The following is a 72,089-nucleotide window of genomic DNA, read 5'->3' as shown; positions in this document are numbered from 1 at the left end:
ACGTGACAAACGCCGCACGCTTATAAAATAAGCACCCTACAAGTGTGCAAGGCTTTCTTAGCAACTAAAATTTATTCTCAAAAATTAAAATCAAATAAATCCAAAGTACCTCAACAATTTCTTTATAAATAGATCTCCAATAATTTAATAGAAACAAAATCCAAACCTCACGTACATAATGCCAATTGGCCAATAAATATACAACTATTAGAAGACCATCCAATCCCAAAATCACTAAGTTTCTTTTCATGATCATAACACAACGTAAAAACTCTCAAAACTTGGTATTCTTCACAATCTGAAACTGAAGGGGGAAAAGGGGGTGAGTTAACAACTTAATAAGTAATCAAAGTCCTAAAAAGGTTCTATCGAGCAATAGATATATAAAGTATAAGATGTAATATATGTTTTCAAAAGTTATAATATACTATGTGTTTTCAAAATAACTGAAGAAGTTTCATAGTCTTAAATAATAAGTTGCACATAGGTCACATATTTTAATCTTACAAATATATCATAGATGGTTTAGAAAATAGTCAGTTTTCCATATATCAAAAGTTATAACTTACAATAGGTTCCAAAAACACATAAGCAGTTTTAGTGACTCAAAATAGACCAAATACTCAAACATTTCCAAAATCACATATGTAGTTTTAAGGACTCAAAATAGTCAAATATTCAAACGTAATTCATATTCTTTACAATCTTATGACTATGGTCACGCTATATCCCCGTGACTGGGCATCAGAGTACCAATGAATAATCCCTCATTGGCTGGGTATCAGAGTACCAATGAATAACACCCATTAGCTGGGTATCAGTGTACCAATGAATAACCCACATTGGTTTGGGTGTCAGATTACCAATAAATAACCCCCATTGGCTAGGTATCAGAATCAATTCATAGTCAGATTGTCCATAATTATATATATGAAATCATAGTTTTTAACAAAAATATATCTTATTCAAGTACATATATATATATATATATATAATCATATATTCAATATTCAAATATATTTGTGATATTTCCATATTCTTTACTTTAAATCAATATAGCTTAAAAAAAACAATTAAATAAAATAATTCTTATATTCAATGCTCATATGTATTTGTGAAAATTCCTTATTCTTTACTTTGAAACAGTATGGCTAAAAACAATTAAATAAGATACATCATTTATTCAGTAATCAGATATATTTGTGATAATTCTTTACTTGAAATCAATAATACAATAGAAATAAAATTGTAACATCTGTAAACAATTTTCAGTAGTTAAAATACGTACAATAAAACCAATTAGGATAATATTATTTACTTTCAGAAGCTATTCCAAAATAACTTTTTCATAACAATTCTTCTCAAATCTTTGAATATCACCTAAAACAAATTTCAAATATTTTTACTCAACAATCAAATAATTTAAGAAAGATTTATAACGGTACCTAGCCAAAAGAGAGATTACTAAAAATATCCAAAATATATCCACTTATCTGATATCAAATTCCACCTAATCATAATATATTTCTTTATACACATATTAATTTTTTTTTCTGCCACAACTAATGTCCTAGAGATAAGACCATAACTCCTATTACTATGTAGGCATGTGGGCCATCCTCAAGTAGTGTGCTCCTGTGTTTCGTTTCTTTTTCTTTCTTTCACTATAATTTATGACTGGTCAACCTTCATTGACTTCCCATTCACCCCTACCAAAACCAATAAACAAAATATTATAATAATAATAAAAAGTTGAACGCTGCTTTGTTTCTTGTTTTAGCCTTCATCTCTACTGACACACTCACATGTTGCTGCATCGACTTCCCTATTCACCAAAAGTACAACTTTTTAAGGCTAAAGCTATGTAGAACCAGACCACCATGACCATGCCTAATTTTCTGCAGATCCATCTATACTTAGCGCAAAAGTGGCCGCAGGAAAAGAAAATCTATTATCGAAACAATATAGATATCAAGAATATAATTTAATCCCTTCTTCGATTCAGAACGAAAAATTAATTAGATATTTAAATAGTTTCACTTCTTGGCCAAAATACTCACATAAAAAAATTAAAAAAAAAAAAACTCTAATTCTAAATAAAACTTAAATTTGATAAGAAAGAAATTTTTAAGCTCTTACATCAATAATGTAGTCAATCCTTCTCTACTTCAATTCTTTGAGCAGTCTTCTCTCTCAAATTATTTCTGCCATTATACGTTGACTTAAAAAAATTAAACTATATATAACTAGGTGTGGAACCAGAGAATTTATGACCCCGGTCCACTTTACATTAAGGCCCAAGGCCTGAGCCGAGGAGAGATATTGCCGAGGACATACAATGAAAGTCCAAATGGCCTAAGGATATAGCCGAGGACGATTTTGTCCTCGGCATCCCAGAGTGCTCCTAAAAGAAATGGCGAGCACAGTGTAGGAGCGGCCTAAGTAAAAGGCTGTCAATACTGAAATTAAGTACTCTGCGCCTGACAGGTCCATGCTCTTCACCATGCTCTTCAGTTTTTACAACCACCCTTAACCACTTTGGGTATGGGCTGAAAAGACAAGTACCAGCCCTAAAATGCGAAACCTACACGTGGACGCATAAGAGAGGGGAAAGGCTAGTATGAAAGAAAGGGGAAGCAACCAAAATGAAGGGGGGGGGGGGGACATATCGTCTCCCAAACCATTAATCCCCAAAAAAAGGAGAATAATAAGAATATGAAACTCCTCGGACGAGATCTAAGGACCGGAGCCACTCAAGTCGTGTTGGACCAAAGTCTTGTTAGATACGCCAGGTTCACCCTCGTGCAAATTACTATGAAGACCATGACTAACCACCGTCCAGTGACCAAGACCTAGCCTTTCAACCCACTCTCTACAAATTTTATTATTTGGGCCTTTAGCGTACGAACCCAACATCAGTTTGGGGACATTACAAATTGAGTTCTTACAATTTGCACCGTCTGTGGGAAGGCTTGTGCGTTGGCGCAGGCGAAGGTAGGATCAAGCCCCTGTCACACAAGGGTCTGTGAAAGCCCCCCCATCATTTTCAGCAGCCCACTGTTGTTGCCCTAATATAAAATCCCACTAGGGGCTACGCTTTGAAGCGCCAGTGGCACGGGCAGTTCTAGGGGCTTCCAACATCATGTCAACGCCCCACACCTTGGTCGAGAGGCTAATCCTCGAAACTTTAAAGATTATTGTATAGTCCTCGGATTCAAACCTATGGGGAAATCAACTACTTAAAGAAAATCTAAGTTTTGGGTAGAACCAAGGTATTGCATGGTCATCGGACTCTAACCTATAGGGAAACCAACTACTTAAAGAAAATCTAAGTTTTGGACTGAACTAAGGTATTACATGGTCCTCGAACTCAGACCTATGAGGAGATTAGTCATTAGAAAATGGATTAAGTCCTAGACAGAATGGAAATCCCGCCCTGTCCTCGGATCCTCAGCTCTAAGGAAATTAATGCAAACGAGTGTTTAAGCCCGGTATAGTCATACCTCGGTCCTCGGACCGGATGACAAAAATGGTTAAGGCTATGAATGTTATCAGGAACGTGGCAAAGCACCCTAGTACTCGGCGATCCTCTCGGATAGTTCATTTTGGGTTACCCATCCTCGGATGATCACCTCATACGCAATACAGAGCATTCAACTGTTATCTCAGTTAGTCTTATATGTATAACCTTCTTCAAGTCGGCATTATTGTGCTTGTTAGTCTCAATAAGTTCAAAATAATAGCTTTTTGTTAACAAGAGTTTCGGCCCTAAGTATCGTTCAAAAAAAAAACCAGCACATACATTCACAAAATAACTATTGCAGAAAAGAAAGAATACGTAGAATAAAATAAAGTCATCTTTTATTAAGACAAAGAAATGGTACAACGTACAATGAGGGGCTTAAGCAAGCCTATACCAGAAGCTAACTACAGAAGCAAAAAGAAAAGCAAAAAGGAAAAAGATACAAGGGAACGATAAATCCTTCAAAATTCTGCTCTAGTTGCAACTAAGCATATCAAGATGGCCCCATTGATGGAAAGGAAGAAGAAGTAGAAGAAGAAGCAGAAGCACCAGGATGTCCCCAGTGATGGAAGAAAAGAAGAAGCGGAGGCAAAATGGGGCACTAACGAAGGAAGAGAGGAGGAAGCGGGGATGCCTAATCCCCGTACCAGCTCTGACTCCCATCAGGTAAGAGCCATATTAGCAGCGCTCGAGAGAGAGCGGATGGTACCGACGATGAGAAATCTCAGTGCTATCGCACCAAAAATCTGATGCGACCAACACCTGCTTCGGATTTTAGCTGAAGGAAGAAGAGGTTTCTTTCCCGCCTTATCAAGGGGGAGAAATGTCTTAAGTCTCTGTCTCCCTTGCCCTGACTAGGCCATCTTGAGTCTCGGAGAGACCTAGTGCTTCTGGAGAAGGTGTGGTCCCTTCACCCCCATCTTCGCCTCAACCATATCACTCCCTAAGGCTTAATCACACTGGTAGTGAGGACTTTGAGCACAACTAGAGGTTTAGGGATTTGAAAAGATTGAGGGGTCTGTACGTGAAGGAAATGACCTTCTACCTTGCTTCTTATATGAAAGGCAAGTCTGGTGGCATTTAATCTGTACAGATTTCCAAGAAAAGTTACAAACGAGATAATTTCCACTCGACTCCCAAGGCCGTCTACAACCGTTGGATTTACGTTGCCTCGTAAAGGGAACTTATTAAAGACGCGCCTCGTGCACTGAAATGGCAGGAGCGCGACGTGAGTAAAACTAAAGGAATGTCTCATAACTAGGAGCATTTCCCAGGCAAAAAAAGAGACACCGACATTGATGAAGGACAAAGCTGGGCAAGCCGTGATATAGGTCCGACATCACCAAAATCCTCCTCTCCGACCAAGGGGTCGGACAACAGGATTTTGAGGGGCTATTGTGGGGCCAGAGAATTTATGACCCCGGCCCACTTTACATTAGGGCCCAAGACCCGAGTCGAGAAGAGATATTGCCGAGGACATACAATGAAAGTTCAAATGGCCTAAGGATATAGCCGAGGACGATTTTGTCCTCGACATCCCAAAGCGCTCCTAAAAGAAAGGGCGAGCACAGTGTAGGAGCGGCCCAAGTAAAAGGCTGCCAATACTGCAATTAAGTACTCTGTGCCTGACAGGTCCATGCTCTTCACCATGCTCTTCAGTTTTTACAACCACCCCCAACCACTTTGGGTATGGGCTGAAAAGACAAGTACCAGCCCTCAAAAGCGAAACCTACACATGGATGCATAAGAGAGGGGAAAGGCTAGTATAAAAGAAGGGGGAAGCAACCAAAAAGAAAGGGGGGACATATCGTCTCCCAGACCATTGAGCCCCAAAAAAAGGATAATAATAAGAATATGAAGCTCCTCGGACGAGGTCTAAGGACCGGAGCCATTCAGGTCGTATTGGACCAAAGTCTTGTTAGATATGCCAGGTTCACCCTCGTGCAAATTACTATGAAGACCATGACTAACCACCGTTTGGTAACCAAAACCTAGCCTTTCAACCCATTCTCTACAAATTTTATTGTTTGGGCCTTTAACGTACGAATTCAACACCAGTTTGGGGACGTTACAAATTGAGTCCTTACACTAGGGTTTCAATCTTATTTTCTAAAAAAACTCCTTAGCAATGTTAATTATAACAATTGACCCCGTAAAAAAATTTACTTAAATACCCCTCCTTTTAAATCCTTTTTTTTTTTTTTGGGGTATTACAATACTAGATGTACAAATTTTATACATGATATGATATGAAAAAGTATGGACATAGTGTGAAAATATTGGAGGTAAAATGTCAATAATATATATATATATATATATTTAAACCATTAAAGCCCTTAGTTTTGGAGCTAGAATCCCCTTACTTTTCAATAAAAAAAGAAGAAAAAGAATGCACCAAACAACATTTTTGGATTTGGTCCTTGTATATTTATTACATTTCAATTTCTTCCTTCTACATTTGATTGAAATCAAGGTCATTCAACTATTAATTGTTTTAATTTAGTCTTTTTAACTTTCAAAATCAAATCAATTTTATTTATGAACGTTGACTTGATAAATGATCAAATTAACCTAATTTTAAATGATAAGATACAAAATTAACACAATCAAATGTATAACAACAAAATTCAAATCACTCATATATATTGATAGGTGTAATATTGTAGTTTTTTACTAATTTGGTAGATAAGAAAGAGGAATTTGAACCTTAAACATTATATGTTGAAAACACCAAAATTGTAGTTTGGGGGGAAAAAAACTTGTATTGCATTCTACATGTATTTTTAGCTACATTACTTATTTAACAAGTCATGTGATTTGTTTAAAGAGATATGTTATGTTAACAATATTTTTCACAACATTTTCAGAACAAATTTTCAGGTTGTTATTAGCTGTTATTGGTGGGCAAAAGAGTCATTTAAATTGTGAATTCAAATTAGAATTAATAACAACTTACCACCTATAATTTGTTATGAAAGTACTGTAAAAATATTGTAAACATAGCACTTCTCTTATTTAAATAATACATTATGATTATATAATGAGTCACCATATAATTCTCCAAATCGGTTTGGAGAAAATCTTTGTCCAACCAAAATAGCTGTAAAACCATTTTTTGTTTCCAATTTTTACAACCACCTCATTCTATTTCACTAAGTTATTTTAGAATTACAACATTTACCAACCGTTTTTCAAAATTATTTTAAGTGGTAAACTTTGATTGAATGCCTGTTACTTTTATATGAACTTACTACTTTTTTTTTACCACTCATTATCTACCGCGTCCAAGCCTTGACCAAAACAATGAAGAGGTTGTGCTATCTAACGACAACCACGTATACTTGCTATCATCAGAACATTTTTCCTCACCAAACTGCATATCAAGATCAATCTCTTCTTCTATTGATGATTGGAGAAAAGCAGCAGCAGCCTCCTTTCTGGACTTACATATAGGACTTATATTTTTAAGTTTTGATCTAATTGATTCATGTCGAGAACCAGTTGATCTTAGTCTAGCAAGCTAATCCTCCCTGGTATTCTTCTTTGAGGACAAAGGGTTCACATTCTTCATAATACCACTAGAGCTTCCTCTTCCAGTGAATCTCTTTCTGTTGGAGTAATGGTCACTGTTTCATTGTGTTAACTGATCACAAGTCAGGACAAGCAACAAGAGAGAGAGGGAGAGAAAAAAAAATAAGAGAAAACTCTGGGAAATCCAATAAGACCAACTACAATAGAAGAATTCCAAACAGAATAAAAATAGAGTGTAAGGTCTTGGATTCAAGATCAATCAGTTAGCTTACCAATAAAAAATAAGCAATCACTTGTGGAAGAACAAAAGAGATGATCTGGTCTAAAAATGTTAATAAGGGAATTAAAAGTCCTCAAGTCTGGGAAATTATATATTAGTAATTAACATAGATTAGAAGAGTTCACACAGTTGCTGGCTATACCAAGTCAAAAGTTCAAGGATTGTAAAATCAGCACTCCATCATTGAATTTCAAGTCCAACAACTCAACTACCCAGATATTAAGGAAAATTTTAATTTAAGTACACAAGAAGGTTTTCATGACTAAAGAAAAGAAGAGTATGCTTAATTTGCGCATTTGAAGTTGAGAAAATGTCAATCATTGAAATGTAACTACACTAAAAATGCAGATCTGAGGGAAAACTATTTTTTGAGGTCAATGTTACAAAATGCTTGATGGGTCCCATTAACTTTATCATAAAATTTCTTATTGAAACCAAGTGAATCAAATTCACCATCCAAAAGAACTCTGACAAGTACGGCAAAGCAAAAAATCAACAATGCTGCTACAACAAAATATATTTCACAATTTTTTTAATATTTGAGGCATCAGATTATGATTAGTGTTAAGATCACTTTAATACGGGATCACCACTAACATCATTATTATTATACACCAATTATCAGCATTGACACTATTATTGTTATTATACACCAATTATAATTTCCTACCTCATTAGTTGTGAAAAACATTATGAAATTTGTTAGACCGCTAGACTTATTTGGTTAAAAATAATTAAGAAAAAGCTTTGGCAGTTAAGATAGTGAAGTCTTGAAGACATGCACATACAATCAATTTTCTAAAAATTCCAAACCATTGCGCACCTTTGATGTGGTGGTCACTCCACAAAATGCTTGTGGGGGGATAAGGGTCAGTGTTCAAGTCTACAGGAGAGAGTTTCACATATATATACACTTAGATTAAGTTAGAGTAGAAATTCTATCTTGTATCAAAAAAAAATTCCAAAGAGTTTGACACAAGGATCACAAAATAAAGATAGAAGCATAGGATCTATGCAGAAAATGTAACAAAATCAAGCATCAAAATCCTTTTCTTGTGCTTTAAATTAACATTATTTATGGAATGACCGACTTTCTCTAAAAATAAACATTCTTAAAACTATTTTACGACTGTACCTGTTTTTGTCTCAATGTGCACTAAGTCCATAAGGTCTTATGCTACATATATAATTGGACCCCTAAAAAAGTGGTTTTGCACAGCATTAAACAATAAAGACATGGAAAGCAAACATAAAGGTATCTTTAGCAAATGTTTTCCCTTATCTCAAAAAAAATTAAATGTTTTCCCCTTTTTCTTTTCTAAATAATTTGGCACCAAAATCTTAGGCTTACATGAAAAACAAGTGATTTCACTGCTAGTAAATAGACAAATAGATTTGTGTCTGTTTGAAATCCTATTTTGAAATCACATTTTTTTTCAAACCTTATTTTCTTAATAATAAATTTTTATTTCTTTTTTATATATATATATATATATATATAAAACAGCTTGTTTTTAGAAAGTGTGTTTTCAGTTTTGAAAAAATGTCATAAAAATATCATACCAAACACATTATTTTGCATTTAAGTTCTCAAAACAAATATTTTTGCTACACATGTTTTTGCTACCTTTTTTGGATCACAATTTTCACATTGAAATCCAAAACCAAAATACTACTACCAAATGAGGCCCTAATCTAAACTTAGACGAACATAAAACCTATTTGATATAAAACCTATATGTTGCATAAAAGTCAGGAATTTCAGTTCAAAATAACACTATAATTAGACAAATTCATAACCAAAAAACAAAAACTAATAGCTGGCTGATGGCATCAAAAAACCGAAAAATAAAACTGCAATTTAGATCCACAAACTGATGCAATCACAGAAATCTTAACAGACAGTATTAACCTTTAATCAAAACCACACAAACAAGCCCAGAAGGAAAAAAAAAAAAAAATCAGAAATTCAGAATCACACTACAAATCCTTGCAAAAAAGGAAACAGTACCAACTTTTAATCAATTTGGAAGAAGAAGAAGAATGCGTTACCTTTTGGTGGTAGACGACCAAGTACCCATGAGAGCCGAGATGAACCAGATATGAGAGACTGAGAGTTTTAGGGTATGTTGGACTGACAAACCTAGTAGGGTGCAGAGAATGTTCTGTTGTCTTGTCTGTACTTTATATTAAATACAAAAAGGAGATTCCTCTAAACCAATTCGGAAGAATCTCTTACAACTTATTAAACATACTGAAATCAGGAAAATTATTGTGTACTTATAGAGTATCATAAATACCTACTCTTTCCTTTCATATGAATAGTGGGTCTCACTAATTAAATTCATGATAGAATCTACTATTCATATGAGAGAAGGGATTACGCATTTATAGTACTTCTAGACTATCTAATAATTTTCCCTGACCTCATATATGATACAAACTTATTAAATAAACCCGATTATGAATGAATCTTTTATAACCTATTAGGTGCCGATATCATATGATATTTAGATCTCTTTGAGTATCTGACTATTTCATAAACATGTGCAATCCCTCCGACTAACACACACCTAATTTTCGGGGTATAGTTTTGAGAACAAAACCGCTTTAATAGGGATAATGACTTGGAGTCTTGGAGTGCGTACTTTTGGCGCTAAGGCAATTTCGCGGGCAATGCCAATGCCAATGCCTTAACTTTTGCTTCTCCAAATTTGGGTCCCTCATAACTTTCCTTCCAAATTTAGGAATTGTCTTTGTCATGCCTAATTGTATTACGTTCTGCCAATATAAAACTAGATCTCTAGTAATAAATCATTATGCCATTCAGTGATAAGAACAAGTATTACTATTATTGCAACGAAAATATAAGGATATAGCATGAAACAAGTGATTTTTTTTTTTTTTTTTTTTTGAGAAGAAAGGAAAAAAAAAATCACTTTCAAACAAATTTTTTGTGTTATGGACATAATATATGGTACTAATTACATTTATTATTACCTTAGTTTATATACTTCGTAGTAAAAATGGTAGTAACTTTTATACTTTTCTAATATTAAATAATTTTCTCACTTGTTATGTACTTTGCTTAAAATTTGTCATGTTAGTAGTAGGTGAGATTTAAATACATGATCTCAAATGATTCTCTATAAAAGTTTTATAATATTTATTTGCGAGAATCATTATGCATCTTTGGCGTGATGGTCATTCCACAAGTATAAATATTTGTAAGGTGTAGGGGGGCAAGAGGCGGGGTTCCTCTCAGTCAACTTCTGTTAAAAAATTTTCTAAGAAATATTTGAAAATTATCTTTCAATCATTAATTTTTTTTTTTTAATTTAAAAATTTTGAAGAAATTTTTTTTGACAATTAACCGTAACATTTAACAAAAGTTGATGGAGAGACCTTAATTAAATATGAACATAAAACCTAGAGAATTGAAATGATCAAAAATAAAGTTAGATGATTGAAATGAATTTTGGTAAAATATAAAAGGAGAAATTTGTATTTTAGGCTATAGTTTAATTTTTTTTAGAATCAATATAGTTTGAGTTTTAAGGTAATGCTTCTAAGTAAATCAATTTAATTTTAATTTTTGTCATGATGGATTTAAAATTTAGACAATCCGATTTTCCTATATTAATCCATGTGTCAACCCACGCCAAATTGGACTAGAAAAAACCATATGACATGCTAACACCCAAGCTTTGGCTTTATTTTCTTGAAGCAAATCCCATCTTGGAAGGAGGTATATAGTATATCGAATATATGTAACTACTTACTCACAATTTATGTTCCCACAAGTGAACAAGACTCACAAATACTTTCCCCTCTTGAGCAGATTCAGGACCAAAAAAAAATAAATAAACAAAAAAAAAATAATAATAATAATAATGAAAGAAAGATAGGCGGGACGTGTATAAGCACAACACAGCTTGACCTATATAATGCATTTTATTTTCTCTCTTCATTTTTTTTCTCTTTTATTTCCCATTTTTACGTTGTTCACAACAAAAAAGGCTTTGAGTATAATCGGCCCAGAGTCGATGCTGACTTTATTGAAAAATGTTAAAAGTTATATTACAAATTTTATTACAAAATATTTATAAATAAATATATATATATTTGAAGAAATATATAAGAAATAAATTAGTAAATATAAATAAATAGCGGGAGGCAGGCGGGGTCACAAATAGGCAAGCAAAGCTAATTGGACCACAAGTTGAAAACAGGTCATTTAAGATTGAAAGATTTTAACATGATTTTTAAATTGTTCGAGTTCCAACTGACCCATAACCAAATTTAGTATCTTGACAAGATACAACCGTCAATAGCCACCATGGTTTTTTTTTTTTTTTTTTTTTTTTTTATATATAGTTAAAATGATAGAAATTAGAATAAAACATATTAAATAATACAAAGTCTAGGTTACATAACATTCCAAGTGTCTATTAATAGATAATACAAATACAAGAATGAGAATGTCCATACAAAATAAAACTATTACTAATAGAAGCTCCTTTCTTAAACAAAAAAATCCATGCACTGATTCCCTTGGCGGATGCGGTGAATATGAGCCACCTTGGTCTCTTGGTTATAGTGAAACATCCACTTTTGGTTTCCAATATGACATGTCTTGCTTTCTTGGTGCAAGTGCAACAAAAAGAACCAACTTTTTTTTTATGAGCCATGGACAGTATCACATGATCTCAATCCAGCGAAGTATCAGCCCAAAATAATTCCCCCATTTGAAAAAAACGACTTATAATAATTATGTGGTCAGATACAAGTTATTCACTTTTCTCTTTTTTTTGAGTAATTAGGTATTCACTGCTCAAGAACCCAATTTGGTGTGCATATACATGATACATGCATGAACTGAACATGTGAAGTAATAAATTCACAAGGCAAAGCAAAGCTATAGGTCAAGTAGTCCCCACATGTTCGTAAATATAAAAAAAGTAGTCCCCCCACATGAGAGATTCAATGCATTGTCCACAGGTAATTCCTCTCATGACCCTGATTTCTGACCACTACTCATATCTACTTCAGTCAGATCCACCACCCCCTCTTACCTCTTCTCTCTGTCTCACACCACCCAAAACCAATGCCATCACCCCTAGCTAACATGTTCACTGAACTAAAATTTCTCTCTCTTCTTATATATAAAGACCTCCATTTCCTTCTTTTCTTCCATCCAACAATCTAACCTCTCTCTCTCTCTGTCTCTCTCTCAAAATGGTTCTACCTAGTTTCAATGAACAGGTCTATCTATCTTTTGCAATCTCAATTCTTGTGATTCTCTATCTGTTTCTGGTAGCCCTGGAGTCTCCATGGAGCAATAGTGGAGCTTGGTGGTTGCCCCTAGACTCTTGCTTTCCAACACTCACAGAAAGAATGGCATCAGTGACTGACTCAAAGGAAAGCTGTGAACTAGGAGCTGAGCAGCATGAGAATCTCTATTAGAGAACCATGTAAATGCAGTGAGGATTTGATAATGTCAATGTCAGTTTAGTGAAGCAGTAAATCATCACCACGCATTCTCATCTTCTTCTTCTTCTTCCTAATCTCTTTTGTGTTTTAGCTTAATTAATGAATTCAACTTTTGTACATCCTTATTGACTTTGTTTTCGTGGAGAATTTGTCTTGTGATTTTATGACTCTTCGTCAGAAATTCAATTCTCTTGAGTTGTAGAGATTTAAGCAATTTTGAATGCATGCATTCCACTAAGAGTCAGTCGAAAGGCATGGGCCTAGAATGGTAGATAGGGATTGTTCAGTCAAATGCGCTGCAAAGCTCATTGCGATGATCACTTTGGAATTTGCAATTTTCTTAATAATGTATATATTATATACAGTATAATAAAAGTTTGATCTTAAAAGTTGTAATTGTACCGAGTAGCTTAACATATATATTGCATAATAAATAAATAAAAAAGATTTTAGGCTCCTTTAAAGTAACTATTAATAAATTATTTAAGAAAAAATTTGACACAATTTTCATGAAAAATATAAAACTTGTCAAAAAATTAATTTTTATTTCTTTTACCATAAAAAATTTTAAAAATATTTCTTAAACCAATACCTTTAGGGTGTCCATTAAATTTTTGCTTATAAAATTTTGCCAAATAACTAATTAATTATTAAAATAGTTTATTTAAAATGAAACTCTGTCCTTACAAAGGAAAGTACTAAAATTATTACCAATTTTACCAGAAAATGTTTTAAATCAGAAGTGATAATAAATGTAAATTTCTTTATTACTTTTGTCTTGTGTTTAAGATTGGATAGTGGTACATTTGTTTATGATGCTTACACAGTAAAATTTGTAGTATTCCTAACATCGGCCTTACTAAAACAAGTGGCTTTTTATTTTTATTTTATTTTTTGTTAAGATAATATACTTTAGGTAGTTAAGAGCCTTATAACTCAATTAACACATCCTAATGTTTTTAATGAAGATGTCTAAGGTACGTTTAAATCCCTGATCTCTCCATTGTAACTATAAAAAAATAATAATTTATTTTAGGTAAAACTCTATTATCTAAGTTTCAAAAAATTTAAAAACTCTACCATAATTTTTTTATTTTGATATAATAAAAGTTACATCTCACCTACCACACTGTACGGCCCCTAACATCCAAGTCCATTTGGGCCTTGGGCTATGGATCAATAGTACGGCCTAGGGGTCCAACCTCCGTACCGCTAGGGATCCCGGCCCGAACCCACAATAACTACGAGCCTAAGTTGGGTGTTGTTCAAATACTTGAAAAGCAGACTGCGGATTCCAGCTCACATATTGCTCGGAAAGTCATCCCCAGACGATATGCAAATGCTCGGTCACATCGCCATTTGAGTGCTCGGCAGTGCCTTAGGAAACTTCGCTGCCAAACACACTTGTTGCAATGGGAACCATTTCCAAAACCACTCATACCTAAACATCCACTTAAAATTAACAACATTGGACCTCTCATTGCACTAGTTAAAAGGTAATGATAATCCCCACACTAACAATTGGCTATAAGTAGGAGAAACTAAAGAATGGGATGGGGATGCAATTTTGTGGAGAGAAAAGAGAAAGAAAAAGAGAGTCTGAGAGGAAGAAACACAGAGAAAGAGAGAAAAGTGATCTCATTGAGTCTCTAAATCTAGAACGGCCCAAAGTAAAATACCCAAACCCACCATACAAATAAGTTGTGAGCCCAAGTAGTGGTTTAGCCCGGTAACCCTGTCTTTGGTGCGCACAATTGACGCCCACCGTGGGGCTCTCCTACAACGTTGTGGTTCTAGAGGGACTCGAGCTCGGGAAAAATGTCTGAAAGGTATTCGGGGAGTCACGCGGAAAGCGGATCCATAGGATCTTCTTGGGGGTCTAGCTGGCGAGAGCGCAGACAAAAGGAATGAGAAGATAGGGAGCACGACCAACGAGAAGAAATGTCCGGCACAGGAGAAGGATCGTACCAAACCCAACGGACAATCTCTGGTGCTACGGGACGTAGGCAAAGGGAGGAGAGAGACAGAGATAACCAAGAGGTCGGCAACGAGGGAAATAGATATGAGGAGGGATCTAATCAGTCCGGATCTCGGCAACGGCGAAGTCGTTCACATTCCCGGGAATCCCGTCAATACCGAGACCGTTCACATTCGCGGGGATCTCGACGATATAGGAACCGGTCACTTTCCCAGGAGTCAGGGCAACATCGAGATCGCTCATGTTCTCGGGAGAATCAAGTTAGGAATTCAGTCTCCCCAGAGGAAAGGCGGCCTCGAAATGCCGCCATGGATGCTATGAGTCCCACTTTGCGAAAAGCACCTTGGTCCTCGTTTTCGGACGAAATCGAGCCGGCTGAAATGTCGGACAGGTTTACCTATCCACCGTTCAATTGCTACGACGGGAAAACTGACCCAGTGGAGCACGTCAATCATTATATTCAAATGATGTCTCTGCATACTCATAACGATACATTGATATGCAAGGTGTTTCCTTCGAGTTTGGGACCAACCGCTTTGAGGTGGTTTAACGGGTTACGGAAAGGATCCATATGTAGTTTTTCCGAGCTAATTCAGGAGTTCGGCGTTCGGTTTGTGACCTACAGCCGAGTACCTCAGTAAGTAGATATGCTTTTGTCCATGAAAATGAGGGCAGGAGAGACCCTCCGTAGTTATGCTAGTCGGTATTGGGAGCTATACAATGAGATAGGCGGAGATAATGAAAGGATCGCAGTAAACACTTTTAGGATGGGGTTGCCCGAGAACTCCGGGTTACGGAAGTCATTGACTAAGAAGCCTCCCGAAGGCATGAGGCAGCTTATGAGACGCATTGAGGAATATAAACGATTAGAGAATGACCGGCTGCAAAGTAAAGGCAAAGTACTGACGATGAATCGTCCCCGACAAACTGGTTTTCTGTTCAAATCTTGGGGGGGCTTGACGATTCAAGAACCGACCGCACAGATAGGAGAAGTGAATGTGACATTTAAGGAACTGGTACACAAGATTCTTGACTGGATCAAACACAAGCCGTATTTTTTATGGCCAAACAAGATGGGAGGGGACCCATCTAGGAGAAATCAGAATTTGTACTACACCTATCACTGGGACAAAGGTCACACTATTGAACAGTGCCGGGTGTTGAAGGATCACCTCGGGCAATTAGTTAAGGCTAGGCATTTAAAGGAATTCATGCTGGACTTGGGGGAAAGAGTCGTGGGGCAAGATACTCTACAAAAGGGGAACCCTCTCCCACCCCTTGTAGGGGTGATTGAAGTTATCCATGCTGCCCCGGAAGGGCTCATTGCAAGAAGAAGGAAATGAGTGTTGATTGTAGTACCAGTAGAGGGTCATTTGGATGTACAGTCGCTGGATAAGAAAATGAAGTTTGCACAAGAGCCTATCACATTCAACGATGACGATTTGGAGGGAACAATCCAACCGCATGATGATGCATTAGTGGTCACGGCCCGAATAAGTGGCTTCTTAGTAAAAAGGGTAATGGTAGACCCCGGAAGTGGAGCTGACGTAATGTACCCGGATCTATTCAGGGGACTCGGACTAAGGAAAGAGGACCCTGTGAAGCACACTTCGCCCTTGGTTGGGTTCGATGGTAAAGTAGTGATTCCTGAAGGATAAATTTCACTTCCCGTAATTATGGGGGGGAAGGAGGTGGTAGTAACATTTACAATAGTAACTTCATTTTTCCCGTATATGACCATTCTGGGAAGATCGTGGCTTCATTTAATGGAGGCTGTCCCGTCTACTCTGCATGTAAAGATCAAGTTCCCAACCGAGCAGGGTATTGCCGTGATAAGGGGAGACCAATAAGTGGCAAGACAGTGTCTTATTGCTGTAGTTAATTGGAAGCGGGGGAATCTAGTTGATCAAGGAGAAACAACCGGACAACTAGTGAGAGACAAGGGGAATGGGCAATCCGAACAGGAGTAGGTTGGGAGGGAAGATGCACCCCGGAAGGTCCCTTTATAGCAATCACAGAAGCCCCAAGAAGGACTGGGGGCTGGCTACGCTGAAGAGCTAGTAAAGGTAAAGATATTATCGGATACTAATAAATATTTTTAGGTTGGAGCAAGTATGAATTATGAGGATAGAGTGCAAATGTTGTTGTTTCTAACTCAAAACATAGATGTCTTCGCTTGGAACCCCTATGAAGTTCCCGGGGTTGATCCCAAATTTATCGTCCACAAGCTTAATGTAGACCCCTCATATCCCCCGAAGAAGCAGAAGTTGAGAAGATCAACCAAAAACCATGTTAAGGCGGTAAGGTAGGAGGTAAAAAAGTTGAAGGAGGCCAAAGCGATAAAGGAGACCTTTTTCCCGAAGTGGCTGGCAAATGCCATGGTTGCCAGGAAGAAGAACGGAAAATGAAGGGTTTATGTAGATTTCACGGACTTAAACCGAGCATGCCCAAAGGACTCGTTTCCTATGCCAAAAATTGATCAATTGGTGGACGCCACTTACGGGCACCCGAGGATGAGTTTCCTGGATGCCTTTCAAGGATACCATCAGATTGCCCTAGCCGCCGAAGACCAGGAGAAAACGGCATTCATATCCCCCGACGCTAATTACCATTACATCGTAATGCCCTTTAGGCTAAAGAATGCCCAAGCGACATATCAGCGAATGATGACGAGGATGTTTCGGGACAAAATTAGGCATACGGTTGAAGTATATATTGACGACATGGTGATAAAGAGCAAGCAAGAGGTACGACATGTAAAGGATCTTCAGGGGGTGATTGAGATATTGCGGAAACATAGGTTATGCCTTAACGCGGAAAAATGTGCCTTTGGAGTAGGGGCTGGCAAATTTTTGGGATACTTGATCATCAGCCGCAGGATAGAAGTTAATCCTAACCAGATCAAGGACGTGAAGCATCTCAGGTCGTTGAGCAATCCGAAAGAAGTATAGGTGTTGACTAGAATGTTTGCCACTCTTAACCGATATATCTCAAAATTTTCGGATCGCTGCCGTCCATTTTATCATCTTTTAAAGAAGTGGAAGGGATTTCGGTGGGATGATGAATGTGAAAAGGCTTTCCAGGATCTCAAGGAATACTTAACACAGGCACCGATGCTGACAGCACCAGAGCCCGAAAAGGAGCTGTTTATGTACCTCTCGGTATCCGACCATGCTGTAAGTGTTGTGTTTTTAAGAAACTGGGGAGTACAACAACCCGTGTATTATATTAGCAAGACCCTAGTCAACGCAGAGACCAGATATTTGCCTTTAGAAAAATTGGTGTTGGCCTTAGTACATGCCACCAAGAAGTTGCCTCAGTATTTTCAGGCTCATACCGTGTATGGATTAACCGAATACCCCCTACAATCATTATTGAAAAGATCTGACTTCACGGGGTGAATAGCTAAGTGAAGGACACGGCTAAGGGCATTCGATGTAAGGTATAAGCCAAGAAGTTCAGTAAAAGGGCAGGTATTAGCTGATTTTGTGGCAGAATTCTCTCCTAAAAGCCAAGGGGAAATGGTCTGTCAGTTGGAGCATCGCCCGTGGAAGGTGCATGTGGACGGTGCTTCCAGCGCCAAAGGGGCCGGAGCCGGGATCGTCATAATTACCCCGAAAGGTATTCTATTGGAGCATTCGTTCAGGTTGGGGTTTAATGTTGTCAACAACGAGGCAGAGTACGAAACTTTGCTTGCCGGATTGAGGGCAATCTCAAGGTTGGAAGCACGGGACGTGGAAATTTATTCGGATTCACAGTTGATAGTTAATCAGGTGCATGGAAGTTTTAAGGCTCGAGATCCTTGGATGAAAGCATACTTAGAGTTGGTAAAGCAGGCCATGAGTAACTTTTGTACGGTGAAGGTGATCCAAGTGGCCTGTAGGCAGAACAGACATGCTGACTCCCTCACCACGTTGGCATCGTCAATAGCCGAGGAAATTCCCTGACTAATCAGAGTAGAGCTTGTCCCCGAGCTTAACATTAAAGTGACCGGAGATGCGGGGGCCGCAAGGGTCGAAGTCACAGCAATCGCGACACTTGGACCATGTTGGATGGATCCCATCATTGACTTCTTAGTCAAGGATCGAACCCTAGACGATGAGAAGGAAGCCAACAAGATCCGCAGGGTAGCTGCCCGGTATTGGTTGTCCAAAGACCGGAAACTCTACCGTAGGTCATTCAGGGGACCGTATATTTTATGCTTGCACCCAAAGAAAGTAGGCCAACTCTTGGTCGAGCTGCATAAAGGGGTGTGCAGCAGCCATGTAAGAGGACAATATTGGCACGCTGAGCAATGACTCGGGGATTCTGGTGGCCCCAAATGCAGAAGGACACCGTGGAATATGTTCGCAAGTGTGAGCAGTGTTAGAAGCATGCCCCCCTGATTCACCAGCCAGCAGGCCATTTGAACCCGATCAATAGCCCTTGGCCCTTCGTACAATAGGGGCTGGATATCCTCGACTCATTTCCTCGAGCAATGGGCAATCGAAGATTCGTTTTAGTAGCTATCGATTACTTCACCCAATGGGCGAAGGCTGAGGCTCTGGCTAATATCCGGGACGTGGATGTGAAGAAATTTGTATGGAAGAATATAATCACCAGATTTGGGGTGCCGAACTCCCTTATATCAGATAATGGACTGCAATTCGATAGCCGAGCTTTCCATGAATTTTGCAGCAACCTCGGCATCAGAAACAGATATTCCTCTCCAGCGTATCCCCAAGGTAATGGCCAGGCTGAGGCCGTGAACAGCTTGAAGAGAAGGCTAGAAGTTGCAAAGGGTAATTGGGCCAAGGAACTACCCAATGTTTTGTGGGCATACCGAACAACTCCTCGGAGGTCTATGAGGGAGACTCCATTCTCTCTCACGTACGGGTCGGAGGCCGTGATACCAGCCAAGGTCAATTTGTGTAGCACGCGAATTTCAGAATTCAACACGTCCCAGAATGACAATCTACTGATAGAGCGTCTTGATTTACTTGAAGAATATCGGGATACAATGACTATACTACTAGCTGAGTATCAACAAAAGTTTGCTCGGCATTATAACCAAGATGTAAGGGTAAGGGAATTCAATACCGGAGACCTGGTACTAAGGAAAGCAGTAGAAAGCATGCGAGATACAAACGTCGGGAAACTAGCCCAGACATGGGAAAAACCGTACAGAATTACAGCCATTGCAAGTGTAGGAGCGTATTATCTAGAAGACATGGAAGAGATACCACTGCCCCGGCCTTGGAATGCTTATAATCTTAAGAAGTTTTATCAATGACCGTCCATACACGGAAAAATGTACCTTGTACTAACTAATATGATAACGATGTAACTTGTTCGTGCAGACCCAATCAACTCTATTTGTTTAAGCACATCCAGTTGTTAATCACGGAGGAAGGTAAGGAGATTCAAGCAATCAGTTATATTCTAAGGACGGAAGCTTGCTTCTCGGTTCGATCCCTGTGGAAACCTTATTCAAAAATTCTAAGGACAGAAGCCTGCTTCTCAATTCGATCCCTATCACCGAGCAGGTGGAAACCTTATTCAAAAATTCTAAGGACAGAAGCCTACTTCTCGATTCGATCCGTATCACCGAGTAGGTGGAAACCTTATTCAAAAAATTTTAAGGACAGAAGTCTGCTTCTCGGTTTGATCCCTATCATCAAGCAGGTGGAAACCTTATTGAAAATATTCTAAGGACAGAAGCGTTACAAAAGAAAATATTATTCAAATGAAAATATTCCAGGGCGGAAACATGCCCTATTCATTAGTAAAACATGGATGCACAGAGAATACAAAGTATTACAAAGATATTAGAATATAGATGCATAGTCATAAATGCAATTAAGCAACTGGTCAGCAAATAAACCTTAGTCAAAATCAAACATGAAAAATCAATTACTTCGTCACCAAAACCCGGTGACATTAAGTTTAAACCCAGAAATTGAATAACTGTTAAGTAAAAAAATCAGAAATTAATTGTTTAGTCACCACAGCCCGGCGACGTAGGCAAACCAACTCAAAATAAAAACTACTAAATAAAAGCGAATAAGGAATAATGTAAAATAGGTTCGGCAATTAAAAGGTAAGATCCACGGGCTGCATCTTGAATGCCATCTCGGTAGACTGATGTTCAGATGCAAAAGGTTGGGGATGAACATTTTCACCGGAATAGTCGTCAGTGGGGGGGTTGCTGGTGGCTTCCATCCCGATCATTTCCACATTAGTGTCGATCTGCTCCACCAGCTCCCTCAAACTGTCCGTCTCCTCCTCATCATTAGGTCCTGCAGGGTTCTGCGCAGCCGGGGAAGGGTCCGGAAAGGGAATCCGGCCAGGGTCCCTAAGAGGGGAGTCCTCGGGCACCCTTAAGGCCTGCAGGGCAGCCATCCAACCATCTTGAAAAGACAGCTGCCGAGCTTGCATTACGATCGGTTCCACACCCTTCTTCGCATCAGCAAATCCCTCATCATACCATTTACTTTCACAAGCTTCCAGGGTTGCTAGTAAATCGGCTACTTCCTCGGATAAGGTTACGTTTAAACTCGCTGCTTTGGCCAGATTCAAGTCTGTTTCATTTTGCTTCATTACCAGCACCGCCGACCTTTTCTCGACCAATGACTGGGATTTCTCCGCGGCAGCAGCTCTCTTTTCGACGGCCTCAACAGTTTTTGTTTTCTCCTTAGCCGTTTTGACAGCCTCCTCCCTACCAACCTTTTCCCGATCAACCTCCTCAGTAAGATCCTTCACCCTCTCGTTCAGGATATGAGCTAGCTAAGCGGCCTGTTAAAGACGACATTAATCACGCATGGTAATTTAAAGAAACAACATATACGACAATAACAAGAATGTGTGTAAAAAGCAAGTATGCGAGGGAAGAAAAGTTACCGCGATAGTGTACCATTGAAGTCTCCTCCCCATGGACTCATCAGTCCCATCTGCAAAAGCGCTCACATTCTCGGGCAGAAGGAAACCGTGCACCAAGTTTTGGGCAACATGGCCCCCTTCTCCTTTCTCCCATGCCCGTACGCTGGCACTAGCCGGGAGAGGCGTGCCATCCAACTCAAAGGTGGGCTGCCACAACTGCGCTGGTCTGGAGGATGAAGCCACGTTAGTCCCAACCTGGGCCGGGGGCTCTCGAATAGTAACACCTCTGAATGGTTGGGGGGGGAGTTTGAATCTGAGCGTCTCCTGGGCTGGTGGAGGTTAGATCAGCGACCCATTTTCTTATATGAATCTGTCCGAAAGAAGGAGGAGGTGGAGGATAAACGGGAGGAGCCGGGCCACGTCCATGGGGTTGCTGTTGCTGAATGGTCTGACTTGCACCGGGGATAAAATGACTAACTGTTAAAGTTTTGCAGGTCACCATCTCTTCAGGAATAGAGTGCGTCCTAGAGGAGTCACTGGATTCTACAACTTCTTGTTCGGCTACTTGAACAGGAGCCTCAGGTTCTGCAAGTACAACTTCGCGTTGGACGGCCTCGTAAGCACGTTCCCGGAGATATCGGGATGCTACTTTGGTTGATTCGTCCCTTATAGGCGCGAGTTCATCCAAACAAGTGTATCGCGGGCCGATGTCTCAGGCTTCACCTATAGTAAAATTTGGAGGCAGAAAGTTCGTATGTTGAACGTCTATATAGGAGAGGAGAAGGCTGTCTACAATAAGGGCTTGGCTGAAGGCTTGCCAAGTGGAATACACAGGTTCCACACCGAGGATGAGGTGGGATGCCTGGAGCTACCTGTCCCGATGCACAAAAATCTCGGACCTGAGTACAAAGTTCAAGTCCCAAACGTGAACTATTTTGATATCTTGGGTAAACACCGAACCATTTTCAGCAAAAGATAGCGAGTCAGAGTTAGGGTAAATAACATAGCTATAAACAGAAGGGATAGAATAAATTAAAGATTAGAAAGAACCAACTTCGGGCCAAGATAAAGGGGGAGGGATACCACCAGCAAACCAATTGCCGCGCACCCAAACGTATTCCCCGATAGAATTTCTATTAGAGTTCGGCAGGCACGAAATTAGCCATACCCTTATATCTCTAACCTTTAAATAGTAATTGGATTTCTTCTTTCCACATAGGCTACACATGTGGTTTATGTCATGATGATCTAATTGCAAACCAAACGTTTGGTTTAACCTACTCACACAACTCACTACCCGATAAAAATTGGGGGGAAGTTGGTCGGGACTCAATCCATAATATCTAAGGGTATTAAGTAAAAGTGGGTCTATAGGAAACCTAACCTCGCCCTCTAGAATAGACATCAACAGGAAAAAGGCAGTGCCTTCCCCTCTGTGGAGAGCGATTTCGCTTTCATGGCAATACATCACCTCCACATCATCAGGAACGCTATAGTTTTGCCTAAAAGCGACTAAGGGCGCCCCGGCATTCAAAAGGTAAGCAAAACCCTTCCTAAAGCCTAAGAATCAGAAAGAACTTTGGGAAAATAAATTAAAGCAAAGGAAAGGGGAAGAAGACTTACTTTTGGCTCTAAGGGAGAGGAGGATTCTAGGTTTGTGGACAGGTATGCAGGTGAATGCTCGGCAGAGAGAAATTTCAAAGGACAAAGAATGAAAAGTGAGAAAATGAATTATGATAAACTATTTATAGGAGCCAGGGAAAATGGGCATCAGTTAATGAGCAACAATTGGTGTTAATTAGCAATAATAAAGCAAAAAAGAGAGACCTTAGAAATACCCAGAGCCACTAACACGTGCGCCTCGGTTTGTGAACCAACAGGTAATAATGACGGTTGAACCAGAAGGTCAGATGCAGCGTACCTTTTGAGAAATGCATTAATGAATCTCTGTAACCACCCAAAACACATCCATTGAGTTTCTCGGGCAACTACTGCCTCTCTGGCTCCTTGATTCGTCCCCGAAAGCCGAGAACTAATCAAGGGGGGGCTAATGTACAGCCCCTAACATCCAAGTCCATTTAGGCCTTGGGCTATGGATCAATAGTATGGCCCAGGGGTCCAACCTCTGTACCACTCAGGATCCCGGCTCGAGCCCACAATAACTACGAGCCTAAGCTGGGTGTTGTTCAAATACTTGAAAAGCGGACCGCGGATTCCAGCTCACATATTGCTTAGAAAGTCATCCCCGGACAATATGCAAATGCTCGGTCACATCACCCTTTAAGTGCTCGGCAGTGCCTTAGGAAATTTCGCCGCCGAACACACTTGCTACAGTGGGAACCATTTCCAAAGCTACTCATACCTAAACATCCACTTAAAATTAACGACATTGGACCTCTCATTGCACTAGTTAAAAGGTAATGATAATCCCCCCACTAACAATTGGCTATAAATAGGAGAAACTAAAGAATGGGATGGGGATGCAATTTTGTGGAGAGAAAAGAGAAAGAAAAAGAGAGTCTGAGAGTAAGAAACACAGAGAAAGAGAGAAAAGTGATCTCATTGAGTCTCTAAATCTAGAATGACCTAAAGTAGGATACCCAAACCCACCATACAAATAAGTTGTGAGCCCAAGTAGCGGTTTGGCCCGGTAACACTGTCTTTGGTGCGCACACATACTTACATCAAGTGGTTTAACACATGTGTTATACCTTGTAAAATAATGTGCTATGCTCCTATGACTTATTGATTATTAAAAAGGTTAATTTATTTTAGATGAAACTATTATCGTTTGGCTCACTAATTATTAATATAATTCAATTGCATTAGTTTAATATTTCTTTGATTTACATAAAACTAATGATTCATTTAGGGCATGAATTACACAATCTAAAAAGTTCATAATTTTCATTTAAACTTTTTAAAATTTAGGGTTTAATTTGAAATTACCCCAATTATAAAGAATTTATCAATTTTTTTTTTAACAAATGATAGCCAAGAAAATCACAACATTTGAAACCCAACTTTGATAATATAATATATGATTTTTAATTAATTCATGCTCACATGCATGCTTTTGACTTTTTATTACTTATTCTAATATTGTCATATAAGCTTTTGAAAGCTCACATTATTTACGGCATAATTCTACAATATTTTTTTTTTTATTAATTTGGTTTCTAGAATTAAAAATGGTGCTTGTTAGGCCAAATAATTATTCTATTAATGGCCTATGTGGTAGAATATGGAGAAGCCATGTAACAAGCTAAGATTATGTGGATGACCAGGTGGGATTTAATTGAGTTAAAGATTAGAAAAATGTTACGTCCACAATATTTTCATAACAAATCATAGATGGTTAGTTGTTATGGGTTCTAATTTGAACCTACCATTGAAATGACTTTAATTTCTATCCCACCAATAATAACCTATAACAACTTGCCACATAAGATTTGTTGTAAAAATGTTGTGAAAACGTTGTGGACGTATCATTTCTCTAAAGATTAAGGCCCAAGAGAGTGAAAAGTGGCATTAATCTACTGAATTCCAAGTCAGTTTTAATTATGAGATTATAGGCAATTATCTCGTACGTGGAAGTTTACAAACAATTACCTCAAGCAGTTACAGAAAGCAATTAGAAGTGAAGATATGTGCCAAGTAACTATAAGCAACAAGGCCAGGTGACAGTTGCTTACCGAGCCCCATTAGTAGCAAGACACTTGATAAGAAAGATCAATCAAAAAGAGACATGTGGAACATAGAAGTAGGCATAGTAGTCAAGACCTCAAGTATAAATAGATGATTCATTCTACAAGAAATAGAGCACGCACAGCTAAGAACGCATCAAAGCACTTCCAAGATCACTTGTACTTAAATTCTTAGGAGATCTAGTAGTTATTAGGCCTTATAGAAGACTTTATGCTTATAAGTTTGTTTTCCTACTTGTTTCGAATCCAATTGACATTAGAATGATACTTAGGATTGAATCTGTTTTAATTACTGCAATCTACTTTACTTCGAGATGACTTACTTCGATTTTTTATTTACTTTGAGATGAAACACTTTGAATTTGTTTAGTTTGATTAGATTTACTTCGAACCAAAGCACTTGGGCTTAGTCTGTTTAGGAATCAATCACTTCAAATTAGTTTAATTTACTTTGAATCAATGACATTAGCAATAACATTAACCTAGGCTTAAAAAATTTGACACAATAACGTAGGATCTTTAATTCAATTTAGTCACTCAATTAGGTTTCTCATTTTCATTGTTAACTCATTCATTTCACAAAAATTTCACTTAATTATGTGAGACGTTTTCAAACTCCAAACCCTAATCATCGAAGTTAGATTTTCACCTCGAGCTAGTAACAGCATTTTAGTGCTCACTTCGAGTAACCTATAAATATTAATAAAAGACCAAGTAAAAATTAGTTTATGCTCAAACAGTGCTAAACTAAGTAACTAACATTTTGTTGTCAAGACTTTCACAAGACCCAAATAATAACATGTTCCATAAAATAAAATATAAAACAAATAACAAGAAGTCAAATTCTACCTAAATATCAATAATTTCTTTAATCATTTATACCCTCTAAGATGTCTTAAATTAAATATCAAAATTCAGGATTCCCACACAAACCCCCCCCCCCCCCAACTCCACCCCTCCCAACAAAAATCAAAGAAAAAGGAGATAGATAGTTGCTTGATCTTAATCCACTAGGTTAATAAGGCTCACTTCTCATTTAATTTGATAATTTGAAATTTGCCTTAAATTACACTATTATCTTAGTTTTGGTAGGCAAGATACATATATTTTATTTTTAATTATACATAAATATTTGAGTTTGAAAGTTTTATCTGAAATATACTCATTATGTGTATTTTTCTCTTATAGAAGATTAAAACTAATCAACTAATCATGCTAACATGCAGCCAAGAGAATCCAATGGTCAAGATAAATTGGGGCATGATTTTTAAAGTACTAAATAAGTTTTAAAAAAATGGTGAAAATAAAAAACGAAAGAAACAAAATCATTCATACCAAAATTAGAAAAACCCTAATTTGGAAATATCTTGTGCTATCTCAGTATTTTTGCCATAACTTTTTGCACAGATGTTCGATTAACCTAATTCTTGTGGCCACATAAATAAGACTCAAAGATCTACAACATTGTGATTGCTATAAATTTGGAAAAAAAAAAAAATTGGGGTAAAACATGGCCTAGAAGTTGACAGTGAAAAAAAAAAAAAAAAAAAAAAAAAAAAAACCCTCCAAATATTAATAAATTCACATCCTAAATTTGAGATATTTTATCTTTTTCTTTTGGAGGAGGGTGAGGTTATAGAGGAGAAAAAAAATCGTAAAATGTTTTTCATCTTATTGTTTAATTCTTTTAGATGTTTAACATTGTTTTTATGGATTTATTTTGCATAACTAGGTCTGGCTAAATCTCTAGCTAAGGTTAGAGGTGAAGCCTAATATTTTTAGCATGAGTTCTTGGGATTATCTATGTTCTTTCTATAGATTAATTAATGATTGAATTTTGAAATTGATTTTACTATTTAGAACTATAGATTAATTAATGATTGAATTTTGAGACTGATTTTACTATTTGGAACTATTGCATGTTGACAAGTTTTTAAGATCTAAAATGATTTATATATAAATATATATATATATATATATATTTAATACTTGAACTCCTAAATTTGTTATGATTTGAGAATATATTAAATGCTTAATCTCACCTGTAACATGTCAATTGAATTATTTATTCAATCACTCATATTCAATATACTTTACACATTGCTTGAATACTTTGCTGTTTTATCTTTCAATTATGTGAGTTAGCTCTCTACTCTAATTGGATTAAAAATAATTTGAATTCATATGATGAAATATTAGGTGGATCTCTGAATCTCTAGTGTTTTTTTCCATTAATTTCTCTGAAATTTATTTTGTAATTTTCAATTATAATTTTTTATATATTATGATGCACAAAATTGTCAATGAGTTAAGATTGTTCACACGCGCGCAAATTAAGGTGCCTAAAGAACAAAAAGAAGGAAGAACTTACAAAGGGCACCGATAGGCTGCTAGCGAAAGACCCTCCGAAGGTTAAGTTAGTGATGGGAGAATCTCCAATAACTCAAAAGTATCAGAACTAGAAAATTTCACATACCTTAGAGAAGAGGAGACTTGGTGCTTATATAGTGGTGTAGAGCTTGTTATATATATAGGTATATACATGGATAGGTTGTAATAATAATATTTGAGTTTGGAGAGTATTGTTTCATAAAGTGAAAATTCAAGTTCTAGAATTTTCTAAGTGAAATTCAAACTAAAGGATTTTCGATCGGTTCAAGTTTTTGCTTAATCGATCGAAATGATGAAAAAAATAATCCTAGAATCACTGGATGATTCGATCGCTATTTGATTCATGTTCGATCGATTGAAAAGAGCATTCGATCGATCGAAAGGAACTCTCAATCGATCAAAACTCGTAAAATTGAGTTTTCTACAAAATTTTCTAGTAACATTTCTAAATGTTTGAAGAGATTTCAAGTCTTGTGAACGGTTTTATGAAACATTTTGACTCTCTATACGTGTCTTTTGATAAAATATAACCCTATGGGTATAAATAGAGGCTTATGTTCAATTGAAACACAAGAAATCATGTGGTTATTCTCTAAAATTGCTATCTGTAGAACCCAACAACTTTATTGTATCCTAAGGACAAATTTGCAATAACCCTTTAGCAACAAGAGTGTGGGGGCAAATATTTTCTAAGGATAACAACTTTGTGCCTCGAAGTTATCTATTTCTATTTATCTTTTGTATTATCCTTGTTCTTCCTTTATTACTTTATGTATTATTCCCCACAAAGCTGACCAAGATCCCTTGAACGTAGGATCTTTCCTTGTAGGGAAGATATGGAGTTAGGCTCCAAGATCTTAGGGTTTTACTTCCCATACTAGGAGGATACAAATATGTAGAAGGATTTTTAGACGTGGTGTGTAAGTTCTTTCCATATGGGGAGATATGAGTGGAGATCACGCAAATGGTACGGTGCTAAATCTACTCACTCGTCGATATGCTCGTTAACCCGATAGGTGCTTTCAAGCCCGACAACAGATGGGGGTGGAAGGCACGGATGATGTCGCGTGGTTGTTAGGCCCAAAGCTCATGTTTGTCCCGAAGGGTCTTAAGGAGCTTGAAGGGCATTGTCAACCTGACCGGTAAAAAGAGTTAGAAAATTCTTAGTCAAAATATCCCTTATCAATTTTAATATTATCTTACTCCACCTTTTGGTGGAAAAACAAAGAAACAATTTTTTTTTGGTTTTCAACTTAATAATAGAGGTTTTTGCATTAATGTCAATCATTCTATATGGATCAACCTAGGACTCACCGAAATATTATTACTTGCAAATAATCTGCATTTGGGTTTGCATTAATTTAATTGTAACAGAATTGAACATCAAATTAGGTGTATGCTGCATATATCTAAAAATAGATAAAATTGAAGCTGTCCAACTAATTTTGTAGCATGGTGATTTGAAGGTGTGCCAGAAAACTAGGATAATAAGTACCGTCTTCATCCACGTTAGAAAGAGCAAAACTCAGGGCTAGCTTTGTTAGGTATTCTAAGCCTTGGACCAAAAGATTAAAAAAAAAAAAAAAATGGTTGTCAAGGACTTAAGGATATATACTTTAGCACAAGGTCTCACTCACTTTTATACTAGATGTCGAAATTTTATACATGATATGATATGAAAAAGTATGGACATAGTGTGAAAATATTGGATGTAAAATGTCAATAATATATATATATATATATATATATATATATATATATATTTTGGAACCATTAAATTAAGCCCTTAGTTTTGGAGCTAGAATCCCCTTACTTTTCAATCAAAAAGAAAAGAAAAAAGCACCAAACAACATTTTTGGATTTGGTCCTTGTATATTTATTACATTTCAATTTCTTCCTTCTACATTTGATTGAAATCAAGGTCCTTCAACTATTAATTGTTTTAATTTAGTCTTTTTTTTTTCTTTTTTTTTTGCTGGGTAATTGGTTTATAGGGGGATCGAACCCCCGAGCTTGACAAGGCACTAAGGCCCGGGTATCACTCAGGCACAAGGCCCGGTGGTGTTTTAATTTAGTCTTTTAAACTTTGAAAATCAAATCAATTTCATTTATGAACGTTGACTTGATAAATGATAAAATTAACCTGATTTTAAATGATAAGATACAAAATGATAAGATAATGTATAACAACAAAATTCAAATCACTCATATATATTGATAGGAGTAATGTTGTAGTTTTTTACTAATTCGGTAGATAAGGGAGAGGGATTTGAACCTTAAACATTATCTATTGAAAACACCAAAATTGTAGTTTGGGGGGAAAAACGTGTATTGTATTCTACGTGTATTTTTAGCTACATAGCTTATTTAACAAGTCAAGTGATTTGTTTAAAGAGAAATGTTATGTCCACAATATTTTTCACAACACTTTTAGAACAAATCTTAAATGACAGGTTGTTATTAGCTGTTACTGGTGGACAAAAAGTAATTTAAATTATAAATTCAAATTAGAACTAGTAACAACTTACCATCTATAATTTGTTATGAAAGTACTGTAAAAATATTGTAGACACAGCACTTCTTTTATTTAAATAATACATTATGATTATACAATGAGTCACCACATAATACTCCAAATCGGTTTGGAGTAAATCTTTATCCAACCAAAATAGCTGTAAAACCATTTTTGTTTCCAATTTTTACAACCACCTCATTCTATTTCACAAAGTTATTTTAGAATTACAACATTTACCAACCGTTTTCCAAAACTATCTTAAGTGGTAAACGTTGATTGAATATCTGTTACTTTTATATGAACTTACTACTTTTTCTTCACCACTCATTATCTACCACGTCTAAGTTGTGTCACAAAAGATTGTGATTCTAGATTTTCTACTCAGAACTATTGTTTACAAACTTACAATCTACCATTTGTCGGCAAAAATAACAAACTTGTAAACTAACCTAACCTCGAAGTAACGGTTTTCAAGCAAACCTAAGAAAATGGAGGGACAAGTATAGTTCAACAGACAACCATTAACTGTTTTTTGAACTTTCCAACCTCATTCTCATTCACATCCCTTCAATTCTCTCTCTCCAAATCTCACTCTCTCCCCAAATCTCTCTCTCTCTCTCTCAAGGGGTTCTCTATGCCTCAATGTTCATAACCCAATTTACAGAAAGAAGAAATAAACAAAGAAATCTCTTTCTTGGAGCTATTGCTTTAACAAAATCCTCATGGGAGGCTGCATTTCTGCACCAGCGAAAGCAGCTCTCCATAGGAAGAAAAAGGACTCCAAAGACATATCCGAATTCGAATTCGAACACCACAGCCCCACCGGATTCCTCAACTCCGGCGCCTTACACCTTCTCCCTATCCTCAGCAAACCAACTGGCAATGACATATTCAAGAAATACAGCTTTGGCAAAGAACTCGGCCGCGGCGAGTTTGGCGTTACGTACAAATGTGTCGATCTTGAGACCAATGAGACATTTGCTTGTAAGACCATAGCTAAAAGCAAGCTGAGGACCGATATTGACATTGAGGATGTAAGGCGAGAGGTCGAGATTATGCGGCATTTGCCTGCACATCCTAATATTGTGACCTTCAAGGAAGCTTATGAGGATATGGATGCCATTTATCTTGTCATGGAGCTTTGTGAAGGTGGCGAGCTTTTCGATAGGATCATTGCACGTGGGCATTACATGGAACGCGACGCAGTTAGGGTTGTCAAGAATATTATTGAGGTTTGCAAGGTAAATTTTGAATTTGATTTGTTTTTTTCATGCTATGAATCCATGATACATAGAACATATGAATCTAGATTTGGGTATGTTTTTTCATGCTTTTGAAGTTTTACTATTAATAGGGTATTTGTTCGAGGTAAATAATTCTTTAGGTTTCTTGATTAAATTCAATCATCTAGTTTTCTTGACGAATCAGATGGTTGAATTTAATTGTCCTTGAAAATGATAACATTGATTTTAATGCATTGGTCTGATGAGTTTATTTGAGGAATCTAAGATATAATACCTAAGGAATTGTAATTATTTTTGCCCATTTGTAAAGTAAGTTCATAATTTCATGTCGTAATTGGAAATTGTCCTTCTTTTTTGGGGTTTTGAGCATAGACATATGTTTATGGAAAATCATTTGGTAGCATTATATAATGGCTCATCAAGGAAACATTATTTATGGTGAAGAAAATTAGACATGCACACAAAATATGTGGTAGTAAGGATTAAGGAAGATTAATCTATACTCCAGGGGCAATGCTCGCTCCTCTCAAATGAATAGTAAGTCTCACTATAAATTTCATTAATGTGATTCGCTATTATATGAAAGGAATGAGCATTGCTCCTAGAGTACTTAGTAATTACATGTGGTGGAATAGGGCTTCCTGAAGGAGCAGCTTCAATCTCTGATGTGATACACTGATACTTACCCTATTAGTCTGAACACAATGAAGAAAATGGCGTTCATGATTTGGGAAGCAAATTCCCATTAAGCTAATATATTAAAATTTCAGGAGTTGCTTGGTGTTGGGCAATGTTTTGAAGTTCATCCATCTTCCTGGTATACCTTTGATGGCAATTAAAAGCTGCATATATTTTAGCAGAGTGCTTGATATAATTATTCTTCAGCATTAAAAGGAGGGAACTGTCATGAAGGGTGCTTGAATAATTCTATTCTGGTTTTACAGTTCAATCCTCAAGTTAGCCAATCCAGATTAACAAGTAATCCATTAACATGGATTCATAAATAGAGCAGAACTTGATTCTTGTATGGGTCAATTTGTTAGATTTAGGAAGATACACTGTTTTCATTTTCTCCAAGGCCCTCTGATGCAGTTCTTTCTAGTATAATTCTTTCCATCTGAGCATTAGTTGATTTTAGCAGATTTAAATCCTACTGACTATTTTTGTAATTTCATTTTCACTAAATACTGCACATTATCTTAAAGTTGCAGACCTGTCTGTGTCCATATGATATCTACCATCCAGAACCCTTCTTCTAGTCATGGTCTATATTGGCTAGAAGATCCCTATTATACTTAATAATCAGTGTTGGGAGCTTAATAAGCACAAAATCAGATGAGGATATAGTGTTTGTAAGATAGTGTCCGGTTCCATCAGATAGTCTTGTCCTTGGGGTAATTATTTTATATTCTGAATAACTAAACCTTAGAAGAAATTTTAGCCATATACTATTCTACAACTCTTATTGTGGTTTTTGTAATTAAAATAGTGTGAATAAGTTGTCACACTTTATAAGTACTCACAATGATCAAGTTAGGGACTGTGTTAATAGTACTTAGTAGTAGTAAGGTAAAATCTTATTTGAGCACAAAATATTCGAAAATAGGATACTACTTTTGAGCAAGGAACTATCAAATCACACTTAGAGATTGGTAACAAGTAAAGGAGAAGCTTCAATAAATAACTTTCAGAAGTTTTTCTATTAATTTATTCCATTACATGTGTGTGGCTTTTGATTCTATGAATGTATGAGATGTTATTCAGTTAAATCAAAAGCAAATCTTCATTCATTTTGTCATTGGAATACCAAGTATTAGTATTATGCTTAGTTTTCAAGTGGGGCTTTTATGCTTGTCACAGATATGCCATGAGCATGGAGTTATACATAGGGACCTGAAACCCGAGAATTTCTTATTCACAGATACAAGTGAAACTGCACAGTTAAAGGCAATCGACTTTGGCCTCTCCGTATTCTATGAAACTGGTATCCTTTACATTCTTAAATAGCAATATCTGACTGCATATGTGCCTTAATATAGCTTTGCACATGGTTGGGTACATACTTCAGCTATGATCTTCACTATATATTGGTAGGTCAGCGATTCAGTGAAATTGTTGGAAGTCCATATTACATGGCTCCAGAGGTCCTAAGAAGAAATTATGGGCCAGAAGTTGATGTATGGAGTGCAGGTGTTATCCTTTATATTTTACTTTGTGGAGTTCCTCCCTTTTGGGCAGGCAAGTTCCTTTCAAATTCCATTCTTATAGATATTTCAGTTCTTGCAAAACTATTATAACATTTATTATCATGTTAGCATAAAAAATTGTGTGGAAAAGTTTATTTCGGAGTGCAACCTAATATGGGTTTTACAACTAGCACAGAAACTGAGGAAGGAATTGCACACGCAATTGTTCGGGGTGACATAGATTTTGAAAGGGATCCTTGGCCAAAGGTTTCTGCGGAAGCAAAGGATCTAGTGCAAAATATGCTTGATCCAAATCCATACAGTCGGATGACAATGGATGAAGTCCTTGGTATGTACCTTTTTACCTATCTATGAAAATATCATTTGTGTTCATTGCTTAAGGTTACATGCTTGCCAAAAATGTTGAAAGACTTTTAGAATGAATTTGAATTAAGCTACAGTTTGGATAATATGGCAAGTTAGAATATTTTTCAATGTATGGCTTGTACATAGACTCCTTTAATTCTATGGAATGTAATTTACATATCTGAGTTGGACTAAATTATAATTGCTTGATCAGTTCATAGTGGCCCCTAGGACAAAAAAAGAATTACTTTTTAGGTTGTTAGTTTTAGCTTGAAGATCACCAGACATCAGTGGTACTGGTGGTTAATGTGTTTATTGACTTTCATCAACCCACCTCTGCGGGGGGGTCCTATTAGACATGTCTTTCTCAGCAAGATAAAGACTGGTATCAACTGAAGGCATCACAATCGATTCCCTGAGAGGAATTGCCAGGGGCAAATAATCTGATACGTGTCGACAAAGGTATTAGTAGAAGTAACCAGATGCCTATACTTCCAGCAGCAATTTTATGGTAGTAGATTCTTCATGTAGCCTTTATGATTGGTTGTTGGTAGAGAAGCACATGCTATAGGCAAGAAACTGCTAATTATAATTGGAAAGATACAAATATTTACTTTACACAATTACATAGGTAATGGATGATAATTGGAAAATGGACTGAAAATTTTCTGTGCATATGAGATGTCTACATTTGGAGATTGGATGTGGAGCAATACTTTTGGCTGGCTCCACCAAGTTTGGTCCAGTGTTATTCTTTCGTTTCCTGATCAGTGGAGGATATTGCTCTGAGGATTAAAGTCCAATTCTCATGCGTGCTGCAAGCCAAACTCTGACTTCAGATAAATACTTCTCATGCCTGTGGTCACGCCAATTGTTTCTCAAGACATTACTTTAAGATGGGATTCTTTCAATTTTCTGTAGCCATATGAGAAGGCTTGTTAACTTAGTTGAGCATCTTCACCAATGGTAAGGTGAAATGATGATTACGGGTAGAACTTATGTTTTCTCTTGAAGGAATGCATTTGAAAGTATGTTTTAGAAATTGATGACAACAAATGATAAACCATTCATTGAAGGAAGCACTGAACTAAAATGAATACCAAGAACAAAGAGGCGTCAATAGAACATGTCAATAGAGAAAAAGTGAGCTTCCATTTCTTTATGCAGTACTGGCTACATCTATTTTTTTATAATAAATAAAAAAAAATCATGCATTAATTAATTCTCTTTGACCATTATTAAAAAATATATGCGTTTCCTTTGCTAGCATTTGCCTAGCACTTATGCCTACTTTAATTATGTGCAGAATTGAATGTGAACTGTATGATAAATGAACTAATCATTCTCCTGCTTCTTATGTGAAGAACATACTTGGATAAAAAATGAAAATAAAATGCGCGATGTTTGTTTGGGAGAAAATGTGAGATTAAGGATCAAACAGTTCTCCTTGATGAATAAATTCAAGAAGAAGGTTCTCAGAGTAAGTTTTTTGAACGCTTTATTTCCTTGCCTGATATCATATTTCTCAAACATTATTAACTGCTACCTATTTTGACTTCAGGTTGTAGCAGACAACTTGCCAGATGAACAAGTATTTCGAATCAAAGAGATGTTTGATATGATGGACACAGACAACAATGGACAGTTGTCATTTGAGGAGCTCAGAGTGGGCCTTCATACGTTTGGGCACTCTGTTCCTGATCACGAGGTCCAGATGTTAATGGATGCTGTGAGTTTATTCTGCATAAGACCTTCCTTTTAAACTTGCTATTGGCATTCATGGTTTTCAGTATGACTAAGTAACTGCAGCATATACCATTCTTTGGTTTTATTTTAAGTCTTTTAGATAACTGTTTTTCTTACTTCATGAGTCATTAGAGAACCATGCCATAATCTAAATCACGTCATGATTTCGACCTTGGAGAAATCTAGAACTAGAAATGCATGTCCCTTATCCCTTTCAAGGTCAAATCCTCAATGCGTGTTCTAAAAATTTAGAAGATGTTCCATATATTCTACAAATGAAGCATAGTAGGTGTTGGTTAGTAAAATTTCAAGTCTAGCCTTCATTAGATCAATTTATTCATTTTCATTAAATGAACTTCTAACACTAACTGCAGTTACTCTTCTTTCTCCAAATTTACTGATTATGAATAAGGACATAATTTATTGACACAATTTAACTTTATGCTTGAGTGCTGTCATATGATGTAGATAGGTGCCAGTGGCCTCGGCTTCTGCTTTTAAATAATTGGAATGAATATTGATGTTTGTTCAATTCAATTAAACATAGTATGATGCAATGATAACCCAAATACTTTAAAACCGACCTTTCATGGACACTCAAACATATTTTTTTATCTGGTGCAACTAGTGTAAGAATTTTCAGTTTGGAAGCATATGGTTTTAAGGCATAACTTGTGCACGCATATTCCCTCTTCAATATATTAGAAGAGTATTTTTATACCTCTCTTAAATTTATAAATTGAAAAGGGTACTTGATGGATTTTTTTTAAATGACTGAAAAGCATTTGATGGGTCACTTTTTGAAAAAATATAAGCCTTTTTTTTAATTTTAAAACTCAAATTTGATGCAGAAGATTGAGAAGCATCAAATTGTATTTAAGCAGATAGAAGACAATTTACAGTTACTTCCTCGTATTGATATTATTACCTTTGTCTGTTCTTTTCTTCTTTGCTGCTAACAATACCATTCCAATGTTAATATATCTAGGATTCCTCTTATTTCTTTCTTTCTTTCTTTTATTCCTTCTAATCCTCAATATCTAAGACTTAATTTTATACTGAAGGCGGATGTTGATGGAAATGGCACACTAGATTGTGAAGAATTTGTGACAATGTCTGTTCACATGATGAAAAAGATTGGCGGTGATGATCTTCTCTCTGAAGCTTTTAGGTTCTTTGACAAGAATCAAAATGGGTATATTGAGTTTGATGAATTGAGAGAGATCATGCTAGATGATAAACTTGGTCCTAACAATGACAAGCTCATCGAAGATCTCATATTTGATGTTGACTTGGATAAGGTAATTCTCAAACATAAATACTTTGAAGTACGTCACATAATACCTTTTTTCCCTTTTTTTTAATAGTGTCTTGTTGATCTTTTCTTCTAATTACAGGATGGTAGAATCAGTTATGATGAGTTTAAAGCAATGATGAAAACAGGCATGGATTGGAAAATGTCTTCTCGCCAGTACTCTAGAGCATTGCTAAATGCTCTCAGCCACAAAATGTTCAAGGACAAATCTATGGATGTAAAAGTTGACAAAATGTTCAAGTCTATGGAACTAAAGCCTAAACGTTGATTAATCACTTGAGGTAACCAAAAATGTTGAGGTACCTTAAATCTTTTTCCTCTCCCCAGAACAATGAAAAATTGAAAGGTAGATATCAAATATTCATAGGCACTGTTGTAATGATTTTGTCTTGTGAAAAGATGGATTTTAACGTGAAGGATTTGGAAATGGATTTTTTTAGGAGAAAAGAAAGGTTTGACGATGAAATATTTATTAAATCGTCTCTTAAATTGAAGATGAAAAATCATGTAAATTGGAATTGAAATGGCTACTGTAAATTGGAGCAGAATTTGTTGCACAAAAAGATTTCATGTTCCAAAGCTGCATTTGTCTATCCCAAATTCATAAAGATACCAACCTATTTATATTCTCCAATACCCTTCGATGTTTAACTAGATTTGGGGGCAAATTATATAGTATTCCGAGAGTATAATAATCTCATACTCTCACCTCTCATATTAATAATAGGTTTATATATTATTATTACTAGTCACAGACTCACACGATGCATGAAAATATATAATTATTTTGTAATGTGGTATAATATATAAATTATTCTCTAAAATTTATTGAAGATGATTTTTTCTCTTTAAAAGTTGAACTATTTTTAAAAGTTTCTTCTTTTCCATCTCTCTATCTCTACAAATATATCATTCTATTATTTTGGAGTTTTTTTTCCACAATTTTTTTTTTTAAAGAAACTTGAGTGTGTTTGATTGATATTAATCTTTTTGGAAGTGATCTATATTATTCAAACTTTTGGTATAGTGTGTTATGTTTTCCTTTTTTTGGGTACAACTAAACTTTTTTAAGTTCAAATTAATGATTCAAGTTTCTCATTCTTTTACTTATCAAAAAAAATTTCTCATTATCCTAAGGAGATTATATAATCATAACTTATCAAAAATTTAAAATTGATATTACTCAAATAATTGAAGGGCATATACAAATACATAGACATGTATGCTGAAAATGGACCAAAATAGACTGAAAATGCAGTGTTTTAACCCTCCACTCAGTCACTCTCAAGTCTCACCCCACAATCCGGCGAAAACCCAATTGACATAAGTGGTGTAGGGAACCTCATCGAATATGTGAAAAATCACCGCAACACACATAATACCACCTAAAACTCTAAAAGTGGGGTCTCAAAAGCAATATCCCAATATTTAACAATAGCATCATCACCACCAACCAAATTAATGGAGCTTATCATGAAATTACAAAGAAAAAAAAAGTATATCAAGGTGATATTATTGGAGAGGGCAACGCAAGTAATATTGCCTATCATTCATGACTAAACTAAAAATTTTAAGATTCTTAAAAAATAAATAAAATAAAATAAAAATAAAAGAGTTTAAATTTAGTCCATTAATTTTGACTATAATTGTCAAATTAGTTCCTCATGTTAAAATTATTTTCAGTTTAGTCTATTATTTTGTAAAAAATAGTCAATCTAATTCTTCATCTAAATCTTTTAGTTAGTAAAGTTTTCAAAAAAAAAAAAAATCTTTTAGTTAGTAAACAATATCATTTAAAATGTTCTTTTTATTATTAAAAATTTAAATGAAAACATTCATAAGATGCATTATTTAAAAGATATTATTGTTTGATTAATATTAATTTTAAAAAAAAATACTTAAATGACTTCATGTACCAATAGATTTGGACAAAATAATTAAATTAACTCATTTAGTTATTTACTAATAGATTTTACAATTGAATTTTACTTCCTTTCTATCATACAACTTACATATATTTATCAAAATACATACTATATAGGAAGAACAATCAAAGTAGACTTAACCTTAAATGTGTACCAAACTCCACAATCATACATAAATTAAAAAGGTAATAGATTCAAGAAACCTGGCCTCCACCAACACCCCCCCCCCCTCTCTTTCTCTCTCCAAATACACTCTAAGCTCTCTCCTACAAACAAACAAAAGAGGAAAATTCCCTCTTTTGTCCCAAAAGTCATAGCACTCACAACTTTATTTTGTGTTTCACAGCAGAGAAGACTTAAACTTGATATTTATGTTAGTATAGGATGGGCTTAGTGCTTTAGATAGGGTTCACCAAACTATTGCCACAAGGAAAGGAATGAAAAATCAAAACCCAAAAGTCAATCATTAATTGACTTCACTAGGATTCAAGCCACCACAACAACAAATCTCTTCCTTGGTTTAAATTGGATCAGGTTACACAATCTGGACTGCAAGCACCAATCAAAGTCCAAGTAGTGCTTGAATTTGTCTGTGAGAACAATTTATCAACATGTCAGAAGCATTCTCACTAGTGTGAATCTTTCAAAGAGAAAAATCCTTCAAAGAAATCCATTCTTTAATATTGTGATATCGCACATCAATATGCTGGTTATATACTTAATTCTTTGCATAGTAAATTCCACTCCATCACAATATTGCACCAAATCATAGTAAAATACTAACTTAGAAAATATAAATTCTCTTCAACAATAATTTTAAAGGCTAAAGGCTACAATCAACCGCATTAGAGCATCCAACAAGCAGCCTTCCATTTTTTTAGGTAACTAGTTTTTTCCCCAAAAAATTCTTCTCCAACAACCTAGCTGTAAGCTAACTATTTTATGTATATAAATCAAAATAAGAAAAATACAGCAGCCAGCTTCTGTGGCAATTTAGATTGGGTATAGAAAATAGATAAAATACCACTGGTTTGGGAGGTCTTTAAGTTCGTTTGGTGGCTTACCATGCTTCACAACAATAGCTGAGGTGGTGTTAGGTTTGGATTTAGCTTCTATGTGCTGGCTTGGTCGAGTGTGTTGGAAAAAATACATAGAATAAAACTAATATCTGAATGGAATAGAGAAAAAAATGAGCTCGTTGAAAAGTATATTTTAAAAGGTATCTAGCAGAAAAAGATAAGTTGGTTAGCTAAAACTTGATCACACAAAATATGAAGAAGCTATTGGAAATGCTTCTTAGGCATCCATATTGAGAGACTAGCTTTTCCCCTGATTTATACAAGAGCAATTATATTACAAATTATATATATAGGCACATCTAATAATATAAAATAAGGAAAAACTAGTTTTAGAACATAAGATATCATTTGCATTCACTTTACCCAGTGCAGATGTAATACACGTAAATCGGCAACAAAAGCAAGTTGCAGAACCCCAATATTTTATATTTATATTTATAGAGAGAGAGAGCACTATATACATAACAGAACCAATACATTATAGTGTTTCCTGCTACACACTCGACACCAAAGAAGCTGCCCTTTCTTCAAAGAGTTCTTCCATTTCTACTTTCTTTTTTTCCACAAACGTTCGGCAGCCTTAGCAAAAGAGGAGCCACAAAAACCTTTACACTAGGTATCACCCTCAAATCAAGCTTTTGTTCTTCTTGAGTTTAAGGTTTATGTTCTCCATCTTGTCTTTACTAATTTGGATTAGATTCTTCACCGGCGCTGCTGGTTGCACATCTCGCATCTGGTGGCAGACTTGACATTGGCATAGGTACATTGTTCACAAGACCAATAAAGGGTATCATCAGCACTTTTGATAGAACCACCGGCTCGAGTAGTTCCCTTTCCCCTTCCACCTCGACCCTTACTGCTCCCTCCTACATTTTTTGTGCTTGTCTTGCTGCAAGCGCCACTGCTGTCCACATCTGACAAACCATTCTCTAATGCCCTAACTAGATTCTCAAAGTAATTCCTAGTCACACTGTTGCAAATAAATAAAGATAACAAGCTGAATCAGAGAAGACTAATGACATTAACTAGCCAAGTAATTGCAATGGTAAAAGCAGAAAGGGACAAAATACATGCATGCCAGAGCCATACACTTCAATAAATAACATTAGAAGTAACATCACACATTGCAAGAATTTCATATTAAGAAATTAACAAGAGAGAGAGAGAGAGAGAAGCAATAAGACAATCAAAGATCTATTCTCCATAAAAAAAGGAATCACTTAATCAACTTCTACATCAGCTTTCAAACACGGCAGCCTGATAGTTCCCAATGCAAGGTTTACAAGAATGAGCAAATATATCAGGCAGCAATACCCAAACCACCAAGAAATACAAGCACATGCCATCTCTATCCTACCTAAATTCCAGAACAAGAAACTTTCCAATGCTATACCCTATTTCTAGGGCTTAACTCCAACACACACACACTCTAATAAAGCAGAACCAGACAGAACACAGTTCGGACATCTGGCAAAGTGCACTCACTAGGACAGTACATCTGGGGCAGCTTGGACTGCCCACTACCATTCAAGCTTATAGATTTGGTTCTTGACATACTTCTATGCATCTTGCAAGGTTTTGATCTGAGCATTTATCACAATATTTCTATTACAACAAACTCAAAGCATATCACAACGTTCCTCTTAAAACAAACTCAACATTTTCGAAGTGGCATGAAAAAGCAAAAAAGAGGGGGAACACAACAACAATAATAACAAGCCTTAGTCCCAAAACTTTGGGGTCAATTATGTATCCTCAACAAACTGTTTGGAGTTGGCCGCAAATATTTTTATCCACCATCCTATCATATCCAAAATCATGCTCTCCATTACTTAATCAACATGCACTCAACAACAATAACAGCCTTAGTCCCAAAACTTTGGGGTTAGCTATGTATGCTGGAGTCGGCCACATATTTTTATCAACCATTCTATCATCAAAATCATTTTCTCCATTACTTCCTTAATTAATATTCCATTTTTTACTACTACTACTATTGTTATTATAGGTTTTCATAAAATAACTAGGAAAAGGAGGTAGGTGTGGCAGATTGACAAGAACATCACTTTATCATAAAGAGAGGAACACCAAAAAGATATTTAAAGGAGACGACTCAGTGGTCTGGCAGTGATGTGGCTTGAGATACTTCAATCTTCTAGACATTTTGCACACTTCCATCTAAAGCTTTTAGCACAGTATTTCTTTTTATAAATGCTCAAAGCATGTCTTGGAACCATATTGCTAGAACAGGAGAAAGCATGAAAAATAAGATAAACATGAAAAAAAAGGGGGGGAACGTTGTGCAGAAAACATACAGGGAACACGAAGGAACCAAATTACTACAAATAGAAGAAGAAACTTGCGGATAACCTTTTTTTCTCTTTTAGTTGCAAAAACTTATAGGAATTGAGATAGAACTAAAACATGTCAATAAGACAAAGGTATATGACAAACCATCGTATGCGAAAACAAAATGCAGATTGTAGAGATGATCACAGATGCTTCTAAGAAATGTCAATAAAAAAAATTCATACAGCTCCATTCGTTTCAATAAAAGTATTTATGAAAATATAAACAAGTAAAAAAATAGTCATTAGAAGTGTGCGTTTGGAACGCATGTTTGCATTTCGCTAAAAAATAGTAGGTCCCATGCACTGTTCACAGGACCCGCATGTATTTTTTTCAGGAAAAAAAAAATTAAAAAATTAAAAATAAATCCCACGGCACTATTCACACATTTAAAAATTATTTTGCTACATTGTTTTTTTTCAGTTTTCAGCAATAAGCGGTATCCAAACAGACCCGAAATGTGAATTAAAATAAATGTCGCTTTCACCAATATTTGTACACTATATACCTCGTAAGTCCAGCTAGCTTTGTACGGAAGTCATTAAAATCGGTTGATGGTTTGCTGTCAGCACTGAGGAACTGTTGTAGTTCCTTTTCTGCACATTGATGAAGCCTTTCCAGACCAGACTCCGCCTCACCTGTAAAGTCATCACAATTGTATGAAGACCACGACAAATAAAAAGAACTCTTCATATTTAATTATTATACTTTTAAGCAATACACATATACCTTGCAAGTACTCAAAAAACTGCTTTTTACCATGCTCAATCTCAGGTAGGTAGAACCCATATGCATAGGTCCATTTCAGCACTCGCCTACATTCAACTATCTACAAGCATGCAACAAAAACACAATGCATATTTCCCATCATTACAGGCCAAACCACCACCTTCATATCAGTGCAACTACTACTATTTTAATTTCAAAATTATATCAAATAAAAAGGGAGATATTACTAACATACGACAAATGGTTCCCCCAGGGTATGCTATCACACCCTACTTGGGTTTAATATGTCCAGTCAAAAAGAGAAAGTCTGGGTCTGATATACTAAACATAGCCATTGGTACTTAGAAGAAAGGAAAAAAAAAAAAAAATATATATATATATATATATATATGGGTAGAAGGATTGTAGCTATCTTACCCAAAAAGTCAACAAAATGCATATGAATTGTTTATATGAAGGTTAAAATATTTTGTCTTGATTCCTGGAGAAACAAAAAACAAAAAATGTTGTATACATCTAATCATGAGCACAGAAAGTACCTGCATCCAGGCCTCTATAATGAATTTGAGCTGAGACTCAGGTGTACACTGTAGATCACTAAGCTTCTCAAGCTACCAAAAACAAAGAAATTAAACAAGTCATTATACAACCTCCAGAAGCATTTACAATCACAAGGCCACTAAAAGGTCATCAATAAGAAAAGGTATAACTAAAAACAGACAATTGTGTGTTGGTTTTTCTTTTTATTTTTTTATTTTTTCCCCTTTGTAAGCACTAAGCAGTTTTAATACACTGTTCCACAATTCAGTAATTCAATCAACAGCAGATCTTTTAAGCCATGAACCACTAAGACATGGAAGAACCTGCTGTAAATGATCTCTCCATATTATAAGAAAATATAAAACATAGTTTAGAAATAAGGAGGATAAATTGATGGTTAAATCAATCAGCCAGGTTATTCATTTTGCAAGGAAGTTCTCAACAAAACCTATTCATCGGAAATTGAACCCTTGAAAAAGTACACTTGCTTATCATATAATTCCTTTTAATGTATTTCTTTATTATTAAAAAAAATACATAACTACAAAGAATTCAGTTTTTTTTTTTTTTCCCGAAGTGTAACTATAAAGAAATCATAATAATTTCTTTAAATTATTTTTCTTTTTTATTAAGTAAAGATATAACTATAAAGAATCTTTATTTTTTGGATTCAGAGGTGCTTGCCATGAAGTATTCAAGTTGGCAATGCTGAAAAACATAAAACATATCAAAAAAACTTTCATAAAAATTATTTCAATTAAAATGGAGATTCTTATCTCATACAGGTCTACATAATAGTATATAAAAACACAGCAACACCGTCCACACTCCCAACCAGACACACAAAAATAAATAAATAAATATACACACACATATATCAAGTGAGAGAGAGAGAGATAGCACTTACATGCACAGTTTGCATTTGATGTAAATCTGCCAAAGCTTTTTGCCTCGACTGCCAAAAAAGAACTTTAACATTGAAGACTATACAAACCAAATCTATTTAACGATATTAATAAAAGCATGTCCAGTTACATGCAACATTTTCAAAACAAGGATGACAAAAAAGCTGATGAACCAAACCACTTTGAGAGACATGATCACTTTCTTCTTCTTCTTTTTAAATATCTCGAACAAAGTGGTTTTAGTAAGGAGTGATATTTTTTTTTATAAGTAATAAGAATCATATTAATCAAGAAGAAAAAAACGAATAAAGCAAATACAAGGTGTTCATGATGGTGAACACAAGAAAAAGTGTACATAAGAAAGTTGTTTTTGCTTTTACAGTTTTACCTATCAAAAAAAATTTGGCACATAAGAAAGTTGCTCGTTGAAAGCAATATACCTTGTTAACAATTTCCCCAATTTTTTTTTTTTAAAAAAACTTTTAAATAACTAACTACGACAATTTTTTACAATTTCTACATATCAGATCTACAATATACCCAAATTTTATTTTTTTTTTTTTTTTTAAATCCTTTTCTACATAAATTGTCTTCCCACTCCTATTTTTTTCCCCACTACTCCTTAACCATGATTTTTCAGACAGTAGCTTTCTGTTGGTTTAGAGGTTATTAAGCTTCCCACTCTTGTTATTAAATGGCCTTTAGAGAATTGTATGGATCATTCTTAAAGAAACAGGTTTTGGTGTAGTTATTCTTTTAATAACCTTTCTATTAAAAGAAAGAGAAGGTATATATCACTCCTTTTAATAACCTTTCTATTAAAAGAAAGAGAAGGTATATATCACTCCTTTTATCATTGAGTTTCTTTCTTCTCTTAGAATTGTCCCTTGATCTGTTTTTTCTATCTTTGTTGTTGTTTGTTACAACATTATCTAATTAAAAATAAACTAATGTAATTTGCCTGTTCTTGGAAATTGTTTAATTAAAAATTTGCTTGTGCAAGTGTATTGCTTTTTATACCTCACACCTTCAGCATGAATCTGGAATAGGACTGTATGCATGTAAGATTAATTGTTTACATTTAAAGAGAGAAAAAATGGGAACCACCACCTTATTATTGGCAAAAAATACAATCTCCATGAATTCATAACCAAACACAATTACATTCGGTGCAATTACTTTTTCAATAAGAGTTTCAGCATAAAACCAAACACAATTTTTTAGAAGGAAAAAAAAAAGCAATTTGTCATTATGCATTTTTTAGAATGCATTCTACTGGACTGGAATGACTGGACTGGAATGCATTCTATCAGTAGAGATACAAAACACTACCTAAATCAAGTATTCAACATGTATTAGTTAAATTTGAAATACACAAGGAAGACTAAACAATGAACTGTGGTAAATTTTGATAGACAGAAGTACTAAAAAATTTCTTAAACTAACAAACAACAAAACAAATGCAAGGATCCATTGCACATCATAAGAAACAGAGATAAATTCAAAAAACTTATAAATTATGTATACCGATTGATTGCTTGCCCAACGTTCATAATAATGGGTGTATCTCTCCAAAGAATTCTTTGCCATTTCTCTTCTTCTCTCAGCCTCATCATACTAAAAAGTGCCAATATGATATTTCACAGGTAAGAAAGAAAATATTAGTTTATCACAGATGATAGCAAATTATCACATAGATGTCAGAAACACTAAAGTGATGTTTGGATTAGGAGAGTTTTGAGTCATATCGTCCTGTTTTCATAACTCATGATCCAAAATTGGCGGGGCCCACGGAAGAGCACTTGTTTGGACTCCGTGACTCATGATCCGTGATTCAGTTTTCATCACTCAATTCTCTGATTTTTGAGTTATGAGTTATGGAAACTAAAAACACATTTTAGCTGTTTTTAGTTTTCATAACTCATAACTCAATGGCATTTTTGTAATTAAACATATATAGAGGGACCCACAGCCGCAACTTTTGACTTTGACTCTTTTTTTTTATTCTTTTCTTCCCCTGCATCCGGTCTTCTTCTTCTTCCATTTTTTTTTTTTTTTGTTCACTGGTTCGGTCTTTAGTTCCTTTTTTTTTTTTTTTTTTGTCTTTCTTTCTTTCTTTCCTTCTTTTGGGTTTCTGGGTTTCTTCTTCTTCTATTTTTTTTTCCCACTCCGTTCAGTGAGTTTGGTTTTTTTTTTTTTTTTTTTTTCACTGATTCGATCTTCAATTCTTCCTTCTTCTTTTTTTTTTTTTTTTTCGGGTTTCTAGGTTTCTTCTTCTTTTTTTTTTTTTTTTTTTCCATTGGTTTGGTGAGTTTGGGTACTGGGGTTGAAGGAAGGAAAAAAAAAAAAAAAAAGTAAAAGTTGCACAAGGTACATGTATGGGACCGACAAATAGTTGAAAAATATTGAGTGATAACAAGTGAGTGATGGTGCCAAACGAGGTGGGGTGTTTTAAGTGATGAGAAATAAGTGATGAAAACTGAGTGATGAGTGATGAAAACTGAGTGATGAATGACCATTTTTTTAAACCAAACAAGGCCTAAGCTATCCACTGAATGAATGACCAAACAGAAATCTTTAACTAGCTCACCACTCCCTCTTGCTTGGCAACCTCATAACGGTTACAAGCATAGAAACCACCTGTCCTCTCACCATGATCAGCCCATGCACCTAGGCATAGCCTGCATTGACATTAAATGAAGTTCACATGCAATTACATTAAAACGCATCTAAATAAAATGCCAATGATTTGTAAACAAATATAGGAAATTCTTATAATATAATATAGCATGAATTCTTCTACGAACGCAACAAAATCTCATAACCTTTGTACAGGGGGTGTTACATTTTTCATAAGAATGACATATTTCTAAAATAGTAAAACATTCTTTATGGCTCTTACCAGCAAAATTCAAATTTACAGGGAGGTGTGCATGTCATATGCATGCATCCTTGATTCTTTTCAATTGGCCTCTTGCATTTTGGACATGGCTTAGAATTTGCTAGTATCCTGAGTTACATCAAAAAGTGGCATTGGGCAGCATTAGTTAGAAACAAATCAGCAGTTCCACTATATTTTCACAAAGCTATTTAAACAAAAAATGAAATAGTAGTAATTAGAGAATAAGTAAACACATCTCTAATTGTCAAGGAATGTGCAATATAAAAAAGCAAATCAAGAGGCAAGAAGGCAAAACAGTCTAGCTCAGAGTGGCCTCATATTCATGCAACTTAGACCTAAGACCCATTAAAACAGAAACTAGCAGTGAATTGATTTGGATACTATGTTTTGGAAATGAGAACTCCACAGTATACAATCCCCTCTTAAGTAAACAAACAGTATGCAAGGTAAGCAACCTTGTCCGTTACTGTTCATCAAATTATAAAAAATTACAAAGCGAAAAACTCCTCACTACTGATATGTTTTTAAAATGCCCAAACTAGCCCTGCATTCTTTTGTGGCAATGGATGGGAGTACCATGGGAAGGTAACTCAAAATGGAGGAAAGGATAAATCTGTTCCACTCTGTTGAAAAGTAAATGAATCTTTCCCCAAATACCTTTCAGTCAAAAATAAAATAGGCTGAAGGACCTTCAAAGCATATCTCCATGATTCATCATTGCAAAATAATATGCTATCATGATTAAAATGACCATGACATAAAAGAAACGAACCCCAATATGGATTCTAAATACAATTGAAAAGAAAAGGAAAAAAAAAAAAGTGGGGGGGGGGGGGGGGGCGGGGGCAGGCAGATGATTACAACAACAATGTTCCACTCACATCCATTAACATAAGTAGCAACTAAAAACAACCATCAAACAAGATTATCTAGATGAAATAACGAGAGGCTTGAAAATGTCATCATAAAACTAATACAATACAAACCATTAGAGTAGCTAGCAGAAATCCATCCATAATGTCCTGTTTTAAATTCAACAAATTGCACTTGAAAATCAAATTCCTAAATGACTGTCATGTCAAGTAGAAAATCTATAATAACAATAACAACCATCAAAACCATTTAGCACAATAACCACACCAATTGTTATTTTTACCCAAGGCTTTGCCATATTCATACTTAAGTTTCTGTCATTCCCAAGAGTTTCTAACACATGTTTAAGTAAGAGAATTACTGTCATTCAGCTTTTTTCATGATCAATTGACCATGATCCTTTAAGACATGTAACAGATATATCATAGTACCCTCACACAATCACACTAGTGTAAAAACCAAAATGAACCCAACAAGAAAAGAAGCGGCAACTAGAGAAACAACGCAGGCAAGAAAACCTCTCAACAAGTAACTGAATACCAAAAACTAAGTCAATATTTGTAGTCAATGAACACTGTAACCCCTGCACATATGATACATAGGCAACCAAATATTTTTAATAGGAAACAGCTGAAAACTGCCAATTATCAGGATGACAGGAGAAAAAAAAGTGATACCTATATCCAAAAGATCCAGGTAGCATAATCAAAAGGAAGATAAGACATCAGATGCTAAAATATAATTTCTACCAGTTCATGTTTTCAGACTCAGCACTATTCTTCAAAATCCACTTTGCAACTGTACCACAGTCCACCGGCCGGTGAGCTTCCTCTGTGCACTGCAGATCCACCAGAATGAGTTTATTGATCTAGCATGCGGACCAATTCCTATAGAAACTAGTTATTATACCAACATTTACAAGCACGCCAGAAGAAACTTACATTCCAGCAAAAGCCATATGAGCAGAAACAAATAACATCATAATTCCCATTGCCAGCCTCAAAATTAACTGCGTACTCACAACCTGGAGCAGGACACCACTTGGTCTAGCAATTTTGGGGCAGAAAAGAAACATAGTAAGAACTCTGGGAAACAAAGAAGAAAGCAAGAAAATATGATCTAATATACCATTAACGACTAATGACCTAAAGGTGAACAGATGACTAAACATATGGCTACCTACATAACAAGCACCAATATCAGGGTTAATGCATGCAACAAAGGAATAACAGCATGCACAGAATTCTAAAAATTCAACAGAAAAAATCAATGCATGTACAGAAAGCAGAGGAGGGACACAGAGAAAGAGGGGGGAGGGGGGGGGGGGGGGAGCGACAGAATGGCCTGCTATATATGTGATAAAGCTTTAACTATACATGTACATGAGATATTTAAATCTAACAAAGTCAGGCCCTAGAGATAAAAACATAGGAAAGCTCCTGCTACAACCCACTTAATGGTACAAAGCTAGACAGGATATCCAAAAGCAGATCCAACAATCAAAAGAGACCAACTCATTGTAGAGAGGATTTAAGATATATATATAGATCCAAACTGAACAGACGCAGTGTCTTACTCCACAAAGTTGAGGTGGAGAAGCAACTCTAGCCAAAGTCCAATACTACAAGGAACATTAAAACAGAAACTTCAACATCATACCCCTCAAATTTCTGCACATTCTCCTCTCTTCAAATACAACACATGTATGATACAAAAGGGAACTATATTCAAATTTTCATCACCACAATGTCTTCCAAACTGCCCCTTCCAACAGGCCAAGAATCAACAACCATTTTAGGCATAATCCACAAAACTTAAAATCTGCACCAGTGACCAAAATTCCCTAGCCATGCCACAGTGAAAAAGTGCATGATTTGCTCTCTCCACTTGATTTACACATGCAATACCAATCACTATTTTGTATGTTTCCTTACATCATCCATTGTTAAAATCTTCACCAATGCTGTTGTACAAGCAAAGAAGTGCTCCAGCCTTCCAAATTCTCCACAGAAAAGGATTACTTCCCTCCAATCTTAAAGACATAAAACAAGATTTTAACTTGAAAGTCATGACATCTAAAAGGCCTTCAAATCGTTTTATCATCAACCCCCCCCCCCCCCCCCCAAAAATACTTCACCCTTTCAGACATGGGTAGGATATAACACAATAAGAAAAGAAAAAGAAAAAAAAACTGAGGGCTCAAGTTCCCAATCTTGCAGAGCTCCAATAAAAGCTTGGATTCCAATGGAAATCTCCATTCAAGTCACCCATATATATATTTTATGAACACTAATGGGTAAAAAAAAAAAGGCACAACTTCAAATCACAAAGTGAACTAACATTTAATAAAATTCCATAAATTATGATCCTAATGTCAGGGTCTCAAATTCACTACACACCTTCTTACTGTCTTCGATATAAGACCTAAGAAGGTAACGGCAGTACTTCTCCTTATCTTCATTAGATGCCAATGAATTAATCATATCTTGACCAACTGCTGCACCACAAGATGGATCAGGACATCTCAGCATCAAACATCCAGGACCATCGTTAATGGATGTGCTGATGTACCCTAAAAACATACATAAGATACAGCAGGAAATAAGATATAAGCAAAATCCTCAAATCAACAATGCATGGAAATATTCAAAATGATAATCCAAAGTAGGTTGAATTTATCCTTTACTTTGGATAGATGAGTGACATTTATTGATTGTCTGAATGGTTTTAAACATATATCCTTATAAGGCGTGCATTAAGCAAGTCATATGGGTTACATGTCTACCACCTACCACAAATTGGGATAAATAATTTAAAATGAAAAATAAAAGGTAAAATTACAATCCCGACCCAAAGTATTGGGAAAAGACAGAAGCCACTGATCTTCGAAATAAATCCTGACTTCATTATTGGTTTTTACTTCAGAGACTTTGTACATTTTTCTAAACAAGACTTTTGGCTTTAAATCACAGAAGCAACAATCCAAAAGCACTTTTTAATAGACTCACAAACAAGATCTTGATGTGGATCAGGGGTTGAGGATATGGACAACTTGTTTGAGGTGAGATCAAATTAATACTGACTACAAGGAAGACAAACACACGTTAATGGATGTTGGTTTGGTGAGGAAAGACAATATGTGCAAAGGGAAGTTAGGTTGATATATATTTAAAAAAACAAATACAAGAGACCTAAAAAAAGGAGGGGGGAACAAGCAAAGGAAAAGGCAAGTTTAATGGGGGTAAAAAGGCAAATTAGTATTAGTTATTAACATTGTAATTACCCTTACTCTGACTAGGACAGTCAATGCTATTTTTGAAGCAAGAGGGAAGTCTTTCTTTTCTCCACACCTCAAGGAAAGGAAGAGCAATCCCCAATAAAACTATATTTGCATTTAAAAAATGGACAAAGTTTTTGTTTGGAGGAATCTCCTCCCATCCACTACGTGGCAATTTATAAGACTATCCACGCGTATTATTTAAACAAATCACATGACTCATTAAAAAATTCATGTGACTAAAAGTACACATGGATGTGGGTTGGATGAATTTCCCACCAAACCAATTTGGAGGTAAACTTTTTCCTTTAGGAAAAAAAAAAACAAACAAACATGTACAAGACCAACATGGAAACACAAACATAGAACAAAACCATTAAAATATTCCACAGTTGTACAGTCTTTTAGACATAACATTGAACAAAACTTAGTGAATTTTTAAAATAAAATTACTAAAAATGGTTGCAAATGTTGATAACCTTAAAAACTACCAAGTTGCACTTATTCAAAACAAAATTTGAAGATGCAGCTTACAATGCAGTTTAAAAACACATTAAAAAAAAAAGGGTATCTTGGACAAACCTTCCCAGCATGTACTACAAAAAGGATGACCACAAACAGCTGATTTAATACTGTCACGAGGAAAGGTGTCAAAACAAATCCCACAAGTAAGCTGCCATGAATACAAACATCATATTACAAGGGATTCACTGACATCAGAATACAGAGAAGATAACCAAGCACATTATCTACATAGCTTACTTCTCTAGCATTGGGTAATCGAACAATTGGCTCCTCCAACAACCCAACGGTTTTACGAACTCGATCTTCATCAGCAAACCATGCATCATGTACTTTACTAACACTCCTGCAATACCAATTTCTTCATTAACACCAACATACCAGAAACAATTGTACTCTAGAGTCCCATCATGCAAAATGCAGCATCCTAAGTTGCAAAATTTAAAATTCCTAATTATAGTTTCCAATGTTACACTTTACTCATACAAGCCAAAACTTACTTATTAAAAAAAAACTACATTTTACACATATATTAAGAAAGAGATTGGTTTACAGAAAAATGAAACAATTCAATGTCAACTACAGGTGACAAGCATGAAGAAAGAGATTGGTTTACCAATTAAAGTGGCGGAGTAAGATGCTAGAAGCAACTCGAGATATGGAAAGAACGGTAGATACTCTTGTGATATCATCCTCCTGACGTTGCCGTATATCAAATTCCCTTAAGATGGTAAAGTTTTGCTGAAACAAAATACAAAATGTGTAAAATTCAGAAGACAGCCAAAGCAACAGCTAAATATAGCATGAAAGCTTAACAGAAAACAGCATCACTTAGTTTCATGGTTATATGAGTGAAGATTAAACATTTCCTAAAGGCCAAAGTTCCAATAAGACATGAAAGTTTTGACTAAGTTCAAAGTTCATGATCTAAAATGCACTTTTTGGGCTTCAAATTGTGATTTTAAGCTGAGTGACTAGCCAGTAAAGTTGATGTGAGTGTTTGATAACTAAAAGAGATTATGGACCCATTTATTTGCCAAAAATCACTTTTAGCAAAAGCACCAATTTAACAGTTTCTCCAAAATTGGGACCTACATGTTTTCAAAGGTAGAAACATGCATTCATCCTTCAATTAAAGGAAATATGACAGAAACAACTTTACAATTTTGCATATTTTATGTACAAATAACATAACATAACCACAAAGCTTTTTATACACATAACATAAGATTCAACTCATTCCTTCTGCTCTCTTCTCCTTACTTTTCTCAGCAATACACCTGAGCTTTAAGAAAACCATAACCACTTTAGCTGGCATTAAGCACAATTAACTACAGGTTTCTTTCTTCTAGGACCTAGGACCAATATGATATGAATCACAAAATCAATAAAATTACAATTTTCTCGTAAAACCCATACAGAACTTCAAGGTAATGTTAGGCTCAGTTGAGTGTAAACTTAATTCTACCATTGCCCAATATACAAAATATTCATTATTTAAAGAGGTGATTCGATAGTTAAAATACAAAATATACATATATTAATTTACGCATCTATTACCACACATTCCTAAGCATTTAGTTCTTTCTCTAAAGGTTTTTTCACAGTGCCGGCTCTAACTATAGTCCATTAAGCTACTGCCTAAGGGCCCCAAGATCCTACCTAAAACCTTAACTATCATATTGTTAATTTTCAAAATTAAAATCAATAAAATCCCACCTAAGATGCACTGTCTCATAAGAAAGATTAAGTAGATCAATCATTTTATCAATTGAAAACTAAATGATAGTAGAAGTTGAATAAAAAAACCATTATTAATTTTGCATCTCAAAAGATGAAATAAATTTTAAATAAAAGAATTATAATATTGAAAGTTAAATATATTCTTTAAATATTTGATATAAGAAAGAGTCTTTTTTAAAATTACCACCTTAGGCCTCAAATTTTATCAAGCTGGCCTATTTCACACAATTAGGAAACCCTAAACAACATAACACATCATTTTCAAATATGTTTCCCCTACTTTCCCTTCAGTTTACTTCACAACCGAACAAAACTTTAATGAAACTAATAGTCTAATGCTAACAACTTTAGCCATAGGTTTTAAATAAGAAAAAATCCAACAATCAAAGGACCCAACTTTAACTTTCCTACCTTATTCCCAAACATTCTCCCCAACCAAATACAGGTTCACGAAAAATGATACCATCAACTTTAGCCATAAATAGGCATTTAGTAAGAAAAAATCACATGACCAGAGGACAATATGACATTCCTACTTTTTACCCAAACACACTCAGCAATTAAGCACAGCTTCAAGGAAACTAATACTATCAACTTTAGCCTCTACCTTTCTCCCCAAACATTCTCAGCAACCAAACACAACTTTAAGGAAACCAATACTCTCAACTTTAGCCATAAATGGGATTTAGCCCAACCAAAAAAAAACCCATGATCAAAGGACCCAACTTTGACATTCCTACCTTTTTTCCCAAACATTCTCAGCAGTCAAACAAAACTTAAGGAAACTACTACAATCAACTCTAGCCATAAAAGGATTTTAAACCCAAAAAAATTCCATGATCAAAGGGCCCAACATTTACTTTCCTACCTTTTTTCCCAAACATTCTCAGCAACAAAACACAGAATTATTTAAGGAAACTAATACTATCAACTTTAGCCGTTAACGGGTGATAAACCAACAAAAAATCCCATGATCAAAGGACCCAACTTTGACTTTCCTACCTTTTTTCCCAAACATTCTCAGCAACAAAACACAGCATTAATTAAGGAAACTAATACTATCAACTTTAGACATAAATCAATGTTAAACCAACAAATTATTCCATGATCAAAGGACCCAACTTTGACATTCCTATCTTCTTCCCAAACGTTCTCCACAACAGAAAACGGCTTTGAGGAAAATATTTCTGTCAACTCTAACCATAAATGGGTGTTAAATAAGAAAAAATCTCATGACCCAACTTTGACTTTCCTGCCCATTTTACCCAAACTTTCTCAGCAACCGGAAACAGCTTTGAGGAAACTAATACTATCAACTTTTGCCATTACCTATAAACAACCCAAAAAAAAAAAAAAATCCATAGACGGGTTTTAAGCCAACAAAAAAGTCTCATTATCAAAGGACCCAACTTTGACATTCCTACCTTTCATCTCAAAGGTTCACAGCAACCAAACAAGGCTTTAAGGAGACTAATACCTTCAAATTTTTCCATAAATGGGTTTTAAACTAACAAAAAATCCCATGACCAAAGGACCCAAATTTGACATTACTACCTGTTTCCCAAACATTCTTAAGTGACCTAAGGAAACTAATTCTATCAACTTTAGCCATAAATGGGTTATAAAGCAACATGAAATCCCATGATCAAAGGACCCAACTTTGACTAGCCTACATTAGTCCCCAAACATTCTCAGCGACCATTATCAACTTTTGCCATAATTAGGTTTTAAACCAACAAAAAATCCCATGATCAAAGGACCCAACTTTTATATTCCTACCTTTTTACCAAACACAGCTTAAGAAAAGTTAATTCCCATGATTAAAGGACCCCACTTTGACTTCCTACCTTTTTCCTTAACATTCTCAGCAACCAAACAGAGCTTAAGGAATCTAATACTATCAAATTTTGCCATAAATAGGATTTAAACCAGCAAAAAATCCCATGATCAACCTTGCCCCAACCTTTTTTCCCCAAACTTACTCAGCAACCAAACACAGCTTAATAAAAAAAACTAATTCCCATGATCAAAGGACCCAACTTTGACTTCCCTACCTGTTTTCCCCCAAACTTTCTCAGCAACCAAACGACAACACACTAACACGAATTAAACAATCAAGACATTGAATTCACATAGAGAAAATGAGTGAAGAATTGAACAACAACCTCAGCACGACGAGACTCGAAATCAATGGAATCATCAGCATCGTCCTCAACAAAGTCGAAATTGGCATCATCATCGTCATCATCCTCATCTTCCTCGTATTCAAGCTCGACATCCTCGTCGATATTATCGTACTCGCCGCAATAGTAATCCATGGGAGCCTCCTCCGCCTCGCCACTGTAGAACTCGTCATCTACGGACTCCACATCGTTGGCGTCGTGCATATCGTCCTCGGAGTCCATGGAAGAAGACCTAAAGTGAGAGAGAGAGAAATGGAGGATCGGAGTGAAATGGAGAGGAAATTAGGGTTTTAAAATGGTGATTGGTTGGAGAGAAAAGAAGAAGAAAAAGCGAGAGAGAGAGAAAGTTCACGGTTTTTATATTGGTTTAATGGGTTTTGTTGAAATAAGCAAAAAAAAAGGTGAGAGATTTGAGAGAGACTTTTGTTTATGTAGAGATTTTCTTTATGAGTGGGCAGGCAGGCGCAGGAGTGAGAAATCAGGAAAGGTGAGTTTAGAAGAAATGAGAAAAAGACATAGCGACCATTGTTGCAAGTAAATATAAGGGGCAGGCAATTTTTCCAAAATTGAAATTACTGTTTTTTTTTTCTTTTTAAGTAAAATTTTTTTTTTTTTGAGATCAAAAAATATTGTTTCTTAGCCACGAAGAAAGGGTATGGACTATATTTGGGTAGGAAAAAAAAAAAATGGTCCAAGCATTATCATTGTAGGCCTAATAGTTTTATTTTAAAATTTTACTATCATATGGTTTTTGTTTTTGTTTTTTTTTTTAATTTTATAGTTCGAGAATGCATTACTTAAATCTTTGATGTTTTTGTTGGGAATAATTTTTAGGTACCCTCGGAGTATGATGAATGGTACTTTCTCCTCTCACAATAATGGTAGATTTACTCATTAAATTTATAGTGGGATCCATCATAAATATGAGAGAAAATAGCACAATTTTACTATACTCGAGAACTACCTAATTATTTTCTTACCATTGGAAATCAAAGGTGTCAATTGAGCAACAAAATTCTTAACCATATATTAATGGGGGTTGGTGGGTGGCAAACGAGACTATTAATTAAGTTGACTAAAATATTAATTACAATTATGTATACTTCTTTTATATATAATTCAATAGCTGTGATAATTAGGTGGAGGATTTACAAGATTTGTAGTTATAGTTATAAATATTTTTTGGAGAAATGTTAACAAATGTCTTAAGAACATTGGTTAGGAACTATTTTTAAAAATGTTTTTTTATGGGAAATGATATAGTAAATAATATTGTTGACAATTTTTTATATTTTTTAGAAAAGTTGTGTTAAAACTTTCCTAATATGATTTATTAACAATTGTGCTAAGGACACCCATTAACTTAACCCTATTTTTAAAGTATATAAGAATATTTCTAATTTAAATTATTAAATTTTATAAAGTACAATTTAATTCATCCATGCACTCTCTAAATTAAAATGGGACAAATTAATTTCAAGTATAAACTACAGAAATTTCATTATTTAGGGTAGGTTCCAAATCATATACTATATTCCATTAAAAAAAAAAACACAATCAAAATTTAAATTGTAGTTTCTAATTACATCACGTGTCTAATTCAATCTTCTTAATATTAGTGTCAAGTTACTCATTCATAAAACTCAATGTGAAAGCTTAAATAATCACCTTACCCACCTAAGTAAAACCACTTAATTATCACTATTGCTTACAATCTCATTATCAAATAACCAATTTTTATTTTGTGGTAATGATGAAGATTAAATAATACTCCATATGCTAATGGTTATAAAAACAAATCAAGTGCTCACCGACAATCTGAATTGGGCTCACTAGTATGCTTGCTTTGATCTCATTTAAACGAACAAAGCTTGAGTTCACATTTAAAACTCTATTACTTTAGTTAAAAAATGATAAAGTTTAACTACAACCTTACTCAATAAAACAAACATTATTACATATTTTGAAAATCTAATCGTTAAATTACATTTACGCTCTCAATACACATGTCAAATTTTATGTCAATTGGATATTATTTACTGTATGATTTATAAGCTTATATTTTATGCATAATTTTAAACTACACAAACTTGCAATTTAAACAATTTATTGATAACATAGTTTTTGATATTTAATTTTCTAGAAATTTTGCAAGCATTGAGAATATAAAAAGAAGATGTAATTTAATGGTGGATTTATCAAAATTCACCTCTAATAAAAAGATATTGAATAAGATTGTAATCTAAAAACACAATTAATTTTATAGCTAAATTTTGCCTTCAAAAAAACCATTAGGAATTTAAGAAACCTTAAGATGGAGCAAGTACTAGAACGAGCAAAGGACCAATACTAGGATTTTGGATTACCAAAATGGAAAATCAGTTGACATAAGGCATCAATATATTTTGAGTTCTAACCAAAAACAAGCAGCCAAATGGGGGAAATTACAAGTGAAGAAAGACCCATTAGAATGACAGATGCAAAAGCAATATCATCAAAGGCTCTAGGATCAGAAAAAATGAACGAATAATATACAAACAGAATGTCCAAAGTACCAGTTCAAGCTCTTAATAAGAAAAAAAAAATTCAAGCTCTTGAGCTTAGGTTCCCTCCAAATTTCATTTTTCACATGATTTTTTTTTTTTTTTTAATTATAACTTGCATTGCATAACTCTATCTACACTTGCATACAAATTAAGCTGAGAGTTTCAAACTCATCCTAACTTATCTCCAATGCCCTCTACTTCCTCTATAATTAGAGGAGACCCCTCATTTGCAAAGCACATTGAAATCCTTTTGATTTTGAGAGCTATTGAAGGAAGAATATGTTGCCCTTACATTCAAAAGCACTAAGGACATTCGATCAAGGTCATTCCTTGAATCCAACATAGCACGCAAGTTTAAATTTGTGCTATGTCATGATGATTGCGATTGATGATATGGGATGAACCTTTTAACATGATAGATCTATTTAGGGTTTGTGAAATAAACTCATATGCTCAAAACTTTTTCAAAATCCTAAATTTTTAATTAGTTTTCATGACAATAACATGTTGTTTTATTATTTCTATGACATTTTTGGATTTCGCTTGCATGACATGAATCCATGACTACTATATTCTAGAAAACCAGTTCACCGAGCAAAATAGGTGCCTAACACCTTCTCACTCAATAATTTAACATCCGATCTTAGATAGATCAATGGTTTGTAAATTAGGCTTTATCAAATATGTACAAACACATTTTTTGGAAATTGATGTCAGCCATAGTCAAATTTTTACATTCAAGATCTTGCCTTTTTGTTATTCTCAGTTCCTCTGAAATTCTACCAAGTTTTCCTCTGCAACTCTACTGATTTCACAGATAGGAAGGCTTGCTGCTAGAGCCAATAATGTTTCCTCTATTCCATATCAACCACGTCGTCACTCATCATTGCAAACATTTCAGGCTGTCTGTACCTCCTTCATAATAAGTTCCAACACCAATCCTAATATAATATCCCCTTCACAATTCCCAAACAAAGAAAGTTCATAATGACTGTTATCCTTTACAGAGCCAAGACCACCATATATCAAAATAACCTACCAACCTTTTCTGTTTCCACTGATTAAGTATTACTGTATTACACTAAATAAATCAACTAACACAAGCATCAAGACTTTTGTAATTCAACTGATTAACACCTCACAGTAATTCTAACAGAGACATTTAGGGTTCTTCTCCCCCAATTATCAAAATTTAATAATAATAAAAAGTATATATAAATATACATGTTGTTGATTCCTAACAACTATTGAGGTCCATTATAAAATAAATAGTGAAAGTTCTCTTAAGTTTTTAGAGACTTTTGGTTAATCGAAGTAATTTTTCTAAACTTTTTGAAATTCTTACCCCAAAAAAAAAAAGATCCCTTCGAACAAATTATGTTACTAATATTAATATACTTAAGACGTGCTACATTGTGAAAACGTGTCATACTATGTGGAACACTTGTATTCCTTTGGTATAGCCACAATGTGTAAGATAAATATTCATAATGTAGTACGTGCACAATACATAATAAAAAAAATAACATATAAACTAAAGAAAATATTTTAATAATGTAATAAAATTCAATTATAAAATAGATGGTGAAAATAAAATAACGGGAAAATATTTTAAGTTATATGATGAATTCACGCCATGTAAAACCAGATTTTTTTTTTTTTTATCAAAACCCAAATATTATAATTGATTATAAAATAATTTGAAACAAATAATGAAACATCTTTTAAATTTATTGAAACTTTTGTTAATTGAGTTAACAGATTAATATTTTTATTTTTATTTTTGGTATTAGAGTTTCACTTAAAGTAAATTATGTTGATCATTTTGATATACTTATAATGAGTCACGCTTGGTGAGATTATATTGTGCAACTAGTAATAATTACATGAAGTCGCATGGTGCAACTATAACATGTAAGACACAACTTTTATTATTATATCAAAAAATCATTATAAATTATTTAAGTAATATAAAATAAATAATGAAAATTATTTTAAATGTTTAGAAATTTTTAGTAATAGAATTTCAATAATATATAAAAAATAATGATAATAAAAAAGAAGAGAGCATCTACTCCTTTTTTTTTTTTGGGTTGAAGGGAAGAGAGCATCTACTTGAAATAATCATTGACACAATTTTTATTATATAGCATGAAATAATATATAATGATGATAAAGAAGAAGAGAACATATGCTTCTTCTTTTTTTGAGGGTGAAGAGAACATATGCTTGGAACAATATTGACACCATTTTTATTATATAGCATGATACAATAAATATGTTCCTTTTTGTTAAAATGTGCATTTTAATGATACAAAGTCCTTTTTTTTTTGGGTTAAATCTCCATTGTCTTTTTCATTATACCAAAATATCAATCATTTTTCTTTATATATAAATTTTTGATTGCCCCTCTTTCTCATTCCACCAATCCACCGTTTGATTGTCATTTCCTTCAATGGGACAACTTTCTTGAGTGTTGTTCCCATCAGTAAGCTTTGGCTTATAGTGTGTAAAAATCCCAAAATATTTTGTGTCACGGTATGTGTTTGGTGAAATTTCTTTTAGATATTTGACGTGTAATTCACACTGTCTCGATGTGTTAAGCTTGTCCTTTGCTTTTTTTTACACTAACATGGACTAGGCCAAACAAGTTATTGGTGCATGCCTTATTTGAAGGTTTAATCAATGAGAATGGATTACATATGCCAGTGGCTAGCTAGCTAACTGATGTTCCCAATTTATGAAAATTTATAGTGATTATCTAAAAGATGGCTAAAGGCTCATGAATGTTTGTGGTTGTCAACATTATTGAAACAAAAATGGTGAGTTTGCAGGAGACAAACCTTAGTCTCACTCAGCTGTATAGACACAACCAGGCTTGCCATTGTAGTCAAATACAAATTTCCAATAAATTCTTGAAAGTATACTTTTCTACCATGTTATAACTATGGAATAAATAATTAAAAAAAAAAAAAAAACTAGATAATGCAAGAAGAAAAATCATAGAGCACTATGGGAATGTATAATATGTTTTTTTTTTAAAGATACTAGAAATTCTGCTCCTAAGATCAACTATAGCAAGGAATTTTTTTTTTAAACTAAAATGGGTTTCAACCATTTACTCTAAATTTATATATATAGAAATTGGTTAAGGCTTCGTTTGTTTTGGCTTCAAACTGATTCCGGAAATGATTTTCCGGAAACGTGGGTGTTTGGTTGTTACTTCAAATTGAGTCAAACTGAAAAGCATTTCCGGGTTGACCGTAAAATATAGCCAAGACGGTGGAAAATGATTTCCGTTTTCATTTTCACTTCAAATGATTTCCGTTTTCATTTTCACTTCCAATGATTTCCGGCCTTGGAAAATAGAAGAGAGAGAGAGAGAGAGAGAGAGAGAGCAAGAAGATCGCCTTGTCAGAGCAAGAATACAACCACATCACATCGGAGCAAGACGATCGCACCGCTCTGATTGTTCAAACCCACCCTTGTCAAACCCAGTCATTGATCATCGAGATCGTCTCGCTATTTCCGGACCACGCACAAAGAGAGAGACAGAGAGAGAAAGAAGAGAGAGTAGAGAGATCGTTGCACCACCGGCGAGATCGTCTCTTCATCGTTCTCGAACCCACTCGCACCAGATCGCCAACGAACCCACTTGCACCGCGCCGATCGCACCACGCTGACGAACCCACCACTCCGACAAACCCATTCGTCAAACCCACCACTCCGACGAATGGGTTTTCTTTCACTCAGATTGAGTCATTGATGAATTTTTTTTTTGTTGGGTTTTGTTTGGAAGCTGAGAAAATGTGAGCATCAAGTAGAAAATGTGTTTTCTCTATTATTTTCAAGAATACAACCAAACACCAAAAAATATTTTCCAAAACATTTTTTGGAATGCAACCAAATACTTGAAAATATTTTCCTTTCCCGAAAATATTTTCCTTTCTGGAAAATATTTTACATCCAACCAAACACAGCCTAAGTACGTTTTTTTTTCTTTTTCTTTTTTGTGTGTGTTTAAAAGTGTCCACTAATTATTTGGGAAAACAACTATAGGAAAGAAAGAACATGCAAGTGAAGGTGAACTCAACAAGGATGAAGGAGATCAACAAAAATTGAAATCTTCTTCATTTGTTTTTTTTTTTTAGGGAAATCTTCTTCTTTTGTTTGTTATTTAATTTGGTTAAAATATACAAATTCAAATAAAACATAGAGATATACTTCTATCAAGTAATGATATCTAACCATTTGATAGTGCCTATTATTCTTTCTTCTTTTTTTGACAAATAGTGCCTGTAAGGACTCGTTTCGCAGCCCAAGCCCAAGTTGTAGGATCTTGGCCCAGTGAGTCCAGTACAACGAATTTGTAGAGAGTGGGTCAAAGAACTAGGGTTTAGTGAGTTGGACAACGACTAATACTGAATTAAATGACAATCAAACATAGATAAGAGATTCTGATATCAATGGACTTATAGTCCGAGGAGGTCTCACTTTTATAAGTTGATCGCAATTGGGTACAAGTGCAATTTAGATTGCTACAATGTTTTCTCTGATGAAATTTATGATCATTTTCTCATGGGGCGTAAATGCACTTTTAGTCCCAACATTTTGACGTTTTTCCATTTTAGTCCCTACATTTTATTTTTTCCACTTTTAGTCCCTAAAACCAATTTACGCTTTCCGTTTTAGTCCTTGAAACACTGTTCTGTCACTAAATTAATGGAAAGACTGACGGATTAATAAAATATTATTAAAAAAATTATTTAACATTTTTTATATGCCAAAATTAAAAAAAATTAATTACTCAATTTTAATTTAGAACAAAAAACAAAAAAAAAAATTTATTTTCTTTCAAACAAAAATTTTACTTTCTTTTAATTAAAATGAATTTTTTTTAATTCCAATTTTCTTCTTTTTTTTTTCCAGAAGATCACCACCGAATCAAACCCAAGCAAAAGAATAACAACCTAGCAAAGCAAAAGAATAGCAACCCAACAAAAGAACATTATTACTTAAACCCATATCAAACCCAGCAACCAAGAACACAAATCTAGCAACCAAAAACTCAAACCTAGATCACAATAACACAAACGAAAAAAAAGAAAAGAAATAGAGACCAAACACAAACACAGACCCAAAGTTCTTCGTGTTCTTCCCAGATCAAACCCAGCAACCGAGAACACAAATCCAGCAACCAAAAACTCAAACCTAGATCACAACAACACAAACAAAAAAAACAAAAAAAAACAGAGACCAAACACAAACACAGACCCAGATCACAAATAGAGATTAAACACAAACGAAACCCAAATCACAACCCAAGCCAAAATCATCAGCAGACCTAACCACCGATCCATGTTCACAACACCCACATGCAAGCCTCCAAATTTTCCCATTGTTTTCACGCCATCAAGACCCCACGGCCTCCATGATCAAAACCTCGAAGATCAGCCTCTTGATCTGCTCGCCGCTGGTCAATATCGGGCTCCAATACTGAATCGGTGACTGAGTTTTGTACAATGGAGCCATAATTACACAGAAATAAACTATGGGTTTTCTTTCTAGGGTTTCATACACCTAATCAACAGACCTTCTTGATGGGTTCGATGGGTCGATGGCAACGGAAACGGCGACGGCAACGCAGACCTTCTAGGGTTTCTTTCTTCTATGGCAATGGTGACCTCATCATTGAGTCTTGAACGAGTTCGACGGCGGCGACCTCATCACTGAGTCTTGAAAGAGATCAGAGAGAGTTTGGGTCAGTCAGAGTTTGAATCAGATCGGGGTGAGGAGAAAGAGAGTTTGAGAATAGAGAGAGAAAAGGGTTTAAAAGTTGAATGTTCTTCTGAACAAAAAAAGAAGAAGAAGATTGGAATTAAAAAAAAATTCATTTTAATTAAAAAAAAGTAAAATTTTTGTTTGAAAGAAAATAATTTTTTTTTTGTTTTTTGTTCTAAATTAAAATTGAGTAATTAATTTTTTTTTTTAATTTTGGCATATAAAAAAATGTTAAATAATTTTTTTAATAATATTTTATTAATCCGTCAGTCTTTCCGTTAATTTGGTGACAGAACAGTGTTTCAAGGACTAAAACGGAAAGCGTAAATTGGTTTTAGGGACTAAAAGTGGAAAAAATAAAATGTAGGGACTAAAATGGAAAAACGTCAAAATGTAGGGACTAAAAGTGCATTTACGCCTTTCTCATGGAGGGTCTCTCACATTATATAGCTCTCTTTTAACCATCTTGATCCTACACTTGTTGATCATCTGAGTTCTTACTTGAGTACTTATCCCATCAGACACCCTTTTTGACTTTCTGTGAGTTGTGGTAGCCAAGGCAGCACTGTTCAGAGGTCTTCTCCACATAAATACGGCCCGAAAAGTAGTTGCAGTGCATTTAATGTGATGGTAGCAGTTTTTCCTTAGATATTTTTGGGTTTCCTTCCTTCTCGTATGTTCATGAAGCACGTCCCTATCATTGGAGTTTCTTGAAGGATCACTCTAATTGCTAGAATACATACTTAAGCTGCATTCATTATATCCGAGGAGGAGTTCCTTCTCAGACCACCTTCCATTCGTTCCTTACTCATGAGACTTTAAATTGGAATCCCTAATAACTATTTGTCCCTCCTCGAACCATTCAACGTCCTCGAACAAAGCCCAAGGCCCAATATATGATTTTGGGCTATTATCCCTACAATAGCCCCTCAAAACTCTGGTTTTTCTCTCTCATCCGAGGAGAAAAAGTGGGGTTTTGATTTTTAAGAGACAAGACCAACTGATTCCTTGATTCACACGTGCGGGAGTGCCATTTTACGCACCTCATAATTGTTACTGACGTTTCGAAGCCCGCGAAGTGTCATTAATTGCTCTAGGCAGCGTCTTGTCCCCCGCATCCAACAGTGACACGTAGATCCAACAGTTGACATTTCTTCTAGAATTTTGGGCAGGATCTTTCCCACTCATTTTCTCCTTCTATATAGAGCCTTGAGGGAACTCGTTTTCTTCTTTACTTCACGAATCTTCAAGTGCTCCGGAGAATCCCAGCGCTCCAACTCACCAAACACTATAAATTCCTAAGCCTCCATAACTCTTTCCTTAAGAAATTTTCTAAAGATCTTTTCTAAAGGATTAAGATTAGCACACTTACTTTTGAAAGTTTCTATCTCTCTAAACTTTCTTTCCCTTCTCAGCCAATCTCCTCAACTCGTTTTTCTGTTTTTTAGGATATTTCCTTTGTGTCACCTTCGCTTGCTTCGATGGGTAGATTTAAACACTTAATAGATTCTTCGGCCGGTATGGAGGGTTTTAAGGCCAAATACTATATCCCACAAGGAGTAGGCCTACAATATTGTCCCCCAAACCGTGTACTCACAAATAGAGAGGTGGGTCAAATTGTCATTCCAATGATAGCTTTTATAAAGGGAGGAGTGACACTTCCCATGGGTAGGATAACCAGAGATTATCTACTCAACCACAGGTTATGCCCCCATCAGTGCGCTCCCAACATGTTTAGAGTCTTAGGGAGTGTAGATGCCCTAGACAACCAGATGAATATTGGGCTTACATGGCACGACGTCGCTCACATGTATGAGTGTCATTCTCTTGCCAGAGGATATTACCTTAAATCTCGGTTCGAAGAGGTGAGATTGATATCCTTCCTTCCCAAGTCCAACAAGGGGTTGAAGGACGATTACGTAGTCGTCTCCGGGGAGTGGCACGATGGTCTTCACTGTCCAATTAAGGCGGGAACACCAGGTGGGATACCCTAGGATTAGGCCCCTTGGCAGGGACCTTAGTTTTCTAAGTTTTTCTTCTATTCATTCTAAGCCATACGTCTCCTCGTATAATAGTTGTCATTGATCTGACCACAATTCCCGCTCAGATGTTTTTGCAGATAAAGATCATGTCACTTTGAAACTTAGTCTTGTCAACATTCCAGGGCTCAACTACTTGCTGAGGTCGGAAATATTCGCAAGCGAAGACAAACAACTACGAGCTGCTCACCTTATCTTAAATTACGAGCCCTTGTCGCCATATTTCAGGATGCAGGCCAAGCATTAAGAGTAGGTAACCCTAAACTTGCTTGAATAGACGTCTCTAAGCCTGGGTTCTTAGCTCGGAGAAACCTTCCCCTTATTGTGTTGCCACCCTAACGTGTTCCTCAACAAGTAGCTGCTCTGAGAGAGGAGTCAACCTCATCCCGCCATTCTCTAGACGCCAAGATCGACCAGTTCCACTTCGAAGAAGAGGAAGGGGTTCCAGAAAGGCCTGTAGAGCTCTCGGACTCCGAGACTGATTCTGATAGATTTTCTACAGTCCATCATCCAAGGTTAATAGTTGTTCAGCCAGATACTAGTTCAGAGGAAGAAGAAGGCATGGACCCAAAGTAAAGGCCAGGTTTAAAGGGTCTGATGGCCAATAGGAATAAGGGGTCTACTTCAAAGGGTGTCTCCAAAACTCAAGTCCCTGCAAATCTTCCTCCTTCTCCACCTGTAACCACGGTTGGGTTGCTCCCCAACCTTGACTTAAAAAAGAAGAGAAAGGTGTCAAAAGCAGAGGAGGGGGAAGTGATTCCTCAAAAGGGCACAAAGCAGCCCAAGAACGCCAAGTATAAACGGGCTCCCTCCGTGGAGAGCAGGGAGGAGACCGATATTGATATGCGCCGAGGGTCGCGCACATGGGCTCTTTGGATAGAAGTGGGGAGTGCTCCTATTCCTTGGGATGCCACCATTTGGGAGTCCTAAAGAAGACACGCAACCCAACTCGTCGAGGCCCTAGAGCAGCCCCTCCTTCTCCCTAGAAATATGAAGGGCCTTAGACACACCAGGCAACAAGACATATTTATATCTTTAAAAAGGGACCTTGTCATGGTAAGTCAATCAGCACCCTTCTAAGTTCAATGCTATAATGTATGTTTATTCATATATATATGTGTGTGTGTGTGTGTGTGTGTGTGTGTGTGTGTGTGTGTGTGTACCTGATCACTTTGATATTATTATGTAGGTCACTCAAGTTTTCATGGCCGAGAAGTGGGTAAGGAATGCTCGAGACGAAATTAATGTTGAGGCCCACTCTCGAGCTAATGCTGAGAAGGCCCTTGAAGCCCTTAAAGAGGAGCATGCTAAATTGGCCAGAAAGCTTAAAGAAGCTGAGAGCGCACGTCTAAGTGTTGAGGCGGATTTAAAAACTACTGAAACCTAAGCCGAGGACCAACGTAAAAAGCTCTACACAACAGAGCTTGAATTGGCCACCCAAAAGTAATTTGTTATGGATCTCAAGGCCGAACTGAAAAAGGCCAAAGATGCAGCTATAGAGGCGGTTCGTGCGGCTAAAGAAGCCACTGAGGCTGCAGAGAGAACATCCTATGAACTTGGGGTGATGGATATTGAGGCTCGGCTGGCAGAGGAAATGGATGTAGTGTGCAGGGACTACTGCACCGAGTCTTAGGGAGTAGCAATGGACTGGGCGGGAGTCCCTACAGACTCTGAGCTGAGGAGGTCCTAGAATATCTTTTTCCTGGAGGATATCCGAGAGATTCCAGCAGAACTTCCTCCACCTACTGCCCTTCCTTTGCCTTCTCTTGAGCAGCCTCTCATCATTCAAGACTCTTCTCTTGATGCTGAGGTTTCAATTGAGACCGAGAAAGGCAAGGAGGTGCAACCAACAGCTCAAGCCAGCCAGTCAGAAGATCAACTTACAATCAAGGATATGGTCTCCAAAGCTAAGGATGTTGAAGAAGCCAACTTCCAAGCAGCTGGCTCTAAGGGGGACTCTCACCTATCCAAGGCTTAGATGTAGGATTTGTCTTTGTTTTTATTGCCATCATTTGTAACATATTTCTTTCTTTTAATCAATGAAAAGACTTCTCTTCTTATTTTATGTGTTTTTATTTTATATGCCTTTAAGATTATGACTATTGCCAATAAACTTGAACTGTTATAACTCTTTCTTTAATAACATCTAATAATAGCAACTTGTTATCAGCTTAAATAATTTGACTAAATATCAGCAATAAAAAGATTTGCCACATACTTGCACTATGAATTGATCCTTTTGTAATGAAGATCGAATCTAATATAGGTAAGTAACTTACTTTGTAAAAATAGAAGGGGCAAACATCCTACATTCTACCCAACACTTAGACAAATAAATGAGGACTTTTAGCTTGTTCAAAACCAACAATTCGAGGAGTTTGGGTGTAATCCTAGACTTGTTTCACCAATTAGTAAAGGACAAATAAGTACCCTAATGTTAATACTTAGCAATATACCATCAAGTATTGATTTCCCTTAAGTATGTGGTTTGGGGGATCAGATATTGAATTAATTTCACCCAAGTATGCGGTCCGAGAGACCTGACATGTCTTAGGATCTGTTTAACACTTACAAAGATGTCATTGAGTGTTAATTTCACCCAAGTATATGATACGAGAGACCTGACATAACTTAGGATTTGTTTAACACTTATAAAGATGCCATTGAGTGTTAATTCCACCCAAGTATGTGGTCTGAGAGACCTGACACAACTTAGGATCTGTTTAACACCTATAAAGATGTCATTGAGTGTTAATTTCACCCAAGTATGTGGTCCGAGAGACTTGACATAACTTAGGATCTGTTTAACACTTATAAAGATTGAATAATGGGAAGTATAATGCCTTTAATAAATGAATATGTTGACAAAAAAGACTTTCATTAATAATAATACATTTTCAAGTTGTTTGCATTCCACGGGCATGGTATTACATGCTCATCTAAGTCTTCCAGAAAATATGCTCCTATACCAGCTATCGAGGTGATGCGATATGGTCTTTCCCAATTAGGCCCTAGCTTTCCTCACGTTGGATTCTTCGCAGTACCCAGAACTTTTCTCAACACCAAGTCATCAAGCGCTAATGGTCTCAGCTTTACGTTGATATCATAACCTTACTTGAGTTTATGTTGGTAGTATGCTAATTGAACCTTTGCACTTTCTCTTCTTTCTTCAATAAAGTCTAGGCTCTTTTCCAGCAACTCATTATTACTACTCAAATTGAACGAGCTAGTCCTTAATGTTGGGAAGCCAGTTTCTAAAGGAATGACAGCCTCAACCTCATAAGTCATTAAAAAGGGGGTCTCTCCTGTTGACATGCAAGGTGTAGTTCTATATGTCTAGAGGACATGTGACAACTCTTCTACCCATCTTCCCTTCGCGTCATCTAACATTTTCTTGAGTCCGTTCACTATGACTTTGTTAACAGCCTCGGCCTGTCCATTTCCTTGGGGATAAGCTAAAATGGAATACATGTTTGTAATTCCAAGATTATAACAATATCTCCTGAAAGATTTGCTGTCGAATTAAAGACCATTGTCTGAGATGAGGGTACGAGGGACCCCGAATCGTGTGACAATATTTTTCCAAACAAATTTCTTGGCATCTACATCCCTGATATTTGCCAAAGGCTCAGCTTCAACCCACTTAGTGAAGTAGTCTGTGCCGACCAGCAAATATCTCTTGTTTCCCGTTACTTTAGGGAAAGGGTCAAAGATATCTAAGCCTCATTGAGCAAATGGCCAAAGGCTGGATAAGGGGTTAAGAACTCCTCCTAGCTAATGTATATTTGGTACAAATTTTTGGCGTTGATCACATTTCTTCACATATTCTTGCGCTTCTTTCTGCATATTTGGCAACCAATAGTCTTGAATGATGGCTCTGTGAGCAAAGATCTTCCTCATGTATGGCTTCCACAAATCCATTCATGTAACTCCTCAAGGAGTAACTCTGACGCCTCAGGGTAAATGCAGAGTAGGTATGGCCCAGAAAAGGAGCGCTTGTACAGTTTTTGGTCCTCGGATAGCTAGAAACGAGATGCCTTTCTCCGTACTTTGTCAGCCTCTGACTTATCCTCTAGCAAGATGTCCTTTCTCAAGAATAGTACTATGGGATCCATCCAGCTAGACCCTACTCTGACTTGGTGAGCAAGGACCATCTTTCTCCTTACCTCTGTAATTTTGCACAAGTCTTCTATAAGGATAACCCGAGGTAAGCTATGCGCCAAGGAGGTTGCAAGCGTGGCTAGAGAATCAGCATGTGTGTTTCCACTTCTAGGGACGTGCAGTAGGCTGAAGGATTCAAATCCTGATTGCAAATGCCTAACTTAACTTAAGTACCCTTGCATTTTCTCATCTCTTGCCTCTAGTTCGCCCTTCACTTGACCGACGACTAGTCTTGAGTCTAAAAACATCTATACTATCTTTCCTCTCATTTTTTGAACTATGGACATTCCTTCCAGCAAAATTTCGTATTTAGTCTTATTATTTGTAGCCGAGAAGCCTAGTCTTAGTGACTTTTCAATGGTGATCTGTTTAGGAGAATCCAAAACTAGCCCCACTCCGAAGCCTCTTTGATTTGCTGCACCATCTACATATACTTTCCATAATAAAGGTTCTTGTAGGGAGATTGTGCCAACCAATTTTTCATCCATATTCTGCATCGCTGCCACTTTTTCTAATAAGGGTTCAGCGAACTCGGCCACTAGGTCTACGAGGACTTGGCCCTTGACAGAGGTACGAGGCATGTACTTGATGTCAAAAGCCCCAAGAATTGTGCCCCATTTAGCAATCCTCCCTGTGTAATCAGCACTTCGAAGTATGGCCCTAAATGGAAGCTGAGTTAGGACGACAACTGTATGTGCTTAGAAGTAATGGGGAAGCTTTCGTGTACCATGCACCACTGCTAGGATGACTTTCTCCAATGGTAGATAGCGAACTTTGGCCTCATGTAGTGACTTCCTCACATGGTAAACTAGCCGTTGTATGCTACTGTCAACTCGTATCAACACCAAACTCACAGCATGAGGGGCCACATCAATATAAGCAAATAGAATTTCATCCATCTCAGGACTGGACATGATAGATGGATGAGAAAGATATTCCTTAAGCTGCTAGAAGGCCAAAGCACACTCCTCGGTCCACTCAAATCCCTTCCATTTATTCATCAATAAGAAGAAGGGTCTGCATTTATCCGCTGACCAAGAGATAAACCGGTTCAAGGCAGCAGTCATTCCGGTTAGCTTTTGAACTTCTTTGGGATTCCGAGGTGGTTATAGACTGTTTATAACCTTAATCTAGTCGGGATTAATCTTGATTCCCCAGTGAGTCACCATATAGCCTAGAAACTTGTCTGATCCCACACCAAAATAGCATTTGGAAGCGTTAAGGCGTAGCTTGTGTTTTCTCAGAATTTTAAAAATGTTTCTGAGGTCTCCCACATGCTTAGACACCATCTTGCTCTTCACCACCATGTTGTCTATATAGACCTCAATACTCTTGCCCAACTGTGGTTCAAACATCTTAGTCATCATCCTTTAATAGGTGGATCCCGCATTTTTCAAGTCAA

At 35.8% G+C, this 72,089-nt stretch overlaps 3 protein-coding genes across 4 annotated transcripts; 2 read left to right on the top strand and 1 right to left on the bottom strand.

Annotated features, from left to right (window-relative positions):
- Positions 1-15,470: 15,470 nt before the first annotated feature.
- LOC115964878 lies at positions 15,471-16,148 on the top strand. Its single transcript, XM_031084111.1, has one exon. The coding sequence runs from the start codon at positions 15,471-15,473 to the stop codon at positions 16,146-16,148; it is 678 nt and encodes a 225-aa protein (XP_030939971.1).
- A 14,699-nt stretch (positions 16,149-30,847) lies between these two features.
- LOC115964340 (calcium-dependent protein kinase 24) lies at positions 30,848-37,644 on the top strand. 2 transcript variants are annotated; one of them, XM_031083675.1, is made up of 8 exons: positions 30,848-31,508; positions 33,381-33,504; positions 33,615-33,758; positions 33,903-34,055; positions 35,437-35,552; positions 35,634-35,801; positions 36,883-37,119; positions 37,216-37,644. In XM_031083675.1, the coding sequence occupies exons 1-8, from the start codon at positions 30,999-31,001 to the stop codon at positions 37,399-37,401; spliced, it is 1,638 nt and encodes a 545-aa protein (XP_030939535.1). In that variant the 5' UTR covers positions 30,848-30,998; the 3' UTR covers positions 37,402-37,644. The 2 variants fall into 2 exon arrangements, with proteins under 2 accessions (XP_030939535.1, XP_030939534.1); XM_031083674.1 differs by having other exon boundaries at positions 30,848-31,517; positions 37,216-37,643.
- Positions 37,645-40,406: 2,762 nt separating this feature from the next.
- On the bottom strand, positions 40,407-56,661 carry LOC115962830 (probable E3 ubiquitin-protein ligase ARI7). The gene is made up of 15 exons (XM_031081703.1): positions 56,143-56,661; positions 52,851-52,975; positions 52,475-52,580; positions 52,295-52,385; positions 50,835-51,007; positions 49,377-49,481; positions 49,185-49,273; positions 47,563-47,670; positions 47,251-47,341; positions 46,188-46,277; positions 44,663-44,710; positions 43,755-43,826; positions 43,216-43,315; positions 42,995-43,124; positions 40,407-41,107 (listed from the first exon to the last, which is right to left on the bottom strand). The coding sequence occupies exons 1-15, from the start codon at positions 56,380-56,382 to the stop codon at positions 40,840-40,842; spliced, it is 1,836 nt and encodes a 611-aa protein (XP_030937563.1). The 5' UTR covers positions 56,383-56,661; the 3' UTR covers positions 40,407-40,839.
- Positions 56,662-72,089: the final 15,428 nt, after the last annotated feature.

This window comes from Quercus lobata, chromosome 10 (genome assembly GCF_001633185.2).
Source record: "Quercus lobata isolate SW786 chromosome 10, ValleyOak3.0 Primary Assembly, whole genome shotgun sequence".
Lineage (NCBI taxonomy): Eukaryota > Viridiplantae > Streptophyta > Magnoliopsida > Fagales > Fagaceae > Quercus > Quercus lobata.
This window is presented reverse-complemented; position numbering and strand designations above follow the sequence as displayed.

Bases quoted from the DNA above. Each gene is read 5' to 3' on its own strand.
- LOC115964878 (XM_031084111.1), top strand. From the start codon at position 15,471: ATGAGGGCAGGAGAGACCCTCCGTAGTTATGCTAGTCGGTATTGGGAG.
- LOC115964340 (XM_031083674.1), top strand. From the start codon at position 30,999: ATGGGAGGCTGCATTTCTGCACCAGCGAAAGCAGCTCTCCATAGGAAG. The intron at 33,505-33,614 runs GTATCCTTTACA...ATATATTGGTAG, and splicing joins CTCCGTATTCTATGAAACTG to GTCAGCGATTCAGTGAAATT. The intron at 37,120-37,215 runs GTAATTCTCAAA...TTCTAATTACAG, and splicing joins TTGATGTTGACTTGGATAAG to GATGGTAGAATCAGTTATGA.
- LOC115962830 (XM_031081703.1), bottom strand. From the start codon at position 56,382: ATGGACTCCGAGGACGATATGCACGACGCCAACGATGTGGAGTCCGTA. The intron at 52,581-52,850 runs GTAAACCAATCT...TTGGTATTGCAG, and splicing joins TTACTCCGCCACTTTAATTG to GAGTGTTAGTAAAGTACATG. The intron at 43,316-43,754 runs GTACTTTCTGTG...GCATGCTTGTAG, and splicing joins TTATAGAGGCCTGGATGCAG to ATAGTTGAATGTAGGCGAGT.